A 72,089-nucleotide genomic window follows, 5' to 3' on the forward strand; every position below is an offset into this window, starting at 1 on the left:
CAGACTATAGTGGCTGGAGATACGAAATCTGTGGGCCAACCTAAAGTTGGGAGACAGTGAGTATGGCCTTATACAAAGCCAGTGGAACTACTGAACCCAGATTGGGAATTTGAGGACTGAGAGAACGGTATTTTGGCCATTTTCTTGGAATTGCTTTGTTACCGTGGCTGTGATCAATAAAATGTTGTTGCATCGTTAACCTGCCTAGGTGATTACTTACAACCTACAACCTCAGATCTTTACAAGCTCCTACATCTGCTTGTTCACATATGTCGTCAGGGTTGTTGCATGAAAGTACTGCTGCTTTCTGTGTGAGTGGGATAGTCATGCAAGAGAATATTGCTACAAAAAAAAGGGACTGGCCTCTCTGACATTTACTTCAGAAAGGGAGTAAACTGTCCTGCATCCAGAAGTTGAGGATCCACCTAGGCAATGGTGGTAACAAAATCTTATCAAGTTGGGCCTAATGAAGAACTTTGCAAAGGCTATGGATAAAAATGTAAAAGCATTCATGCATCTGATTGATAATTTTCCAAGGTTAAGTGAAGCAAATATAAAAATAAAAGAAGGAGTCTTTATTGGACTTCAGATTTTTAAGCTTTTTCAAGATGAGGAGTTTCTTCAGTTGTTGCAGGGCAAGGAAAAGGCTGTATGGTCTAGATTTGCATTTGTGGTAACTAACGTTTTGGGAAACTCAAGGGCAGATACAGTAACTATGAAGAGTTGGTGTCATTTCTCCTCAAAACATATAAGGATCTTGGCTGTAACATGTCCTTAATGATTAATTTCTTACATTCTAGACTTTTCTTACACCAAACTGTGGAGTAGTGAGAGACGAGGGTTGTGAGAGATGTAACCAAGATATTGCAGCTATGGAGAAAAGATATCAAGGAAAAAGGAAATCCATCAACACTTGCAGATTACTGTTGCATAATTTTAATAGATGATCCGATACAGGAGTACAAGAAACAAGCAAAAAACAGTTGTCACTGAATGAGGACTAATTTTGTAGTGCAATTTCTGTAACTGTTTAAAATTCGCAATAAGGTTTAGACAGGTTTTAGTTATTTGAATTGTTCTAAGTTTTCTCTAAATAAATATCAGGAAAGTGGCATAACAAAATATTCTGCATCTGTATATTTACAAGAATAATAATGTTTCAAAGTACTGAAGCTTTTATCATTAATTATATGTAGCAGTAAAAGGAAAACTCAATTGTCCAATTTAAATTCAGGAGGTCAAACTCATTAAGAAATGGCTCAGTTCATAGCAGAACCTGACAACTTTTAAAAATATGTAAAACAGTGTTACATAATCTGAAAGGTCATTGAGCTAGGTTCTTCAGCTGCTCAGTAAGGAAGTGCAGCATCTGTACAGGTCCCAGTACCTTCCTCTCCTCTGCACCAATCAGCTAAGTGTGGGGCTGGAGGAGAGAGCAGTTCTCTCACTGATCAGGAAGGACACTGTCTCTCATTGTTCTCGGTCAAAGGAAGCTACCTCCAGTCTATAGTATGCACTCATTTATTAGCAAGATTTTTTCTTGCTAAAAGTGTGTCTTTTCAAGTAAAACATTTTCCACATTAAGGATATAAAAAAGGCTTCTCCCCTCTATGACTTCTCTGATGTCTATCAAGATGCGCTTTCCGGTTAAAACATTTCCCACATTCTGAACAGGAAAAAGGCTTTTCCCCTGTGTGAGTTCTCTGGTGACTAAGAAGATTTGATTTCTGGTTAAAACATTTCCCACATTCTGTACATGAAAAAGGCTTCTCCCCTGTGTGAGTTCTCTGATGTGTAACAAGATCTGATTTCTGGGTAAAACATTTCCCACATTCTGAACATGAAAAAGGCATCTTTCCTGTGTGAGTTATCTGGTGTCTATCAAGATGCGTTTTCCGGTTAAAACATTTCCCACATTCTGAACATGAAAAAGGCTTCTCCCCTGTGTGAATTCTCTGATGTGTGATAAGACTTGATTTCACTGTAAAATATTTCCGACATTCTGAGCATGAAAAAGGGTTCTCTCCTGTGTGAGTTCTCTGGTGCTTAACAAGATTTGATTTCCCTGTAAAACATTTCCCACATTCTGAACAGGAAAAAGGCTTTTCCCCTGTGTGAGTTATCTGATGTCTAACAAGAGCTGATTTGTTGTTAAAACATTTTCCACATTCTGAACATAAAAAAGGCTTCTCCCCTGTGTGAGTGCTCTCATGTGTAACAAGATCTGATTTCTGGTTAAAACATTTCCCACATTCTGAACATGAAAAAGGCATCTTTCCTGTGTGAGTTCTCTTATGTCTATCAAGATGCGCTTTACGGTTAAAACATTTTCCACATTCTGAACATGAAAAAGGCTTCTTCCCTGTGTGAATTATCTGATGCTTGGTAAGACTTGATTTCTCTGTAAAATATTTCCCACATGCTAAACATGAAAAAGGCTTCTCTCCTGTGTGAGTTCTCTGGTGCCTAACAAGATTTGATTTCCCTGTAAAACATTTCTCACATTCTGAACATGAAAAAGGCTTTTCCCCTGTGTGAGTTCTCTGATGTCTAACAAGAGCTGATTTGTTGTTAAAACATTTCCCACAGTCTGAACAGGAAAAAGGCTTCTCCCCTGTGTGAGTTCTCTGATGTGTAACAAGATCTGATTTCTGGTTAAAACATTTCCCACATTCTGAACATGAAAAAGGCATCTTTCCTGTGTGAGTTCTCTGATGTATATCAAGATGCGCTTTCCGGTTAAAACATTTCCCACATTCTGAACATGAAAAAGGCTTATCCCCTGTGTGAATTATCTGATGTTTGATAAGACTTGATTTCTCTGAAAAATATTTCCCACATTCTGAACATGGAAAAGGCTTCTCCCCTGTGTGAGTTCTCTGGTGACTAAGAAGGCTTGCTTTCCTATTAAAACATTTCATACACTTGAAACAAGGAAATCTATTCTTTGCTGTGTGAATTTTTTGATGTTTAAGAAAAAACTTTTTGAGGGGAAAACTATTTCCATATACTGACCGTGAAAATGGCTTCTTAGCTTTAGGAGCAGTTAGTTTTTTAATGCTTATTGTGTGACTTTGATTTTCCTTAGTAGTCGGTAATGAATCAGAAGATAGGACCTGTTTGAAAGGATAAGATGACAGATCTTTGCTGTGAAGGGATGATGGTAAATTTGGAGTAACAGCATTCCCTTCAATTGTATCCTGTGAGATCTCCAGCTCATCTGGTTTGAAAATTGAAGATGTCAGCCGTCCCTCTGATCTCCTAGTACAGTTATCTGCTAAGTAAATAAAAATTATATTTGTATAAAATATTCTTGAAATTTATATTTTTGAACAGTTCTACTTAAACTGTTGGTACAAATGGCAAGTTATGTAAAAATATTGAATTATTCACCAAGACAGTCTGATAGAAAATCTCATAGCATGAACCAGTAGAGCTTGGTGTTCAACTGTTTGTTCATTCTGCCTCCCAAATATGAAATATGCGAAAATAATACCAATAAAAATTTCTACTCATCTCACAAAAAACAAGCCTCCACTCAGGCCCTTCATCTGTCAATGGAAAAACAGAGGTTTCCACATGATTAGTGGCTCAAAAACTCTTGAAAAGAAACATGGCTTCCATAAACCAATACAGCAAAATCCGCTCTTCCAAAGTCAAATATGATCCCTACTTAACTCAAATGGAAAGCACCACACCCTATTAAAGCTCACGCATAATGCCGGAAGCAGCCTGATACAGCCCTGTTCTCCGCTGGTTAAGTCTTCTGTGTTCAGCTCCCGTGTTGTGTATTTTCTTCTTAGTTTCTTCTTGTGATCCCAGCCCGTTTACTGACTACTGTCTTCTGATTTCGCATTTTCTCTGCCCTCCTTGTTCTCATCCGGCAACCTGACTATTCTTCTTGTCATCTCACACCACAGAACAGCAGGCAACATTAAGTCCAATCCTAGGGGTCTTTGTGTAAGTACAGATCAATGTAGAGGGGTTAAAGGGTGATGGGCAAAACTTTGACTATAGACAATAACACATCTAATGGAAAGATAAAAAAAAAAGCAACTAGTGGTGAAACCTCTCTGGGATAATTAAGAGTATGCATCTTGGTAGCTCCTGGCAATTTAAACTATAGTAAGGGCCAATATTTTCTGTCAGATGAGTATCAAGAAGAAATATACATTTAATGCAAACTTTTTATAATAGTGCAGAGCTGAGGTGTCTTAAATGTAAAACTCGGGCATTTGGAAGAGACAATGGAGACCTTTTTTGGAAGACTACCATTGAGTTACAGACTCACATAAGTGAGGCAGGCCAATCCCAACACAATCAAACTATCGTACAGAATGAACCTGTATAAAAAAAGAAGACAGAATAAAAAAAAAACACTTTACATCCCCAGCAAGAATGTATGTTTGGGAGAGGGGGACTCCAACACTAAATCAGAGTTGCACTTATTTATGGTAGACCGTTGGAGCTACTATGAGTCCTGACCAGAAGAGTAGAGAAAGTAGTAATGCTCCCCATTTCAGGATAAATTGTATGTAAATTCTTTAGGATCGATAATATAATTTATGACGTGGAGTGAATCCATGAAACCAGGGCTCGAGTCATGCCAACATATCTCCTGCAAGCATGAATACATTTTTTACAGCCATCAGCCACTCACAGCTTAGAGATATATCATGGCAAAGTTGTGACGTTTTTGTATACTTTATCTATTTGAAGTTATTTGGTTTAAAAATAAATTGAAAAGTCAGGGTAAAGGGAAACTCCGTTGTTATTATACAGAAATTCACACTTGGCCCTCACTGCACGTTTAATGTTGCCTATCATAAAAGCGAGGTTTGGTCATAAAGACTGGACCTGGTCTTGTAGGGACCATATGAGCACATTCAGCAGCACAGAAGGGAGAGAAGGAAGATTCATCTAATAAGATATCAGGGTTCTAAGAAGCCAACAGCGTCATTACCCTCTGCTTTCTCTCACAGGCCCATCATAATATTTTTCTTCAAGTGATTTTCTAACTTGTCAGCACTTTCTACATATGCTGTCATTTGCATTGGTAGTTTACAGATCTGGGCAGGTAACAGTCAGGATCTTCTAATTTCAGTTGGTAGGTGGATCTTCCAGGTTGTAAGTTCTATAGAAAAGGGATTTCAATGCCCAAAGTCATTTGAACTGTTTTTGGTGGAGGACAATGTTTTGGTCTAGAGGCAAAATGGTGATCACACGATCGTGATACAGCTGGACTACATGACCAGTAAACCAGCCACAGCCGGTGACTGAGAAGAATCTGTGACTTCTCAGCGTTTAGTGGTCACTACTCACCTGGGTAGCCATATGTAGGAATCTCCTCTTTACACCGCTCATCACCCCTCACATATGTCTCTGTAGTTTTAATATGGTTCAGATCTTCACCCTGAAACAAATATTGTACAAGTCACAGACAGATGGAAAAGTCACATATATGATCAGTAGTGATGAGCGAGTACCGTAATATCCGTAATCGCTATACTCATAATGAGTACTTTGCAATAATCGCATATTCATTCCAAATAGCGAGTACAATGTAAGTCAATGGGAAATGCTGGACCCTACAAAGAGGTCTGGGGGCCTGAGGAAAAGGCAGGAATGGATAGGAAAGTGATGAAACAGAATGGGAAGAGCCTGGAGAATATGCCTGCATTTCTGACTCACATATGGTTTCTGGGAATAAGTTTGTCGCAGTATTACGCCACTTTACAGACACATAAGAACAACTACCAAACCTAACCTAAATTGCATTTAACAGGCCAAAAAGATTATGAAACAGTTTTTCCTGCACAATCACTTGTATATAAGGCTATATAAACTAGAGAAACCTAAAAAATATCCTTTTAGCCTTTGTTCACACATAATGTTGTGGCTTTTTTTCGCCTTTTACAATTGGGAGGGCCCTGAGTTATACATTTTGTAGGTCCCTCGGACATAAATCATTTTTCAGTTCGCTATTCCCCAGCACTTTACAAGCACAGCTAGAAAGTACTAGTAGGTATGTAGATCTTTTACTTGAGAGGCCTCAGGTGGCTCTGTAACATGCGACTTGGAGGGACAGCTGTTACTTAGACATTTGGGCGGTCCCTCCATCATTGACACTCAGATAGTGGAATACATATTCAATAGCAGTTTACAATGTGCCCATTGTAGCGTTGGGCTTGACCCTCCTCCTCCTCTTCCACCACCACCACCATGTGATACTGCGGCCCTAAATTCAAATGTTCAGAGGCCTTTTAGTAGGCAGGAAAGCTGAGTTTTGTGAGAGCCCTCGTGTGGCCCTGTAACATACATTTTGAAGTGCCCTACTCTAGAGATTTTGGAGGTCCCTCGTGTACATCTGAGAGTGCCATCACTTACTCATATTGTAGGGCCCTCACTGTATTATTTAACTCATTTAGGGGCAGAGACTACAGAGAAAATATCCAAGAGAAATGGAGTACTAGTAGGTAGCAGTGAGTGCAGCCTGCGATCTTCAGGTATGGCTGAACTTAGTGAACCGGAAAAATAAAGCTGCACTAGTTAACTGGATGACGAGCTCAAATACAGTGCCTACAAGTAGTATTCAACCCCCTGCAGATTTAGCTGGTTGACACATGCGGAATTAACTTGGCATTGTGACATTTGTACTGTAGATCAGCCTGGAAGTGGGAAATGCACTGCAGCAAATTTTTTTTTTTTTTTTTTTTTTAAACGTAAAAAGTTAATTCAGAGTGTCATTTATTATTCAACCCCTCAAACCACAAGAATTCTGTTTGGTCCCCCTAAAGTATTAAGAAGTAGTTCAGGCACCAAGAATAATGAGCTTCACATGTGTGGATTAAAGATCTCTTTTGCCAGCCTTTCCTGACTATTTAAGACCCTCCCCAAACTTGTGAACAGCACTCAGACATGGTCAACATGGGTAAGACAAAGGAGCATTCCAAGGCCATCAGAGACAAGATCGTGGAGGGTCACAAGGCTGGCAAGGGGTACAAAACCCTTTCCAAGGAGTTGGGCCTACCTGTCTCCACTGTTGGGAGCATCATCCGTAAGTGGAAGGCTTATGGAACTACTGTTAGCCTTCCACGGCCAGGACAGCCTTTGAAAGTGTCCTCCCGTGCCGAGGCCAGGCTTGTCCGAAGAGTCAAGGCTAACCCAAGGACAACAAGGAAGGAGCTCCGGGAAGATCTCATGGCAGTGGGGACAGTCAATACCATAAGTAACGTACTCCACCGCAATGGTCTCCGTTCCAGACGAGCCCGTAAGGTACCTTTACTTTCAAAGCGTCATGTCAAGGCTCGTCTACAGTTTGCTCATGATCACTTGGAGGACTCTGAGACAGACTGGTTCAAGGTTCTATGGTCTGATGAGACCAAGATCGAGATCTTTGGTGCCAACCACACACGTGACGTTTGGAGACTGGATGGCACTGCATACGACCCCAAGAATACCATCCCTACAGTCAAGCATGGTGGTGGCAGCATCATGCTGTGGGGCTGTTTCTCTGCCAAGGGGCCTGGCCATCTGGTCCGCATCCATGGGAAGATGGATAGCACGGCCTACCTGGAGATTTTGGCCAAGAACCTCCGCTCCTCCATCAAGGATCTTAAGATGGGTCGTAATTTCATTTTCCAACAAGACAACGACCCAAAGCACACAGCCAAGAAAACCAAGGCCTGGTTCAATAGGGAAAAACTCAAGGTGTTGGAGTGGCCTAGTCAGTCTCCTGACCTTAACCCAATTGAAAACTTGTGGAAGGAGCTCAAGAATAAAGTCCACATGAGACACCCAAAGAACCTAGATAACTTGGAGAAGATCTGCATGGAGGAGTGGGCCAAGATAACTCCACAGACCTGTGCCGGCCTGATCAGGTCTTATAAAAGACGATTATTAGCTGTAATTGCAAACAAGGGTTATTCCACAAAATATTAAACATAGGGGTTGTATAATAATTGACCCACACTTTTATGTTTAAAATTTAATAAAATTCAACTGAGTAACATAACTTTTTGGTTTGTAAGATTTATGCTTCTGTTCATAAAACCTACTCTCGTTTGCAGTTTGAAGGCTCTAACTTATTTGCATCTTATCAAACCAGCTAAATCTGCAGGGGGTTGAATACTACTTGTAGGCACTGTATATCACTTGTGCAAGTCAATGGACAAAGGATATATGGTGCTTCCCTCGAGGATGGATTGGTGAAGCTTCTCCAAATGGCTCAGTTATTTTTGATTGTTAATATTCCCCAGATTATATAGGAGGAGAAGACTTCTTGATATTGTACTACTTGGTCCAGTGCAGAATGTGCATCGTACTTCCAAAAATTACTCCTGGGGGCTGTGTCATAAGTGCAGGGACATTCCTTGACAAGGGCATCCCTTGTCAAACATTATCTACAATGGAGTACTGTAGTAGTTATGGCCCTCAATTCAAATTTTCAGAGGGCCATCAGTCGGTCATCAACAGTCAGTGTAAATTTCTATTGAATATGTATCCTCTATCTCAGTCACAATGTGGCACAAGCCAGGCATGTTTTTTGCCAAATGGGGTGACTGACAGTACATTTCTATTGAATATGTATTCCCTATCTCAGTCACAATGCGGCACAACCTGTGACTAGGGCCTCAAACTTCCAATGACAAATATTAGTTTGGTAGGACCACTGTACAATGTGCATAGGGTTTGTAAAAATTAGCCCAATGGGCTGAATCATGGTTGACGCAGGAAGCCACCATCCCAAGGGTCTCCAATCACAAATAGTAGTTAGGCTGGAGTAGGAATACTGTCCTGGTTTGTCCACTGCACAATGTGCATAGTTTGTAAAAATTAGCCCTATGGGCTGAGTCATGGTTGACAAAGGAAGGAATCTGGTTTTTATGAGAAGGGGGTGAGGTTAACAGCAGTAGCATGAATCTGCATGTTTGGTGAATTTAGGTTGGCTTGCTGTCATCTGGAGGGATTACAAACTGTGGAGATATCCAGTCCTTGTTGAATTTAATCAGAGTAAGTCTGTCTGCATTTTCCATGGAGAGGCGTGTGCGCCTATCAGTGATGATTTCCCCAGCGGAACTGAAAACACGCTCAGACACCACACTAGCAGCCGGGAAGGCCAGCACCTCCAAGGCATATAAAGAGAGGTCGGGCCAAGTGTTCAGCTTAGACACCCAATAATTAAAGGGAACTGAAGCGTCAGAAAGGACACACGTATGGTCACTTAAAAGTAATCCTTGACCATGTTCTGCAACTTATCCCTCCTTGGCATTTTTATAGGCACAGATAGCCCTTGCAGTTTTGCTGGTTTATTTAAAATTGGCCAATTTGGGCACATTTTCCCCCCACCTCCGTTGGAGCTTGGGTTCGTGTATCTCCCCATTATCCCTTGGTGTTGAAAAGAGCTGGTACCTATGCCACCATCATTATCTGAAGGTGATATTTTCAGCAACTGATCCACAAAGGCCCCCTTAAACGATTCCATTGTACAACCCCTGGCAAAAATTATGGAATCACCGGGCTCGGAGGATGTTCATTCAGTTGTTTAATGTTGAAAAAAAGCAGATCATAGACATGGCACAAAACTAAATTCATTTCAAATGGCAACTTTAGGCTTTTAAGGAACACTAAAAGAAATCAAGATTAAAAATGTGGTACTCAGTAAGGGTAATTTTTTTCAGACCAAGCAGAGGGAAAAAATTATGGAGTCACTCAATTCTGAGGAAAAAATTATGGAATCACCCTGTAAATGTTCATTTCCAAAACTAACACCTGTATCAAATTAGATCTGCTCGTTAGTCTGCATCTAAAAAGGAGTGATCACACCTTGGAGAGCTGTTGCACCAAGTGGACTGACATGAATCATGGCTCCAACACGAGAAATGTCAATTGAAACAAATGGGTGGATTGGACAACCTTTCAGGGTAGGATCTGGTGTCCGTCAGTGCTGTCCTCTTAGCCCTTTGCTTCACGCCTTTGCAATTGATCCCTTCCTCAGAAGGATCGATTGTGGATCGTTGGCAGGGGTGCGGATGGGCAGGGCGGCGCCGGAGGCTATCTTGAGGGTAGTGGCCTATGCGGACGATATCACCGTATTTGTTTCTTCGCAAGAGGAGGCAATGGTGGTGATGTCAGAAGTGGAGCGCTACTCTGAGGCATCCGGGTCCAAGGTCAACCAGGATAAGTGTGAAAGTCTCTGGCTGGGAGGCGGAGATCCCATGTTTGATCTTCTGGCCACCCTCCCCGAACCCCAAGAACACGCCAAAGTCCTGGGCACTGAATTCGGCAAGGGTGATTACCTCATGAAAAACTGGGAGGCCAGAATCAAAGATGTCGCCCAAAGAGTGGACCAATGGAAGGGTTGGTCTTTGAGCCTGAGGGAAAGGGTTGACCTGTGCAAAGCTTTCCTGCTCCCCTTGCTAATCTACCTGGGCAGCGTCTGTGTCTTGCCAAAGCCTCTCTGGACACGGGTCTACAGTCTGTTCTTCCAGATGTTATGGGGGAATAGACTGAACCTAGTCAAGCGGGAGGTCACTTACCGCACAAGGAGACTAGGGTGGTTGGATATGGTGAACCCCATGGTGTTCCTAGTGAACACCTTCTTGAAAGTTAACGTGGCAAACCTCTGGAAGGAGAGGGCTCCTCCATGGGTATTATCCTGCAAGGGATGGTTTTAGCCATCAATCTTCAGGGGGAAGATTGAAAGATCTTCGCACACTGCATGGGCATCTCCCGGCTTATGTTATCCCGGTTCTCAAAATGATCCACCGGTGGGGTCTGGGAATATGGGGAGTGAGGTCCCTCCCGAGGAAACTCCTTGATAGGAGGGTCTTGCTTTCTCATTTTCAGAGTCCATTGGTCCTCAAGAACTGCCCAAGTCGGGATCTGGAGGTTGGGTTGAGTTTGTTAAATTCTAGCAGGATCCCCAAGAAGTACTGGGACTTGACTTGGTGCTGCTTCCAAGGTAAGCTGTGTGTAAGGGGCAATTTGAAGTACAGGAGCTCCGAGGAATTGCCCCCTGTGAGGCTTGTGCTAACATGCTGGAAAGCATGGAGCACTTCCTGCTTCATTGTCGCTTTAATACAGAGGTGTACAACAGGGCAGGAGATCCATTGGTTGGTCACGGCTGGCTACTCTGTCCTATGCCGGGTGGGCCTATGGAGCGTTCGGAGACCATGGGAGAAGGTACCGAACCACTTTATTCATAATAAGTGTAGTGGTCAAGTATTTCACGTGGAAAGCACGAGTTTTAGTTTTGACGCAGAGTAAAATCCTAAGTGCAGATGAAGTTTGTAGGAACATCCTAGGTGACCTGGTGAAGGTACGTTCTCTGGAGTATGAAAGACTGGCTTCCCAGAGGGCGGCCCGTCTCTGGAGGGGCTTTTCCTTCAGGGTGCCTTAGTCCGGTAGTACTCCTATATCCAGGTGGTGGGCTGATGTCTTTTGTTTTGTATTTATGTCTCCTGAATAGGTTTGCAAGCATCGAACTTGAGCCTTGTGAGAATGTAGGTTGCCTTTGCCCTGGCCTCTGCTCAACTTGGTATGGCAGATGCTACAGCCTACAATGTTTTTCTCTGAAGGACTTTCAGAAAAAAAAATTCCACACAGCAGCTGAACACCCCCTTACCCTGACTTGGCGGACAGCGGGGGTGCTCTTGGGAACAGTTGACCCAGTTCTCACTCTGGGCAAACCATGACCCCTTGGTGCCTGTGTTGGTGCTACATATCCATCTTCCTCTGTGTTGCTGTCATGGCTACGCATGCCAATGGTCCAGGTCGGATCAGTGGACTCATCATCGACTACCTCGTCTTCCATCTCATCCTCCTTCCCAGTTGACATTGTAGGCTGACCTGATAGCAACTGTGTCTCATCATCATCAGCCTCCACCTCTGGAGACAAAAAATAATGTTCCGCCAAGTGTCTTTCTTCTGGCCATAGGTCCTCAAATACATAAGCATCAATGCACGCCACCTCCTCTTGTCCCTCTTCAATGCTGCACAGTGATAGTCCAGAGCCAACCAAAGGATACATACCAAACAGATCCTCGGAGTGGCCAAGCTTGGGGTCATATGTCTCCTGTGACTGATAATGGTTGGAGGAAGGAGAACCAGCTTCAGGATTGGATGGGCCAGTCTTCTGTGTATCCACAGTAGACTGTGTGGTCGTGGAAGATTTGTTGTTGCCTGACAAATGCTTAGAGGCCTTTTCTGCTATCTGCTCTCTTTTCAGAATCTGCTCTCACTCTTGTGGCTTCCACACACGTTTACGTTCCAGACTGGGAAATTTTTCCAGGAACATAGTGGATGCATCAAGCTGCTTCTGACCTGACACAGACTGAGTGCCTTCTCACGCACCATTGACACATCCCTTAACAACAGACTTTTTTGGCATTTTGGGTTTTGTTGACAGATTTTCAGATGTTGATGGCACAAGCCAAGCTAGCTGTCACAGCCAAAATAGTGGTTCAAATGGCCTGGTGCGTGCTTTGTTGCAGGCAGTAGGAAATGTTTGGACTACTGCTTTGTGTAGGGCACAAAACACTTTTTTTAGTGGACTAATATGGACAGAAGGCAGGCTCTGACCCCTAAAACAGCAGGGAAAACAGACTGGTGCTAAAAAAAAAAAAAAAAAAAAAGGCAGCACAAAATGCTACTTCTGTGTGTGCTGGCAAAATATTGCTTTGCCTCTGACAGGAGCTGTTTTAATATGGACACTGGTAGAACGCTACTTAATACACTCCCTACCTAATACACAATCTCTCCCTCCTTGTACTCTGACTTTGTTGTGTGTCTTCAGCTCTGAAAAGAGCTATTTTTTGGTGGTATTATGGAGCTAGTGAGCGGCTACTTTAAACACAGAACTAGCATACACTGCAGGTAGCCCTTAAAAGGGCTTTTGTTTTATCAAGAGGCCTAAACACTCTCCCTAGCAGCTCAGCAATCTCTCCGCATGCTTATAGAATGCAGGCTCCAGATGCAATGTGCACAAAATGGCGACGACAGGGCTTGAATAGACCCTATGAAGCTGGGTGGCCAGCCAATCACAGTAATGCCACAACCAAGATGTCTGAAGAATTACTGTGATTGGTTATGAAGCCCAGAATGTTTAGTGGCTGCAAAGGAGGCGCCAAAACTGCAGAGCAGGACATTCGAATATAGCGAGGCGAACACAAATGCTCGCAATATAACAAGTAACCTGAACACTGTACTATCCGTGCGTATAGCGAATACACTCACTCATCACTAATGATCAGCTCTAATCCAGCCATCTCCACCATTCTCATTATACAAGTACAAACCATACAACTCTGGTGGATAAAACAAGACCGAACACAAGACCTTCACAGCCGTATACACATCACAGGAGAGATCTCATGACACCTTCTCTCCATGTACCTGATAATCCTGAGGAATATTGGGATCTTCTTGTTTACAGTCCTGTGGAAGAAGAGGATGTGGACATCTCTCTGGTGTTGTCCTCTTACTGGATAGATCTAGAGGAAGCACATACAGGGACTGAATTCATTCTTTACATATAGACAATTAAAGGCTGTGTGTATTCAGTCCTGTCTATTACCCGGTGATGTGAGGGGCTGGGGAACCTCCATCTTGACGTCCTTGTACAGATCTTTGTGTCCTTCTAAATACTCCCACTCCTCCATGGAGAAATAGACAGCGACATCCTGACATCTTATAGGAACCTGACACATACAATGATAGTTATCCCTCCAATCCCTTCATAGCTTTACTATAAAATGTCCCAGCATTCCTCATTCCTAGCAGTGTCACCTCTCCAGTCAGCAGCTCAATCATCTTGTAGGTGAGTTCTAGGATCTTCTGGTCATTGATGTCCTCATGTATCAGGTGGTGAGGTGGAAGCTCCGTGATTGGGCTCAGGGGTCTTCTCCATCCCTCAGACACAGGGTCCTGACAGCGTTCACTAGAGGTCTTCTTCACTACTGTGTAATCCTGATTATGGAGAGACACATTCATAAATCTCACTACGAATATTTCCAGAATCCTCACCTCTCCAGTTCTGTCTGTTATTTCCATACATAAGAATGATGTAATGTGACGTCATCAGAATCTCTCACCTCTCCAGTAACCCAGAAGAGGATCTCTAGGGTGAGGTGCATTATTTTCTCAGCCATCTTGTCTGTGTCCATATTCATCTTTGATGCGTAATTCTGGAAAATTCTCTTATATAGAAGATATTCACTGAGAGGATCCGATATTGTAGAGACCTGAATGTGAAGTTGAGCAGATGTAACGGCACAAAAACCCTGTGTAATAATACAATTACTGGAGATAATAAGGGAAACATTTGAGGAGATTTATGTTTTACAGTATCTAGTTTTCTTCTTTACATCTACTAATAAAGCCTATATATTTTAGGCCACAGACAACAAGTAGTTTCTTCCTCAGAATCTGCAAGTGAATACCTTTCCCATAGACTCATCTTCCTTATTGCTAATTCTAATCTCATTTACCAACACTGGAATCGGCATTAGCAATACTGCAGGAGATATTGATTACACGTGATATGAGAAATAACTACTTTATGATTAAGACAAAATCTTCATCTTCCACTACGGCTCTAGATACATATTTGGCCAGAGTCTGTCACTGACTACATCACAACCGGCCGTCTATATGTTTCCCGTCTTCACCGGACTGTCATCTTCTATCACGTTAGATCTCAGGTCTGATTCACACTTCGAAGTTTGAGGCATTTATAAAAGCTTGTTTGTAAGACCACAAAGACAGGAGTTATTTGATACCAAAATTTCCATGTACAGTGTTTTATGGGGTTTCAAAACAAAGTGTGAATATCAAATTGAAATCTTTGCTGTTGAGATTTTGTGCAAATTTCAACGCCTCCTCCTGTGTGCCTCCCCATATCAGGAGGAGTTCGTCGATAAATCGACCGTACCATATGATTTTTTGGGCTGTAAATATTGCTCTCAAGGTAAATGTGTTGCTCCTCCCATTTGGACATTAATCCAATGACGGTGAAAATTTGCTGCCCATACTTACTCCCCTCCTTTGTAAGAAAAAAAAAAAAATTTGATTGTCAAAGCAGAATAATTATGATCCAGAAGAAATTTAACTGACATGTTAATGAAATCTTTTATTTCTACTGTATACGTGCTATAGGTATCAGAGTATTAGCTCAGGCTAGTTAATGCTACACTGTGTGGTATGGATGAATATAGAGCTACACATGTGGTCAAAATTGTTAGTACCCCTCGTTTAACCCCTTACTGGCCTGGGGTATATGAGTACGCCCCAGGCCATCACCCCCGGTTCAGCACGGGCTTCGGCGTTGAGCCCGCACTGAACCGGGCACATTTCAGCTGATTCTTACAGCTGACATGTGCCCGCAACAGCCTCGGGTGGAATCGCGATCCACCCGCGGCTGTTAACCAGTTAAATGCCGCTGTCAATCTCAGACAGCGGCATTTAAAAGGGCCGCGCCGGAAGTGTGTCACTTACCAAGCCCATTGGTGACCCCGTCATGTAATCGCGGGTCACTGATGGGTGGGCATGGCAACCCAGGGTCTGCAGCAGACACCAGTGGTTGTCATGAAAAGATTGCCATAAGTGCCACCTAGTGGTCGGCGCTAATAGCACAGGAGCATTTCTGCTACATAGAGGTGATCTGCTCATCGCCTCTATGTAGCAGAGACAATCAGACAGTTGCTGCTTCTAGTCTCCTATAGAGACTATAGAAGCAAGCAAGAAGTGTAAAAAAATGTTTTTAAAAATATAAAAAGTTTAAATCACCCCCCTTTTGCCCCATTCAAAATAAAATAATAAAAAATAAACCCCACACACACATATTTGGTATCGCCGCGTTCAGAATCGCCCGATCTATCAATATAAAAAAATAATTAATCCGATCGGTAAACGGCTTAACAAGAAAAAAATTCCAAAAGCCAGAATTACGCTTTTTTGGTCGCAGCAACATTGCAATAAAATGCAATTATGGGCGATCAAAACATCGGATCTACCCCAAAATGGTATCAATAAAAACGTCAGGCAAAAAATAAGCCCTCGCCCGGCCCCAGATCCCGAAAAATGGAGACGCTACGGGTCTCGGAAAATTGCGCCTTTTTTTTTGGAATTTGGAATTTCACTACTTAAATAAAAAAGAACCTATACATGTTTGGTGTCTACTAGTGTTGAGCGAACATGCTCGACACTGCTCGGTACTCGCCCAAGCATCACGCTACTCGGGATGTTCGGCGAGCACCGAGCATTTCCGGGTTACTCGGGCGGGAGCTCGGGTCTCCGCCCAGCATGTTTGGCGCTCTTTACAGAGCCAATGAACATGCAGGGATTGCCAGCCAGTCACTGTAATGCCGCAGCCATGTTGTTTGTGGGCATTACAGTGATTGGCTGGCCGCACAACGTCACCTCGAGTATTTAAAACCGGGCGCTGCCATCTTGGACACAGACGCCCGGGATTAGCTAGTGTAGGGAAAGTGCTGCTGAGCTAGGGAGAGATTTATACTGCAAAATAGTTAGTGTAGGGTCTCTAAAGGCTGCCAGATCAAACAAACAGTCCTTCTCAGGACTAATATCCATCTCAGATATCAGGCAGGCAGGCTGTATAGGAGACGGAGTGGTTATACCAGCTGCATTACAGTCCTGTGTGCTCCTGTTGCTGAAATTTCTGGACTTAGCTCCAGGTCTCGGGGGGCCAGGAAAAATCCTTTTTTCTCATCTAAATCCTCTTTTTTTTCCCTCCTTCACACTGTACAAATACCCGTCTTATTAACCTTTTGGTGTCCCCCCCCCAAAAAAAAAAGTGTGTCTGTGACAGTTCAGACACAAATATATCTGTTTAAAAGAGTCTGGTGTAGGCCAGAGAAACAGAAGTGTGGTTTTGCAGTTCCACAGTTCAAACCTCTGTATTATCCACTTTTGGGCCATTTTTACATAAAAAAAAAACCGTTTGAGTGTGTCGCACACTGTTCAGCCGCAAGTATATATATTTAAAAAAGTCTGGTATACACCAGTAAATTATAACTGTTGTTTTGCCGTTCCATGGTAAAAAATCTCTATTATCCAGCTTTTGGTATTTTTTCCGTTAAGAAAAACAGTAACGGTTCCTCCCTGATTGTTCAGATTGTTTAAAAGAGTCGGGTGTAGGCCAGAGAAATAGAACTGTGGTTTTCCTCTTCCACGGTTGTAATCTACTTTTTATTACACTTTTTCCATTGATAGGTGAAAATGTGCCACAACCAACAGCCACATCTTCTCACTCCCAGTTCTTGACCGAATTACTAGGGAAACACAGAACAACACCAGTATTGCGACCTGATCAGTGTGAACAGGTTATTAATTGGATAGCAGATAATACTTCCAGTTACCTGGCCACCACCAGCTAAGGTCGGTCTTCCACACGGTCAAATGTTAGTCGCCGTGAGTCTCGACCGCATACTCCTCCTCACCCTGATGCTCCTTCCTCCCACCATGCCGAGTGTCGTCAGACAGCAACTGATCCCACACTGGGACACTCTGAAGAGCTGTTCACTGGTCCATTTCCAGATTTGTGCCCCTCGCCTGCTCCGCTTGAAGTTGTGGAAGGGGAGATCCCATTTAGCGATGCCCAAATATTTGAACAGCCACGGCCACAGGAAGTCGACGCTGGCAATTTGTCACAAGAGGTGGACGATGACGAGACAATTGCCAGGAAGTGAGGAGGAGGATCGTGGTGCGCAAGTGGAAGAGGAGGAGGTGGTGGATGATCTAGTAACTGACCCGTGGCAGGAGGACATGCAGAGCGAGGCCAGCAGCACACAGGGTGAGGGAGGCAGAGTACCCCAACAGGCAGGAAGAAGCAGTGTGGTGGCCGCATACAGAAGGCAAGCAACAGTTCCCCATAACACCAACATAAAGGACGTTGCCAGTACAACCTGTAGGTCTTCCAGAGTCTGGAATTTTTTTAAAGACTCTGCTGATAACCCCAAAAAAGCCATTTGTACCACCTGCCAGGCCAGCATCAGCAGGGGTGACAAAACTACCCCTCTGACCACCACCAGCATGATCAGGCACATGGCAGCAAAGCACCCGACTTTGTGGGGTGAACCCCAGGGTCCACGACCAGTGTCAGCGGGTGTCACCACTGCTTCTTCCACTGTTGTGCGTGCAATAGAACCCCCTGTTGTGTGTGCAAGGCAATCCCCTGTCCATACTGCATGCAAAGATGCCCCCTACTCTCAGTCTTCACTTGTTATGGCAGTTTCTCAAGAAACAGCATCAACGTCCACGTCCCACCGCAGCGTTCAATTGTCCATATCCCAGACCTTTGAACGTAAGCGGAAATTCGCAGCCAACGCCCCACAGGCCACAGTCCTAAATTTGCACATTTCACGACTGCTTGCGTTGGAAATGCTGCCTGTTAAGCTGGTGGAGACGGAATCCTTCCGCAACCTTATGGCGGTGGCCGTCCCTCGGTACTCGGTCCCCAGCCGACACTATATTGCCCGGTGTGCCATCCCCGCAATACACAAGCACGTGTCCCAAAACATCTGCCGTGCCCTGAACAACGCAGTTACTGGGAGAGTCCACCTGAAAACGGACACGTGGACAAATGCTTGTGGCCAGGGACGGTACATCTCCCTGATGGCATACTGGGTAAACATAGTGGAAGCCGGGACCCAGTCGGATCTTGGGACGGAACACATCCTCCCCACACCGAGGATTGCGGGCCCTATGTCAGTCAGAGTTGCCCCCACAGTGTACAGCTCCTGCGCTTCATCATCCTCCTCCTCATGTTCAGCCTCCATCTCAGATATCACCACATCAGTTACAAGCTGGAAGCACTGCAGTACTGCCTCCGCCAAGCGGCAACAGGCTGTGCTGAAACTCATAAGCTTAGGTGAGAAACCTCAAACTGCTTGTGAGTTGTGGACAGCTGTGAAAGAGCAGGCAGATCTGTGGCCGAGACCGCTGAACCTACATCCAGGCATGGTCGTGTGTGACAATGGCAGTAACCTGGTGGCGGCTCTGAGGTGAGGCGAGATCACACACGTACCATGCCTGGCTCATGTGCTTAACCTCGTGGTTCCACGGTTTCTTAAATCGTACCCAGAGTTGCCAGATCTGCTCGTCAAAGTACGCCGCCTGTCAGCTCATTTTCGCAAGTCAGCTAAAACTTCCGCCGCCCTTGCTGTATTGCAGCAGCGTTAGCAGCTTCCGGCACACCGACTGGTGTGTGATGTCCCCACACGTTGGAACTCTACCCTCCACATGTTGCAAAGGATTTGTGAGCAGAAGAGAGCAGTTGTGGAGTACCAGCTGCAACAAGGCCGTCGATATTCAGGTCAGACTCCACACATAAGACCTCAGGAGTGGACCTGGATGTCTGACATATGTATCATCCTAGAAAGAGAAATCTGACAGATTTGGGCAGTAAATATGTAATACACTTATTATATATGTTATATTCCATTGTATTGTATCACCCACCTCGGACCAAACAATGACATGCATAAAAGGGGAAGAGCGAGAACTCAAAAAATTGGTGATCCATCACAATTGTATATAAAAGGTATAAATTTTATTAGAACATCACAATTGGGGTGAATAAACACATACAAAGTCACACTGTGGATTAAAATGATGCACACAGTGGAGACAGAAATTTCATACAACTATGATTGTCATGAGATGTACAATAATCAGATTACCAATATTCATAGTGTAGTAGGTATTCCTAACATGGTAGGCATCTGTTCACATTGCCCTGCACACTAATGCTATGAAACATATATCACATTACAGTACTTAATATAAATCATGTCTATCACATATATCACATTACAATAATCAGCCTGTGGGCAGGTGGATATCACCATATACAGCAGGAATTACCTCAGAATAGACTGTCACGTGTGCACCAACCCCGACGCGCGTTTCGGCGACCAGCCTTTGTTTATTCACCCCAATTGTGATGTTCTAATAAAATTTATACCTTTATATACAATTGTGATGGATCATCAATTTTTTGAGTTCTCGCTCTTCCCCTTTTATATATGTACCATCCTGACAAACTTTGAGGAGTCCACCAAGATGGTGAGTGGCGATGACGCCATCATTAGCGTCAGCATCCCACTTGTCTGTCTTTTGCAACGCTCTCTGCAGAGAATTAAAGAGGAGGCATTGCAGCCAGAGTATGATGAGATGGATCAAGAAGCTGTAGCGGGCGATTACACACAGCCCAGCCTCATCTCATCCCAATGTGCATTGGGGGACAATGAGGGAGAGGAGGAGGAGGAAGAACAGGAGCTGGTATCATGCGCTGTAGATGGTAGTACCTGTACAACTGTCATACCGTCGGTTCAGCGTGGGTGGCCTGAGGACAGGGGGAGGAGGAGGAGGAGAGCATGGTCAGTCGTCAACTTGGTGAGGTCACGGAAGTCTTGCCCGTTACCAGTCTGGCAAGCATGGCTGACTTTATGTTACGCTGCCTTAACTGTGACCCTCGCGTTGTCAAAATGTTGGGTGACAGTCATTACTGGTTGGCGACACTTTTAGACCCCCGCTACAAGGAGAACTTTTACTCTCTTATTCCTGAGGAGGAGAGGTCTACAAAAATGGGGCAGTACCAGAAGGCCCTTGCTGCAGAACTGTTAAAAAAATTCCCATCTGAACACGCTAGCGGCAGAGGTCACAGTTCGTTGCCCAACCAAGGCGTACATGCGAGAGAGAAGCAACTCCAATCCAGCAGAGGCAGGGGAACACTGTCAACATTCTGGGACAGTTTTCTCAGACCCTCCCTTCGGACAGACCCTGAGGCGCGGGGTACTCTCACAAGGAGTGGAAAGTTTCAAAAGATGGTGAGGGAGTACCTTGCCGACCGTACCAGCGTCCTCCGTGATTCCTCTGTGCCTTTTAATTATTGGGTATCCAAGCTGGACACTTGGAATGAACTTGATCTGTACGCCTTGGAGGTCCTGGCCTGCCCTGCCGCTAGCGTGTTATCGGAGCGTGTTTTTAGTGCAGCTGGGGGAATTATAACTGATAAGCGTACTCGCCTGTCAACTAACAATACTGACAAGCTGACCCTTATCAAAATGAACAAGGGCTGGATTGGGCCAGACTTCTCATCACCACCAAATGACAGCAGAGTAACATAAAGTCAAATCCACGGTGTTATTTCGGGAGGTGTATTCTCATGCACCACTTCACACCCACACATGGGTATACGCTTCCTCATTTCAGCTGTTTTTTGCTCTTCTCCTTATCCTCAGCCTCCACCACCACTATACCACCAGGGTGACAGTGGTCCGTGTTGCCAGCATTGCGAGTTCCTCCGTCCTAATTTTTGGCAGCTTTTGTTTGGAAGGCATAAGCAAATACTATGGGAGACCCACTCCCCAATAATGGGAATAATATTTTTAAGATGCTGTACTGTATGGCTCTTGTAAGGGGCATTAAAACCGTCTTGTTAAGCTACTGCGACCTCCACCACTCTTCCATGGGGCATTAAAACAGTCTTGTTAAGCTACTGTGACCTCCACCACTCTTCCAAGGGGCATTCATATTGTGTTTATATTCCACTGCGACCTTCACCACTCTTCCAAGGGGCATTAAAACCGTCTTGTTAAGCTACTGTGACCTCCACCACTCTTCCATGGGGCATTAAAACCGTCTTTTTAAGCTACTGTGACCTCCACCACTTTTCCAAGGGGCATTAAAACCGTCTTGTTAAGCTACTGTGACCTCCACCACTCTTCCATGGGGCATTAAAACCGTCTTGTTAAGCTACTGTGACCTCCACGTCTCTTCCACGGGGCATTGATATTGTCTTTTTATTCCACTGCGACCTCCACCACTCTTCCAAGGGGCATTGATATTGTCTTTTTATTCCACTGCGACCTCCACCACTTTTCCAAGGGGCATTAAAACCGTCTTGTTAAGCTACTGTGACCTCCACGTCTCTTCCACGGGGCATTGATAGTGTTTTTATTCCACTGCGACCTCCACCACTCTTCCAAGGGGCATTGATATTGTCTTTTTATTCCACTGCGACCTCCACCACTTTTCCAAGGGGCATTAAAACCATCTTGTTAAGCTACTGTGACCTCCACGTCTCTTCAAAGGGGCATTAAAAGCGTCTTGTTAAACCACTCTGAACTCCACAGCTCTTCCAAGGGGCATTGAAATGTTGTTTTTAATTACCTCTAACCTCCACGACTCTTCCAACGTGCATTGCATTTGCTCCTAATTTTAGTCAGCTTTTGCTTTTCAATGCAAAGGCGAAAACTAAGGGAGACCCACTCCCCAATAATGGGTAGAAGGTTTTTAGCATGCTGTAATCCACGTGTTTCAAGGGGCATTGCAGTTCCTCATAATTTTTGGAAAGCCTTCCATGCACTGCTTAGGCCAACAGTGTACAGGAGACCCAGTTGCTATAAATGGCAAAAACGGTTTAGTTAAGGCCCTCTGACCTCCATGTCACTTCAAAGGGGCATTGGAGTGCCTCGAAATTTTTGGTAGGCAATGGGCATTGCACTCACTGTATGCCCTATAACTGTGTAGCCGAACAGCTCAGTTTGTTACAGAAACATATCCTACAAGACATGTGTGGTTGACTGGCCTGATATTGATGTGAATGGTCCCTGTTCGTCCTGCTCTTTCTCCTTTGCCACCACCTCATCCATCATTTATCACCTGAAGCTTTGTTTTAACGGGAGTCATAGAACTGGGATAGTAGCAGGAAAACATCCAGCAATCCTCGGAGGAGGTAAGATATGCGCCAAAACGCTGACCACCTCAGGCCTAGCCGCTGCTACATACATGCGCTTGCATTCCAAGAAAACAAAGCAGATGCTAACTTCTATCATCATCATGCTCCTCACCTTGGCACTCTCAACTCCTCTGATGGAGAAGCAAGGGCCCACAGGAGGAGTCGGGTTCTCTGGTGGGCTCGTCCAATGCGGCCCTAAAGCAGGCCAGTCTAAGAAAAGTGTGTGGGTCGGTAACAGGAGAAATAGGGGCGGCTGGGGACCGTTTATGGTCAGTGAGATGGACCATCCCTGGCCACATTCACTTGTCCACTTGTTTGTGGTTAGGCTGTCCTTCCCACTAAATGCACTGGGGAGGGCACAGGTAATGTTTTGGTATGCGCTCTTGTGTATAAGGCGCACCGGGACAAATAGGGGCGGCTGGGGACCGTGTGTGGACACCCGGCCGCGGGGCGGCTGGGGCCTGAGTGTGGACACCCGGCCGCCGGGCGGCTGGGGACTGAGTATGGATAAAAGGGCCGCTGACGCAGCCATGACATGGTGGCCGGTGTCTGTCTCCACATGCCTAAAAGGCCCAATTTCAAGTGCAAGCAAGCTAGCAGTATGGTATTGCAGCATGCGAGTGGGTGGGTGGTTGGCTGCATATTTGTGCTTGCATTGCAAGGAATGTGGGAGGTACAACTGAACACTGCCCTGGGACAAGGACTTGCACGGGGATAGTTGCAAGTCTGCATCTTCTGATGCGGCAAGGATGACTTCTGATGGGCACACTTTTAGGCAGTGACATGGGTGTCAGAGATGCTTCCAGGGGTCTTCTCCATGCTGTTCCCATGTCTTTTCAGCACTGTATGCATGTGTCACACAGCACATGGCCAGATAAGGTTGTAAAATGTTAAAATGACATTTCCCGGTGAATGCATTTGTCACGGTTGAAAGCAATGCAAAAGTGCAAAAACGCATGAAAAATGCTACTTGTGAACATAGCCCAAGGTGTGGAGGAGTATTTTTGTCTTTGGTTATTTATTTTACCTTATACACAAGTCTTTACCCTGGAAAGGAAATTCCTTAACATATTTCACAGGAAAACCGTTTGAGTTTAGTTTTTGAACGTTTTATTGTGAGCCCGTAAAAGTGGCTTAATACCTCTGACCACGTTATTGACAGCAGTGACCTGGGGGTCAGAAATGCTTCCAGGGACGATCCCCTTGCTGCCCCCCTGTCTTTTGAGCACGGTCACTATCATTTTGGTCACTTTTTAGGCTTTCTACAGACTGCCGGGGGTGCCGCCGCAAAAAATGCTCGGGTCTCCCATAGACTAACATTGGGCTCGTTGCTCGGGTCGAGTACCTGAGTATCACGGTGAGCTCGGCCCGAGCTTCAAGCACCCGAGCATTTTAGTGCTCGCTCAACACTAGTGTCTATGAACTCATAATGACCTGGAGAATAAGAATGGCAGGTCAGTTTTAGCATTCAGTGAATGTGGAAAGAAAAAAAAGAAAAAACAACTGTGGAATTGCATTTTTTTTGCAATTTCACCTCACTTGGAATTTTTTTCCCCATTTTCCAGTACACAATAGGGTCAAACTAGTAATGGTGTTTAAAAGTACAACTCGTTCCCAAAAAAATAAGCCCTCACATGGCCATATTGACCGGTCATGAAGGGGTTAATGAAAGAAAAACCCACAATGGTCACAGAAGTAACTTGAATCTGACAAAAGTAATAAATTAAAAATCTCTGAAAATGAAAGTCAGACATTGTTGTTCAACCCTGCTTCCACAGAATTAAAAAAAATTAAACTCATGAAATAGGCCTGGACAGAAATGATGGTACTCTTCACTTATTATTTTGTTGAACAACCTTTTGAGGCAATCACTGCAATCAAACGATTCCTGTAACTGTCAATGAGACTCCTGCACCTCTCGACAGGTATTTTGGCCACTCCTCATGAGCAAACTGCTCCAGTTGTCTCATGTTTGAAGGTTGCCTTTCCCAGACGGCATGTTTCAGCTCTTTCCAAAGATGCTCAATAGGATTTAGGTCAGGGCTCATAGAAGGCCACTTCAGAATAGTCCAATGTTTTCCTCTTAGCCATTCTTGGGTGTTTTTAGCTGTGTGTTTTGGGTCATTATCCTGTTGCAAGACACATGACCTGCGACTGAGACCAAGCTTTCTGACACTGGACAGCACATTTCTCTCTAAAATCCCTTGATAGTCTTGAGATTTCATTGTACCCTGCACAGATTCAAGACACCCTGTGCCAGATGCAGCAAAGCAGCCCCAGAACATAACAGAGCCTCCTCCATGTTTCACAGTAGGGACAGTGTTCTTTTCTTGATATGCTTCATTTTTTCGTCTGTGAATATAGAGCTGATGTGCCTTGCCAAAAAGTTCATTTTTTGTCTTATCTGTCCATAGGACATTCTCCCAGAAACTTTGTGGCCTGTCAACATGTAGGTAATAGTAGAGAAGATATCTGGCACCACCTCTGCTTTAAATACACTTTTCCTTCAATATGGTGAAACTCCTGGATATATGGTGGTGCATGTCCAAGTGAACAATCAAGTAGTGCAAATGCAGAAATAAAGGTAGCACTCACCAGTGGTTCCAAGGATGTCCTTTATTTGTACTCACAGTACATATTAACTAGCGGCATCGGACGGAGATTCCTGAGGGTGTGCGGGGGAGTGAGAGAGAGGACGATGGCCGTTTCGCTCCCTTCCGGAGCTTCAAAGGGTTCGCTAGTTAATATGTACTGTGAGTACAAATAAAGGACATCCCTGGAACCACTGGTGAGTGCTACCTTTATTTCTGCTTTTGCACTACTTGATTGTCAACATGTAGTTTGGCAAATTCCAGTCTGGTTTTTTTTATGATTTTTTTTTTTTTTAACAATGGTGTTCTCCTTGATTGTCTCCCATGAAGTCCACTTTGGATCAAACAACGACGGATGGGCCGATCTGACACTGATGTTCCTTGAGCTTGAAGTTCACCTTTAATCTATTTAGAAGTTATCCTGGGCTCTTTTGTTACCATTTGTATTATCCGTCTCTTTGATTTGTCATAAATTTTCCTATGCTTGTCAACTCTTTCCTTTGCTTCCTCTAGTCCATGTTGAATGTGGTGCACAACATGTCACCAAACAGCACAGTGAGTATCTGTAGCCCTATATACAGGCCCACTGACTGATTACAAGATTGTAGACACCAGTGATGCTAATTAGTGGACACAACTTGATTTAACATGTCCCTTTTGTCACATTATTTTCAGGGGTACCATCATTTCTGTCCAGGCCTATTTCAAGAGTTTAATTTTTTTCAAAATTCTGTGGAAGCAGGGTTGAAAAGCAATGTCTGACTTTCATTTGTTCATTTTCATAGATTTTTAATTTATTATTACTTTTGTCAAATTCAAGTTATTTCTGTGACCTTTGTGGGTTTTTCTTTCATTAAACGAGGGGTACTAACAATTTTGACCACGTGGGTATTACATCGCATGATAGCCAGTGATAATTTTCTTGCTATAGAAAAATCTTCAAATACAGTAGCCACAAATTTAGAGTCCCTAATGTAGCTGGGAATTTCGTGCACTAGTGGTTGAAGATAGAAATCTATCCACACACCCAGTCTCTAAGTCTCTAACCTAAGCCCGCTACTATTGGTCTGAGTGGTGGTGGAAATATGTTTTTGTGGATCTTAGGAAATTGATATATAGGTATGAAAGGTTGTTCCACATAGAGCTGTTCCGCAAGTTTTTTTTATCCAAGGCTCCTGTACTCAATCCTTCTTGTAGCAATATATATAATTCCATATTGAAATCATTGGTGTGGTCTCTGGTTAGTTCCAAATACACATCCGTGTTTCTTTTTTCTTAAATCAATCAAATTGAGCTTGAGCTAAATAGATTTTAATACCACTATTGTGCCCCACTCGTCTGCTTGTCGCACTGTCAAATTCATATTAGTTTTGAGTTCCTTCAGGGCAATTTTTTCTTTTCTAGTTAGATTGTTATTTTTATTTCCCTTATGAGTGATTTTATTTTTTAAGAGAAACCAAATCGTTTTCAATAAGATCCTGAAAGTGGTCTAAAACCATGGAACGTGATTGAAGTGGATTAAAGGATGGATTTCCCCTATGAAACAGACTATTCAGAGAGGTATCAGACTTCATAGATTCCCTCTCCAATGATTTCAATTATAATAACACCTTTTGTTCTGAAAAAGATTTGTTAGGAGTAATATCAGAATTAACTGTTGCAACATCAGTAATATTTTCAACATCATTATCAGAGCTATCAAAATGACATTTCACAGTAAGGGTCCGCGCCAGTCTATTAACATCCAAAATTGCTCTAAATACATCAAACTCATTGGTAGGGGCAAAACTTAGGCCTTTCACTAAAAGTCAGAATTGTTCCTCTGATAACACAAAACTGGACAAATTCCAAATTGGTAGCTTAAATAGCGGTGGTTTCTGTTCCGGGTGGTATATCTGTTTCCGCTTGTGTTTGTGGACCCCCTTCCTCCGTTTTCTGGCATGCTAGTAGATGTATTTTGTGGATGTTCAGAAAAAAATCTTCCATCTTCGCTAAATTAGCTTTCAGTTTGTCATTGTGGCTAGTCAAATCCTTGTTGTGCACAAATTTTTCCAATGAGGATTGGATACAAAAACTAAAACAGAAATAAAAAGTAAGTTCCAGCTCCTCATATTTCAGGATTAACCCATCAACTTCAATGAACAATCGCTAAGGATGCAGTTCCACTCTGCTTGAAATGTCTCATCATACAGGGTTGAGGCCATTTTTTTTAGCCTTAGTCCCCTCTGTATCATCTCCTTTTTCACATACATTTCCAATTCTTGTAATTAGAAAAAAAACATGCAAAAAGCACAAGACACATTTTGTTACTTTTTAACATGTTAAAAATTTGCCTTTTGAGCACCAGAACAGATGTACACCGCAGGGATGGCACAGGTATGGCTGCTACACCAACCCTGGCAGTTTAACCACTTGCTGCAAATGCAAACATGGCATCTAAGAATGTTTGACAGAGTTCGGCTCAATGCCCCTCCTCTCCAAGTACTCAATAGTATGGGGCTGCCTCGTTACTACGATACTTAAATGCCTAATAATGGTGTCTGGGCCTGCAATGTACGAAAGTCTAATAGGCCGGGTCAGAGGCAACGTCCAATAAGTTACTTTTTAACGCCTCCAAACACATTAGACTAAAACACACACCCCCAGGAAGAAGAAGGTGCGCATCGGGGCTTCCTCCTACCCAGTGGCTGCGACTATCCTAGATACATTTATCTATGCTCTTATAGATTTATATGGTAGTTCTTTTAACCCCTTCAGCTTTTTAGCTGGTATGTCTATTGCACGCAAGACACTTTATGCATTTATCTATATGCTGTATTATAAGCATTTACTTATTAATATATACATATTCCTTATAGATTTAATTCTGTTTTTTTGTTACTTAAACTACTCTAGTAGTGCATGATCCATTGTCCTGTTACCATTGTGGGTCTGATTAATTTTTATATATTTCATTGTACTAGGAATATGTTGTAATAGAACCACAATGTTATATACTATCCACTTGGTGGCTACACTATAATTATTTATTATTTAATCGGTCGACCATGACAGCACCACGAGAGAGGGAATCCGCCCACCAAGGACAGGAAACCTACAGGCTTAAAAGGGGGCGGCCCTCCCTCTCGCCTCAGTTTGGTTTCCTGTCCTTGATGGAGGAAGCCGGTCGCAGGCGAAAGAACGTGGATAGCGACGGCTGTCGATCCTGCGCCCCTGTCTGGGGACGGCAGCTCCAGCGTTGGCCTATGCTCGTGCGCCCCTATATGGGAGAGGCACAGCATCCTGAGCACTGGGGGTTCCTTTTGCAGTGGGGCTGCGCCCCTGTCTGGGGTGGCATCCCCTTTTCTGCCTCAAGCCAGGTGCGCCTCCAGTGGGAGTGTAGGCCCTGGCTGAGCCCCAAAAGTGCGGTGGGGTCTGCATCCCGAGTGGGGGTGACAGCCCACCATCACCCTCCGTAAGTATGGGGAGGGGGGGCGAGGGCCAAGGCGATTGTGTCCCCTCGCCCTGCCCTGAGTGAACGCAGCGCGGGGCATCGCTAAAGCGCAGCTTACCTGAGGGAGCGCTGACAGCATGCGTCCTTGCGCGAAGCTCGTGCGGCGCGTACTTCCGGGTTTCGGTAAGTCGCGGCCCGATGACGTCACCGCGACTCGGCGAACATGTGACGGTGGCAAAAGAGCGCGAAATTCAAAAAAAATAAAATTGGAAAAAGTGTGCTGATGCGCTGCTAGAGGGGAGGAGTCAATACCTATTTAAACTATCAGGTAACATGGCTCAGTGCTTCCCAAAGCTTCACTCTTTCATTATGGAGTCTGAAGGTGTCCAGTTGCAGCAGCAGCAGGTGGAGCAGCCGCCATCTTCACCATCTCAGCGGCTGTCTGGGAAGCCCCAAAAAACGCATCGCGCACGTGGTTCTGGTAGCCGGTCCTCAGGAAAACGGAGCTCGGGGGCAAGGTCTGGTCACCATACCTCCGGTAGAACGGACGAATCTGCAGCCTCTAGGGAAGGTCCCCCGGCTGAGAAGGGTCCTTCCTCCAATCAGGTACCAGCTGTTTTTTCTTCCTGAGCCGCCTGGGTAAGTGATCTTCGAGTAGGTTCACTTAGTAATATGGTATCCCTTCTCCCCTTCTAAATTTTAACAGGGGAAGAAATGTAAAGCCAAGGCAAGGCATATACAGTGTGCGCTATGCAAGTCTCTTCTTCCTGACGGATACCCTAAAAAGCTATGTCAGTTATGCATAAACCAGACACTGGCAGAAGAGGGTCCTGCTCTAACTTCTGGTTTAAAAACCTTAGTTAAAACAGAGATTTGCAAGGTCCTCTCCAAGAGAGTTAAAGAGAAAGTGAACTCAGACTGTCAGATCCCCTTAGTCTTGGATGACCCCCTATCCTCTCCCTATGAGTCGGATTCAGATAATGCAGCCTTTTCCTCAGCTTCCTCCTCTGATAGTGGTGTGGGACAAAATTGCTTCCCCCTTGGTGAAGTGGACGGATTGATTAAAATGGTTCGGTCCACTATGGGCATCACAGAGGCCAGGCAGGAGAAGTCAGTCCAGGACGTTATGTTCGGGGGGCTGGGTCAAAGGAAGATAAGGAGTTTTCCGTTGAACGAAAAGATTCAGGGCTTAATCCTTAGTGAATGGAAAAAAACGGAAAGGAAGGGCGCTCTACCTCCATTCTTCAAAAGGAAGTACCCCTTTGAGGAATCGGCCTCTTCCTACTGGGAAAAAGCCCCCAAGATAGATGTGGCCATTTCCAAAGTCTCTAAGAGTTCCTCCCTTCCGTTTGATGATATGGGAGCTCTTAAAGACCCCCTGGATAGAAAGGCTGATTCTTTCCTTAGAGGGACCTGGGAGACTTCGGCGGGAGCCCTAAAACCCGCGGTGGCAGCTACTTGTACCGCCAGGTCCCTAATGATCTGGCTGGACCAGCTTGAAGCCCATCTTAAAAACAATACCCCCAGGAAGGAAATCTTGGCGGACATGTCTCTTCTTCAGGGGGCGGCAGCCTTTCTAGCGGACGCATCGGCAGATTCTGTCAAGATTAGCAGCAAGGTCGGCCGCCATGTTTAACTCGGCCCGGAGAGCCTTGTGGCTAAAATGTTGGCCGGGGGACATTCATGCGAGGACAAGACTCTGCGCTATCCCTTGTGAAGGGGGACATCTTTTTGGGTCGGTTCTGGATGAGCTACTCGATAGAGCAAGTGACAAAAAAAGGGGCTTTCCTAACCTATCTGCCCCCACGTACAAACGTCCTTTTCAGAAAAGACGGTTTCTATGTAATAAGCGCCAGAAGGGTCAGGATAAATGGGAAGACCGTAGACCGAAAGGTAAAGGGCTCCTGTTCGGATCCTCTTCTGCTAGCCAAGGCCCCCGAAAAGCGAGCCAATGACTCGCGGCCCAGGTAGGGGGGAGGTTATTGGGCTTCTTATCTGCCTGGACAAATATTTCTTCTAATAATTGGATCCTTGGTCTGGTAGGTTCCGGCCTGAAACTCGATTTTCAGCGAGTCCCTCGTGGGAGGTTAGTCCTGACCCCAAACCGGTCCTCAACACGGGAGCAGATGGCCCTACAAGTGGAGGTCCTGAATCTGGTCCATAAGGACGTCTTAGTCGAGGTCCCGATAGCAGAAAAGGGACTGGGGTTCTACTCACCGTTATTTTTGGTCACTAAACCTGACGGATCCTTTAGGTGTATTATTAACCTTAAGGCCCTGAATAAATTTTTGTTAATTCCCACCTTTAAAATGGAGTCCATTAAGTCTACTAGAAAACTATTGTTTTCAGGCTGTCACATGGTAGTTTTGGATCTAAAGGATGCACATTACCATATACCTATACACAGAAGCTTCCAAAAATACCTTAGAGTGGCCTTGGTCATAGGGGATGAAATCAGACATTTCCAATTTGCGGCCTTGCCATTCGGTCTCGCTATAGCCCCTAGAGTATTTACGAAGGTGATAGCGGAGGTGATGGCTCATGTACGGGAACATAATGTATTAATTATCCCTTACTTAGATGATTTTTTGATCATTGGGGACTCAGCCTCTCAATGTGTCTCCCATCTTAAATTGGTCTCCTATATTCTGGAAGACCTGGGCTGGATTCTAAATCTGGAGAAATCCAGGGTAGTCCCTTCGAGAGTACAGCAGTTCCTAGGTATCATGCTAGACTCAGACCTCCAGATGTGTTTCCTTCCAGAAGCCAAAAAACAGAAGGTCAAAAGGCTGGTGGAAGGAGCTCTTGCGAACCTGGTCATGTCCCTTAGGGCTGCAATGTCCTTACTTGGTACCCTAATATCTTGTCTGCCGGGGATAATGTGGGCACAATACCACTCCAGAGTTTTACAGTGGGACGTCCTGCAGAATGAGGTCTCGTTACGTGGGCACTTGGAGAGACGGATGTTCTTATCTCCTTTGTCTATTGACTCTCAACAGTGGTGGGTGAATTTAGAAAATTTATCTCAAGGAGTTCCCTGGGTGGTCAGAATATCTGAAATAATTACAACTGACGCAAGTCTACATGGACGGGGAGCTCACTTGGGGGATATGATTGCCCAGGGGTTCTGGTCGGACGCTGAGAGAGCTCTTTCCTCTAATACCAGGGAACTACTGGCAGTTGATAGGGCTGTTAATCATTTCTTACCATTCCTTCACAATAAGAACATTAGGATCCTGTCCGATAATAATATAGCAGTAGCTTATATTAACCATCAGGGGGGTACTCGTGCTGGATCGCGAATGAGAGTGGCGGATCATCTCTTTCAGATCTCGGAACGCCATCTCCTCTCTTTGACAGCCCTCCACATCAAAGGGAAAGAAAATTCAAAGGCAGACTTCTTAAGCCGTCATTTTTTAAGGCAAGGCGAATGGGAACTAAAACAGGACATTTTTTCCCTATTAGTCCGGAAATGGGGTCTTCCGGTGGTGGATCTCTTCGCCACAAAGCAAAACCGGAAGACAAAGGTTTTTTGCTCCCTAGATCCGAGAGAAAAGCCCCTGACAGAAGACGCTCTCCAAATCCCTTGGAACTTCAGTCTGGCCTATGCCTTCCCACCGTTAAACCTTCTGCCTATGGTGCTAAGAAAGATCAGAGAGGACAAGGCAAGGGTCCTCTTGATCGCCCCCTTTTGGCCCAAAAGGCCCTGGTTCTCATGCCTGAGGATCATGTCCGTCTCGGACCCTTGGGTCATGCCCCACGTTTCGGATCTCCTCAGCCAGGGTCCAGTGCTCCATCCGCGAGCTCCGGGCCTCCACTTGATGGCGTGGAATTTGAGAGGTCCCTGCTAGAACTAAAAGGTTTTTCCCAGAGTCTAGTATCTACTTTATTACGTAGTAGAAAGCCTGTCACTACCAAAATTTATGCAAAAATTTGGAACAAGTTTTTATCCTTTTCTAAATCTTAAGTGGATAAGGGAGCGCCAATTGGGAAGATTTTAGAGTTCCTACAAAGGGGCTTCGAGCTGGGGTTAGCAACGAGCACCTTGAAGGTCCAAGTGTCGGCACTAGGTGCTCTCTATAACTGTGTCCTCGCAGAAAACTATTGGATTTCCCGCTTTATAAAAGCAGTAGGTAGGTCCAGGCCGGTTACCAAAACTAATGTCGTTCCATGGGACCTAAACCTGAGATCTATTACCCTCAAAACAGCACTTCTTGTAGCCCTAACATCTGCTAGGAGGATTGGTGATATTCAGGCTCTGTCCTCTGGCCCTCCCTTCACCCAGGTCCTGGACGACAGAATAATTCTTAGAGCAGATCCAGCATACTTGCCTAAGGTAGCTTCCCGGTTTCATAGACTTCAGGAAGTAATATTACCCTCTTTTTGCCCGAACCCTAGTAATCAGAGAGAAGCAGATTTCCATGCTTTAGATGTGAGAAGGTGTGTGGTTAGGTACATTTCTGTCACTCAGCCCTTTAGGAGAGATAGTTCCCTGTTTATCTCCTATCAGGGGGTTAGGAAGGGGCTTAAGGTCTCTAGATCCACCATAGCTAGATGGACTAGGGAGGCCATTACACTAGCCTATGTATCCAGCGGAGAGGAAGCACCGCGTGGCCTGAAAGCTCACTCAACCCGGGCGGTGGCAACCTCATGGGCAGAGAGGTCTGGCGTCTCGATGGAGGACATATGTAAGGCTGCTACCTGGTCTTCTCCATCTACCTTCTATAAGCAATATAGACTAGATCTGGGTGCTTTGTCTGACCTCACATTTGGGAGAAGGGTGCTCCAAGCAGTGGTCCCTACCTAGAATCTTCATCTCTGCAATTCTCTCGTGGTGCTGTCATGGTCGACCGATAAAGAGATTAGTTACTTACCGGTAACGGGATTTCTCGGGAGACCATGACAGCACCCTTATATTCCCTCCCTTCACCCCTTTTTGGGAGCACTTCTTATCTGTTTTCATTCTTTATTCTCACACATTGGTGTTGTAAGAAAATGTATATACTGTTTGTTTCATGATTATATTGCTATGTCTACTAACCGGGCGGTCCTCTCAATGCTCTGTAATCCAAACTGAGGCGAGAGGGAGGGCCGCCCCCTTTTAAGCCTGTAGGTTTCCTGTCCTTGGTGGGCGGATTCCCACTCTCGTGGTGCTGTCATGGTCTCCGAGAAATCCCGTTACCGGTAAGTAACTAATCTCTTTTTATATCACATGAATTTTTGTAATTGTGACATACTCAGGGGTACTATTTCTAATTTATACTGGGTGAGGTGTCACTCTGTTTTGTATCCCCTACTCTTGAATTTTAATATATTTTTGTCTTTGTAAAGTTTGATTCATAAACATTTACGTTTTACTCTATTGGGTTTATATACGCTCTGTCTTTTTGGATGTCTATGTAATTTGGCAGTACCCAATTAATATACAGTAAAGACCAAAAGTTTGGACACACCTCATTTAAAGATTTTTCTGTATTTTCTTGACTATGAAAATTGTACATTCACACTGAAGGCATCAAAACTGAATGAATTAACACATGTGGAATTATATACTTAACAAAAAAGTTTGAAACAACTGAAAATATGTCATATTCTAGGGTCTTCAAAGTAGCCACCTTTTGCTTTAATGACTGCTTCGCACACTCTTGGCATTCTCTTGATGAGCTTCAAGAGGTAGTCACCGGAAATGGTCTTCCAACAATCTTGAAGGAGTTCCCAGAGATGCTTAGCACTTGTTGGCCCTTTTACCTTCACTCTGCGGTCCAGCTCACCCCAAACCATCTCAATTGGGTTCAGGTCTGGTGACTGTGGAGGCCAGGTCATCTGGCGTAGCACCCCATCACTCTCCTTCTTGGTCAAATAGCCCTTACACAGCCTGGAGGTGTGTTTGGGGTCATTGTCTTGTTGAAAAATAAATGATGATCCAACTAAACGCAAACTGGATGGAATAGCATGCCGCTGCAAGATGCTGTGGTAGTCATGCTGGTTCAGTATGCCTTCAATTTTGAATAAATCCTCAACAGTGTCACCAGCAAAGGACCCCCACACCATCACACCTCCTCCTCCATGCTTCACGGTGGGAACCAGGCATGTAGAGTCCATCCGTTCACCTTTTCTGAGTCACACAAAGACACGGTGGTTGGAACCAAAGATCTCAAAGTTGGACTCATCAGACCAAAGAACAGATTTCCACTGGTCTAATGGCCATTCCTTGTGTTCTTTAGCCCAAACAAGTCTTTTCTGCTTGTTGCCTGTCCTTAGCAGTGGTTTCCTAGCAGCTATTTTACCATGAAGGCCTGCTGCACAAAGTCTCCTCTTAACAGTTGTTGAAGAGATGTGTCTGCTGCTAGAACTCTGTGTGGCATTGACCTGGTCTCTAATCAGAGCTGCTGTTAACCTGCGATTTCTGAGGATGGTGACTCGGATAAACTTATCCTCAGAAGCAGAGGTGACTCTTGGTCTTCCTTTCCTGGGGCGGTCCTCATGTGAGACAGTTTCTTTGTAGCGCTTGATGGTTTTTGCAACTGCACTTGGGGACACTTTCAAAGTTTGCCCAATTTTTCGCACGGACTGACCTTCATTTCTTAAAGTAATGATGGCCACTCGTTTTTCTTTACTTAGCTGCTTTTTTAATGCCATAATACAAATTCTTACAGTCTATTCAGTAGGACTATCAGCTGTGTATCCACCAGACTTCTGCACAACACAGCTGATGGTTCCAACCCCATTTATAAAGGCAAGAAATCCCACTTATTAAACCTGACAGGGCACACCTGTGTAGTGAAAACCATTTCTGGCAACTACCTCTTGAAGCTCATCAAGAGAATGCCAAGAGTATGCAAAGCAGTCATCAAAGCAAAAGGTGGCTACTTTGAAGAACCTAGAATATAAGACATATTTTCAGTTGTTTCACACTTTTTTGTTAAGTATACAATTCCACGTGTTAATTCATAATTTTGATGCCTTCAGTGTGAATGTACAATTTTCATAGTCATGAAAATACAGAAAAATCTTTAAATGAGAAGGTGTGTCCAAACTTTTGGTCTGTACTGTATGTGGTCAAATATAAGCACATTAGACTGAAGTTGCATGAAAGCACTGATTTCGGGGTTTGGTTGACTATATAATGTATTTGGGGGCCTCCTGACAGCTGATGTCAGGGCAGAGAAGGATTTGGCATCCTGAATTTCAGAGGCTAATCCGTTTGTTCTTCCTGTAAAAAATCCTCCACTAGAGGAGTCTGGAGGCGACTCTGATACAGATCACAGGAAAGCTGGAATATTTGTGTGTATGGGAGAGTCAGGAGAGATAGCCGTCTGCCAAATGACCATTCAGCCAACACTTATCTCTTGTGTATGGGGCCGGTAGTGTTACATGACAAGCAGTGATAGTACACAGCACTACAGTAGAACAGTGCATCATCTGAGAAAGCAGAGGCTTGTATGTTGTATGATCGCACTAAAGAGAGTTGTTTAACCCCTTAGTGACGGAGCCAATTTTGACCTTATTGACCAAGCCAAATTTTACAATTATGACCAGTGTCACTTTATGAGGCATTATCTCCGGAACGCTTCAACTGATCCTACTAATTCAAAGATCGTTTTTAGCGACATATTGTACTTCATGATAGTGGTAAAATTTATTCGATATGACTTACGTTTATTTGTAAAAAAAAATTGGAAATTTGAAGAAAATTTTGCAATTTTCAAACTTTGAATTCTTATGCCCCTAAATCAGAGTTATGTCACATGCTTCACAGGAACTGAAGCAACGTGGAAGTAAAAAATAAACATTTAACTTTTTTCACATAAATTTTACTTCAGACCCAATTTTTTTTTATTTTCACAAAATAATAATAGAAAATGGACCACAAAATGTGTTGTGCAATTTCTGCTGAGCATGCCGATATCCCATATGTGGAGGAAAACCACTGTTTAGGTGCACGGCAGGGTTCGGAGGGGAAGGAGCATAGTTTGACTTTTTGAAAGCAAAAATGGCTGGAAATAAGACCGGACACCATGTTGCGTTTGGAGAGCCCTTGATGTGCCTAAATAGTGGAAACCCCCCATAAGTCCCCCCATTTTGGAAAGTACACCCCTCATGGAATGTATCTAGATATGTGGTGATCACATTGAACCCCCAGGTGCTTCACAGAAGTTTAGAGCATAGAGAAGTGAAGATAAAAAAATTAAACTTTTTCAACAAAAATATAATTGTAGCCCCAAATGTCTTTGTTTTCACAAGGGTAACAGAAGAAATTGAATCCCAAAATTTGTTGTTCAATCTCTCAAGTATGCTGATACCCCTATATAGAGGAAAACTATTGTTTGGGCGCACGGCAGGGCTCAGAAAGGAAGGAGTGACGTTTTGGAATGCAGACTTTGATGGAATTGTCTGCGGGTGTCATTTCGCGTTTGGAGAGCCCCTGATGTGCCTAAACAGTGGAAAAGCCCAACAAGTGGCCCCATTTTGGAAACTACACCCCTCAAGGATTTTATCCATGGGTATAGTGAGCATTTTGAACACACAGGTACTACACATAATTTGATAACATTAGGTCGTCATATGGAAAATTGTCATTTTTTTCACGAAAATATTGTTTTAGCCCCAAATCTGTAATTTTCACGATGGATAATAGGTGAAAATGGATCCCATAATTTGCTACATAATTTATTCCGAACGCAATGATACAACACTGAAACATGGAAATTATATTTTAGTGGTAAAAATATTATTATTGTATTTGCTTCAAATTTTCAGGTACACAAGGGTTAATAGGTGAAACTGGACCCCATAATTTATTGCACAATTTCGTCCGAACACAGTGATGCCCCATATGTCATCAGAAATACTTTAAGGCCACACGTCAGGGCTGAGAAGGCAGGAGTGCCATTTGGCTTTTGCAGCACAGATTTTGGTAGAATAGTTTACAGGCGACATTTGCAGAGACCTGAAGGTGTCAGAACAGCAGAAAAACCCCAAAAGTAACCTCAATGTAGAAACTGCACCTCTCAATGAATTCATCTACGGCTGCAGTGACTATTTTGTAAAATCCAAGTCAGGCTTTTTTTGGAGAATTGCAAATCTTCCAGTTTAATGCCCACACATTGTGCCCCCATACAGTGTAGTGCCTCCATATATTGTAGCGCCCTCATACATTGTGCCCAGCTTGTGCTTCTGGCGATACGCACCCATAAACTGTTAAGTGCTCTCCCCCCACTATGACAATGTCAAACATGTGGCCGCTTATTGTGGTTTAGGCACAGTGTGGCTCAGAAGGAGGGGCATTTGGATTTGGGAGAGCAGAATCCAATGGATTTTAATCGAGGGGGAAGGGAGCCATGTCGCTTTTCAGAGTTTGTTCTACCAGTAACGTGGGAACCCCCTATTAGTTCCAGTGACAGATAATGGACCTCAGTGGGGCTGGATTTGTGCGGGATAAATTAGGGTTTTTTATTGGTAACATTTTGGGACACATAATAGATTTTTTGATAGCTTCCAGAATAAGGCTGTAAGCACAAACTTGTGCTCAACTCTGAGCACTTACCGCGGGGTTTCCGTGTAAATTCCACAAAAATGCGATTCAAACGAAACCCTTAATAGACCCACCCACCATAAAGAGGCAGATGGAGACACTTTGCGCTCTGTTTGGCATCAGCTCCGGTGGTATCCATCTTTTTAGGTGTGCACAGATCTGTGGTCGCCCACACTTGTGCGCTAAAAAGAAGCTTAAAATAATGGAAGACCACTGGTACAGAGACGAGTCCAAAGTGACTTCATCGGCCTCATAAGTGAGTGGTTCCGTCCGGGGTTTTGTCTGAATCTCAGTTTTGGGTAATTTACATGGACATCCCGACGTAAGGTCTCAGTGGAGAGCGCAGGATAAATGTAAGTTGAACATTATTCCGATTTTTGTAAGGTAGAATGAACAAACAGACAGCAGTACAAGAATAGTTCTTATTTTTATTTTTGCACCGTTTTCTGTAACATAGTTTTTTTGTTTTTTTTGTTTAAGGTTGAAGGAAGACTAGGTCCATCTAGTTCAACCCATAGCCTAACATGTTGATCCAGAAAAAAAACCTGCGAGTCTGAACTGAAATGTAAATTGATGTGCATGCAAAATGTAAATGCATGTTCACATAAGGCCACTAGACAGAGAAAAACCAAAAACAAGCAAAATACCCAAATAACTGAAAGTAAATGGATAAATCGCACAGTGCAAAAAAATAATAAATAATAAAGGGTATTTAGTTAACATAATTTTGATCAAAATAATGTAAAAGCTATCCCGCCATTTTAAGGCAACCCTTAAGGGACAGTCCTAACTAATATTAAAAACCTTACCATTTGTCAAGTGACATACATATGGATAAGGGTAGAGAGACTGAACCCCTAGTAGAAGCATAAGACTAAGCCCATCTAGTTCAACCCATAGCCTAACATGTTTATCCAGAGGAAGGCAAAAAAAAAAAACATGTGGCAAACACTAAGCTCGACATTAAAAAAAATTTCTTCCTGACTCCATACGACAATCAGACTAGTTCGCTGGATCAACGCCCTATCAAGGAATCTAGTATATATTGTTGAGGGAGGGCAATGGCCCTTCACGGTTGACCAAGTGAGTGTCAAATTATTATGTTGATTGCGCAAATCAACAGGGAACCAGACGGAGACAACAGTGCTCTGTATGGGAGGATTCAAAAGAATCTCTGATCCCGTTTATTTTGCTTAGTATTTTATATTGTTTTGAGTTTATCAATAGCCAATCCCCTTCAGCCATACTACAGTACTACAGGCTGTTAGTGCAACCTGTAATATTATACTTTTCAAGAAAGGGATCCATGCCCTTCTTAAATTTTAGTAGTGAATCACTCATTACAACATCATGCGGCAGAGAGCTCCATAGTCTCACTGCTCTTACAGTAAAGAATCCGAGTCTGTGATTATGATTAAACCTTCTTTCCTCCAGACGTAGAAGATGCCCCCTTGTCTCTGTCTCAGGCCTCAGAGTAAACAGATCAGTAGAAAGTTCTTTGTATTGTCCCCTCATATACTGGAACATAGTAATAAGATCACCCCTAAGCCTTCGTTTTTCCAAACTAAATAACCCCAAGTGTAATAACCTGTCTTGGTATTGCAGACCCCCCAGTCCTCTAATAACCTTGGTCGCTCTTCTCTGCACACGCTCTAGTTCAGCTATGTCTTTCTTATACACCAGAGACCAGAACTGTACAAAGTATTCTAAGTGTGGATGCACTAGTGACTTGTATAGAGGTAAAATTATGTTCTCCTCATGAGCATCTATGCCTCTTTTAATGCATCCCATTATTTTATTTGCCTTTGCAGCAGCTGCCTGACACTGGCCACCAAACGTGAGCTTGTCGTCCACCAATACACCCAGTGTTTTACAATTAAGCATATAATTATACATTTTATTTCCTCTGCCCAAGTGCATTACCTTACATTTATCCAAATTAAAGCTCATTTGCCATTTATCAGCCCAAGCTTCAAGTTTACATAGATCCTCCTGTAATATAAAATTGTCCTCCTCTGTATTGATTACCCTGCAGAGTATAGTGTCATCTGCAAATATTGAAATATTACTCTGTATGCCCCCTACAAGGTCATTAATAAATATGTTAAAAAGAAGCGGGCCCAATACTGACCCCTGTGGTACCCCACTGTTAACTGAGACCTAGTCTGAGTGTCTTCCATTAATAACCACCCTTTGTTTCCTATCACTGAGCCAGTTCTTAAGACACATACATAAAATGAGAACAATGGGGATAGGGGAAAATATATGTATCAACTTTTGGTGTGGAACCATATCAAAAGCTTTTGAAAAGTCCATATACACAACATCCACTGCATTTCCTTGGTCCAGTCCAGAACTTGCCTCCTCATAAAAGCCGATCAGATTAGTTTGACAGGAACGGTCCCTCGTAAACCCATGTTGATATTGGGTCATAAGGTTATTCTTCTTCAGATACTCTAGTATAGCATCTCTTAGGAAACCCTCCAGGATTTTACCCACAGTAGAGGTTAAGCTTACTGGCCTATAATTTCCAAGTTCAGTTTTTGTCCCCTTTTTGAATATTGGCACCACATTTGCTATACGCCAGTCCTGTGGTACAAATTCAGATACACGTCACTCCGGAAAAAATGGTGCTCGGAAAGGATACCACTCCTGACTAAATATAAAAATTTATAATCCGGCACTCGTATAATGATATGAAAAATGAATTCTTTAATGAAATGTTCATTGTTCTTAAAGGTAATTTTTTCACAAATAGCAATCCATACAATGTGTAGATAATTTTTTCACAAATAGCAATCCATACAATGTGTAACGTTTCGGTCGTCAAACTACGACCTTCATCAGACACGAATTGCTGGTGTATTGTGTTATGCAGAGAACGCCCAGGGTAACGGTCACCCAGACCTCATGCAGTAAGAGCGCTATATATCAAAAAATTATCTACACATTGTATGGATTGCTATTTGTGAAAAAATTACCTTTAAGAACAATGAACATTTCATTAAAGAATTCATTTTTCATATCATTATACGAGTCCTGTGGTACAGACCCTGCTATTATGGAATCTTTAAAGATTAAAAATAATGGTCTATCTATGACATTACTTAATTCCTGCAGTACTCGCGGGTGTATCCCATGCGGGCCCGGGGATTTGTCAACTTTAGTGATTTTTAGACGCCGCCGTACTTCCTGCTGGGTTATCCAAGTGACATTTAATGGAGAATTTTTGTCAATACTGATCATGTTTTCTGTCATGCGATTTTCTTGTGTAAATACGGTTGAAAAAAAATAATTTAGCATATTAGCTTTTTCCTCATCCTCATCCACCATTTCACCCAGACTATTTTTAAAGGGGCCAACACTATCATTTTTTAGTTTTTTTACTATTTATGTAGTTAAAGAATATTTTGGGATTATTTTTACTTTCTCTGGCATTGAGCCTTTCTGTCTCAATCTTTGTTGCCTTGATTTGGTTTTTACAGAATTTATTTAATTTTCTGTATTTACTGCCTCATCACTACCTACTCGCTTTAGTTCTCTAAATGCTTTCTTTTTGTCACTTATTGCGCCCCTTACAGCTCTATTTAGCCATAGTGGTTTCCTCCTATTTCTAGCATGTTTATTCCCATAGGGTATATATTGTGCACAGGTCCTATTCAGGATGCTAATAAATGTCTCCCATTTGCTTTGTGTGGTTTTATGTCTCAGGATATCATCCCAGTTTATTGCACTAAGATCATCTCTCAACCATTGGAAATTTGCCTTCCCGAAGTTTAGTGTCCTTGTAACCCCTCTACTACACATCTTATTAAAGGATACATGAAAACTTATTATTTTGTGATCACTATTACCCAAGTGACCCCCAACTCGTATATTTGATATGCGGTCTGGCCTGTTGGTTAATATTAGGTCTAGCAGTGCCCTCCTTCTAGTTGGGTCCTGAACCAGTTGTGAAAAGTAATTATCTCTCATGGTTGTCAAAAACATATTATCTTTGCTTGAACTACAGGTTTCTGTCCCCCAATGTATTTCAGGGTAGTTGAAGTCCCCCATAAAAATGACTTCTCCTTAAGTCGCTGCTTCATCTATTTGCTTTATGAGGATATTCTCCGCTGCTTCCATTAATTTTGGAGACTTATAACAAACCCCTATCAGCAATTTATTAATTTTTCCCCTTCCCCTTATCTCCACCCACAGGGACTCTACATTTCCATTAGATTCACATATATCGTCCCGCAAGAAGGGTTTTAAGGATGATTTTACATACAAACACCTCCCCCCCCCCTCGCTTGTTTGTATGGTCATTTCTGAACAGACTATAGCCCTGTAAATTAACTGCCCAGTCATGGCTCTCGTCCAGCCATGTCTCAGATATCCCCATCATGTCATAATTATTTTCCAACAAAATTAATTCTAATTCCTCCATTTTGTTGGTGAGGCTTCTGGCATTAGTGTACATGCATTTTATGTATCTCTCTGTACCTCTATTCCTTCTTACTATACTGACTGTCCTAACCCCACCCCCAAATTCTTTATTTGTGCCCAGGTCACTATCTGCACTATCTTCCCCACCAATAAAATGAATCCTCCCCCCAATCCCTAATTTAAACACTCCTCCAACCATCTAGCCATTGTCTCCCCCAGCACAGCTGCACCTTCCCCATTGAGGTGCAGCCCGTCCCTAGCGTAGAACCTGTAGCCAACTGAGAAGTCGGCCCAGTTATCCATGAACCCAATGGGGGCATTACACTGTGTTGGGGCATCATACATACTGTATAAGGGGCATAATGGGGGCATTACACTGTGTGGGGCATCACACATGCTGCATAAGGGGCATAATGGGGGCATTACACTGGGGGGCATCATAAATCCTGCATAAGGGGCATAATGAGGGCATCATACATCCTGCATAAGGGGCATAATGGCAGCATTACACTGTGTGGGGGCATCATACATCCTGCATAAGGGACATAATGGGGGCATTACACTGTGTGGGGCATCATACATACTGCATAAGGGGCATAATGGGGGCATTACACTGTGGGGGCATCATAAATCCTACATACGGGGCATAATGGGGGCAATACACTGTGTGGGGGCATCATACATCCTGCATAAGGGACATAATGGGGGCATTACACTGTGTGGGGCATCATACATACTGCATAAGGGGCATAATGGGGGCATTACACTGTGGGGAGCATCATAATGCATAAGGGGCATAATGGGGGCTTTACACTGTGTGGGGGCATCATACATCCAGCATAAGGGGCATAATGGAGGCATTACACTGTGTGGGGGCATCATACATACTGCATAAGGGGCATAATGGGGGCATACACTGTGTGGTGCATCATACATACTGCATAAGGGGCATAATGGGGGCATTACACTGTGGGGGGCATCATACTGCATAAGGGGCATAATGGGGGCATTACACTGTGTGGGGGCATCATACATCCTGCATAAGGGGCATAATGGGGGCATTACACTGTGGGGGGCATCATACATACTGCATAAGGGGCATAATGGGGGCATTACACTGTGGGGCAGTAAAGGGGTCCTGTACTATGAGAACAATACGTTTCCTTCCTTCCTGTCTCCATAGTTGGGTCGTATGTATCTATTACAGGAAACAGAACAAAAACCTTATGATTCTTATAAAGGGGCAACACAAGACCCAAAAAGGGTCTTCGTGCTGAAGGGGTTAATGCCCCCTGCGCCCAGTAATGGGGTCTCCACATACCTCCACCTGCAGAGCCGCCACCACATATATGGCTGCTCTGTGCGCACAGGACCTGTGATGAGGTCACAGGAGGGGAGGAGTCACGGGTCACATGATCAGGGGCCTCAGTGGATGCAGGACTCTGCTGTGCTGGTTGTCATGGTGCTGGATGAGCTGAAGTTTATGTGTGGGGTCAGGAGGGGTTTACAGTGTGGATGTAGCAGAGCCGCGTGTGTACGAGGTGTACGGAGCGGAGCCGCGTGTGTACGAGGGGTACGGAGCGGAGCCGCGTGTGTACGAGGTGTACGGAGCGGAGCCGCGTGTGTACGAGGTGTACGGAGCGGAGCCGCGTGTGTACGAGGTGTACGGAGCGGAGCCGCGTGTGTACGAGGTGTACGGAGCGGAGCCGCGTGTGTACGAGGTGTACGGAGCGGAGCCGCGTGTGTACGAGGTGTACGGAGCGGAGCCGCGTGTGTACGAGGTGTACGGAGCGGAGCCGCGTGTGTACGAGGTGTACGGAGCGGAGCCGCGTGTGTACGAGGTGTACGGAGCGGAGCCGCGTGTGTACGAGGTGTACGGAGCGGAGCCGCGTGTGTACGAGGTGTACGGAGCCGCGTGTGTACGAGGTGTACGGAGCGGAGCCGCGTGTGTACGAGGTGTACGGAGCGGAGCCGCGTGTGTACGAGGTGTACGGAGCGGAGCCGCGTGTGTACGAGGTGTACGGAGCGGAGCCGCGTGTGTACGAGGTGTACGGAGCGGAGCCGCGTGTGTACGAGGTGTACGGAGCGGAGCCGCGTGTGTACGAGGTGTACGGAGCGGAGCCGCGTGTGTACGAGGTGTACGGAGCGGAGCCGCGTGTGTACGAGGTGTACGGAGCGGAGCCGCGTGTGTACGAGGTGTACGGAGCGGAGCCGCGTGTGTACGAGGTGTACGGAGCGGAGCCGCGTGTGTACGAGGCGTACGGAGCGGAGCCGCGTGTGTACGAGGCGTACGGAGCGGAGCCGGGCGTGTAGGAGGCGTAAGGAGCGGAGCCGCGTGTGTACGAGGCGTACGGAGCGGAGCCGCGTGTGTACGGAGCGGATCCGCGCCTGTACGGAGCGGATCCTCGCGTGTACGAGGTGTACGGAGCGGATCCTCGCGTGTGTACGAGGTGTACGGAGCGGAGCCGCGTGTGTACGAGGTGTACGGAGCGGAGCCGCGTGTGTACGAGGTGTACGGAGCGGAGCCGCGTGTGTACGAGGTGTACGGAGCGGAGCCGCGTGTGTACGAGGTGTACGGAGCGGAGCCGCGTGTGTACGAGGTGTACGGAGCGGAGCCGCGTGTGTACGAGGTGTACGGAGCGGAGCCGCGTGTGTACGAGGTGTACGGAGCGGAGCCGCGTGTGTACGAGGTGTACGGAGCGGAGCCGCGTGTGTACGAGGTGTACGGAGCGGAGCCGCGTGTGTACGAGGTGTACGGAGCGGAGCCGCGTGTGTACGAGGCGTACGGAGCGGAGCCGCGTGTGTACGAGGCGTACGGAGCGGAGCCGCGTGTGTACGAGGCGCACGGAGCGGAGCCGCGTGTGTACGAGGCGTACGGAGCGGAGCCGCGTGTGTACGAGGCGTACGGAGCGGAGCCGCGTGTGTACGAGGCGTACGGAGCGGAGCCGGGCGTGTAGGAGGCGTAAGGAGCGGAGCCGTGTGTGTACGAGGCGTACGGAGCGGAGCCGCGTGTGTACGGAGCGGATCCGCGCCTGTACGGAGCGGATACTCGCGTGTACGAGGTATACGGAGCGGAGCCGCTCCGTACGAGATGTACGGAGCGGAGCCGCGCGTGTACGAGGCGTACGGAGCGGAGCCGCGCGTGTACGAGGCGTACGGAGCGGAGCCGCGCGTGTACGAGGCGTACGGAGCGGAGCCGCGCGTGTACGAGGCGTACGGAGCGGAGCCGCGCGTGTACGAGGCGTACGGAGCGGAGCCGCGCGTGTACGAGGCGTACGGAGCGGAGCCGCAAGTGTACGAGGCGTACGGAGCGGAGCCGCAAGTGTACGAGGCGTACGGAGCGGAGCCGCGCGTGTACGAGGCGTACGGAGCGGAGCCGCGCGTGTACGAGGCGTACGGAGCGGAGCCGCGCGTGTACGAGGCGTACGGAGCGGAGCCGCGCGTGTACGAGGCGTACGGAGCGGAGCCGCGCGTGTACGAGGCGTACGGAGCGGAGCCGCGCGTGTACGAGGCGTACGGAGCGGAGCCGCGCGTGTACGAGGCGTACGGAGCGGAGCCGCGCGTGTACGAGGCGTACGGAGCGGAGCCGCGCGTGTACGAGGCGTACGGAGCGGAGCCGCGCGTGTACGAGGCGTGCGGAGCGGAGCCGCGCTTGTACGAGGCGTGCGGAGCGGAGCCGCGCGTGTACGAGGCGAGCGGAGCGGAACCGCGCGTGTACGAGGCGAGCGGAGCGGAGCCGCGCGTGTACGAGGCGAGCGGAGCGGAGCCGCGCTTGTACGAGGCGAGCGGATCGGAGCCGCGCTTGTACGAGGCGAGCGGAGCGGAGCCGCGCTTGTACGAGGCGAGCGGAGCGGAGCCGCGCTTGTACGAGGCGAGCGGATCGGAGCCGCGCTTGTACGAGGCGAGCGGAGCGGAGCCGCGCTTGTACGAGGCGTGCGGAGCGGAGCCGCGCGTGTACGAGGCGTACGGAGCGGAGCCGCGCGTGTACGAGGCGTACGGAGCGGAGCCGCGCGTGTACGAGGCGTACGGAGCGGAGCCGCGCGTGTACGAGGCGTGCGGAGCCGCGCGTGTACGAGGCGTACGGAGCGGAGCCGCGCGTGTACGAGGCGTACGGAGCGGAGCCGCGCGTGTACGAGGCGTACGGAGCGGAGCCGCGCGTGTACGAGGCGTACGGAGCGGAGCCGCGCGTGTACGAGGCGTGCGGAGCGGAGCCGCGCGTGTACGAGGCGTGCGGAGCGGAGCCGCGCTTGTACGAGGCGTGCGGAGCGGAGCCGCGCGTGTACGAGGCGAGCGGAGCGGAGCCGCGCGTGTACGAGGCGAGCGGAGCGGAGCCGCGCTTGTACGAGGCGAGCGGAGCGGAGCCGCGCTTGTACGAGGCGAGCGGAGCGGAGCCGCGCTTGTACGAGGCGAGCGGAGCGGAGCCGCGCTTGTACGAGGCGAGCGGAGCGGAGCCGCGCTTGTACGAGGCGAGCGGAGCGGAGCCGCGCGTGTACGAGGCGTACGGAGCGGAGCCGCGCGTGTACGAGGCTTACGGAGCGGAGCCGCGGGTGTACGAGGCGTACGGAGCGGAGCCGCGGGTGTACGAGGCGTACGGAGCGGAGCCGCGGGTGTACGAGGCGTACGGAGCGGAGCCGCGGGTGTACGAGGCGTACGGAGCGGAGCCGCGGGTGTACGAGGCGTACGGAGCGGAGCCGCGCGTGTACGAGGCGTACGGAGCCGCGCGTGTACGAGGCGTACGGAGCCGCGCGTGTACGAGGCGTACGGAGCCGCGCGTGTACGAGGCGTACGGAGCCGCGCGTGTACGAGGCGTACGGAGCCGCGCGTGTACGAGGCGTACGGAGCCGCGCGTGTACGAGGCGTACGGAGCCGCGCGTGTACGAGGCGTACGGAGCCGCGCGTGTACGAGGCGTACGGAGCCGCGCGTGTACGAGGCGTACGGAGCGGAGCCGCGCGTGTACGAGGCGTACGGAGCGGAGCCGCGTGTGTACGAGGCGTACGGAGCGGAGCCGCGTGTGTACGAGGCGTACGGAGCGGAGCCGGGCGTGTACGAGGCGTAAGGAGCGGAGCCGTGTGTGTACGAGGCGTAAGGAGCGGAGCCGTGTGTGTACGAGGCGTACGGAGTGGAGCCGCATGTGTATAGAGTGGATCCGCGCGTGTACGAGGTGTACGGAGCGGAGCCGCGCGTGTACGAGGTGTACAAAGCGGATCCGCGCGTGTACGAGGTGTACGAAGCGGATCCGCGCGTGTACGAGGTGTACGAAGCGGATCCGCGCGTGTACGAGGTGTACGAAGCGGATCCACGCGTGTACGAAGGAGCCGCGTGTGTACGAGGCGTGCGGAGCCGCGCGTGTACGAGGCGTACGGAGCGGAGCCGCGCGTGTACGAGGCGTACGGAGCGGAGCCGGGCGTGTACGAGGCGTACGGAGCGGAGCCGCGCGTGTACGAGGCGTAAGGAGCGGTGCCGCGCGTGTACGAGGCGTACGGAGCGGAGCCGCGTGTGTACGAGATATACGGAGCGGAGCCGCGCGTTTACGAGGTGTGCGGAGCTGCGCGTTTACGAGGCGTACGGAGCGGAGCCGCGTGTGTACGAGGTATACGGAGCGGAGCCGCGCGTTTACGAGGTGTGCGGAGCTGCGCGTTTACGAGGCGTACGGAGCGGAGCCGCGTGTGTACGAGATGTACGGAGCGGAGCCGCACGTGTACGAGGCGTACGGAGCGGAGCCGCGCGTGTACGAGGCGTACGGAGCGGAGCCGTGCGTGTACGAGGCGTACGGAGCGGAGCCGCGCGTGTACGAGGCGTACGGAGCGGAGCCGCGCGTGTACGAGGCGTACGGAGCGGAGCCGCGCTTGTACGAGGCGTACGGAGCGGAGCCGCGCGTGTACGAGGCGAACGGAGCGGAGCCGCGCGTGTACGAGGCGAGCGGAGCGGAGCCGCGCGTGTACGAGGCGTACGGAGCGGAGCCGCGCGTGTACGAGGCGTACGGAGCGGAGCCGCGCGTGTACGAGGCGTACGGAGCGGAGCCGCGTGTGTACGAGGCGTACGGAGCGGAGCCGCGTGTGTACGAGGCGTACGGAGCGGAGCCGCGTGTGTACGAGGTGTACGGAGCGGAGCCGCGTGTGTACGAGGTGTACGGAGCGGAGCCGCGTGTGTACGAGGTGTACGGAGCGGAGCCGCGTGTGTACGAGGTGTACGGAGCGGAGCCGCGTGTGTACGAGGCGTACGGAGCGGAGCCGCGTGTGTACGAGGCGTACGGAGCGGAGCCGGGCGTGTAGGAGGCGTAAGGAGCGGAGCCGTGTGTGTACGAGGCGTACGGAGCGGAGCCGCGTGTGTACGGAGCGGATCCGCGCCTGTACGGAGCGGATCCTCGCGTGTACGAGGTATACGGAGCGGAGCCGCGTGTGTACGAGGTGTACGGAGCGGAGCCGCGTGTGTACGAGGTGTACGGAGCGGAGCCGCGTGTGTACGAGGTGTACGGAGCGGAGCCGCGTGTGTACGAGGTGTACGGAGCGGAGCCGCGTGTGTACGAGGTGTACGGAGCGGAGCCGCGTGTGTACGAGGTGTACGGAGCGGAGCCGCGTGTGTACGAGGTGTACGGAGCGGAGCCGCGTGTGTACGAGGTGTACGGAGCGGAGCCGCGTGTGTACGAGGTGTACGGAGCGGAGCCGCGTGTGTACGAGGTGTACGGAGCGGAGCCGCGTGTGTACGAGGCGTACGGAGCGGAGCCGCGTGTGTACGAGGCGTACGGAGCGGAGCCGCGTGTGTACGAGGCGTACGGAGCGGAGCCGCGTGTGTACGAGGCGCACGGAGCGGAGCCGCGTGTGTACGAGGCGCACGGAGCGGAGCCGCGCGTGTACGAGGCGCACGGAGCGGAGCCGCGCGTGTACGAGGCGTACGGAGCGGAGCCGCGCGTGTACGAGGCGTACGGAGCGGAGCCGCGCGTGTACGAGGCGTACGGAGCGGAGCCGCGCGTGTACGAGGCGTACGGAGCGGAGCCGCGCGTGTACGAGGCGTACGGAGCGGAGCCGCGCGTGTACGAGGCGTACGGAGCGGAGCCGCGCGTGTACGAGGCGTACGGAGCGGAGCCGCGCGTGTACGAGGCGTACGGAGCGGAGCCGCGCGTGTACGAGGCGTACGGAGCGGAGCCGCGCGTGTACGAGGCGTACGGAGCGGAGCCGCGCGTGTACGAGGCGTACGGAGCGGAGCCGCGCGTGTACGAGGCGTACGGAGCGGAGCCGCGCGTGTACGAGGCGTGCGGAGCGGAGCCGCGCGTGTACGAGGCGAGCGGAGCGGAGCCGCGCTTGTACGAGGCGAGCGGAGCGGAGCCGCGCGTGTACGAGGCGTACGGAGCGGAGCCGCGCGTGTACGAGGCTTACGGAGCGGAGCCGCGCGTGTACGAGGCGTACGGAGCGGAGCCGCGCGTGTACGAGGCGTACGGAGCGGAGCCGAGCGTGTACGAGGCGTACGGAGCGGAGCCGCGCGTGTACGAGGCGTACGGAGCGGAGCCGCGGGTGTACGAGGCGTACGGAGCGGAGCCGCGGGTGTACGAGGCGTACGGAGCGGAGCCGCGGGTGTACGAGGCGTACGGAGCGGAGCCGCGGGTGTACGAGGCGTACGGAGCGGAGCCGCGCGTGTACGAGGCGTACGGAGCCGCGCGTGTACGAGGCGTACGGAGCCGCGCGTGTACGAGGCGTACGGAGCCGCGCGTGTACGAGGCGTACGGAGCCGCGCGTGTACGAGGCGTACGGAGCCGCGCGTGTACGAGGCGTACGGAGCCGCGCGTGTACGAGGCGTACGGAGCCGCGCGTGTACGAGGCGTACGGAGCCGCGCGTGTACGAGGCGTACGGAGCGGAGCCGCGCGTGTACGAGGCGTATGGAGCGGAGCCGCGTGTGTACGAGGCGTACGGAGCGGAGCCGGGCGTGTACGAGGCGTAAGGAGCGGAGCCGTGTGTGTACGAGGCGTAAGGAGCGGAGCCGTGTGTGTATAGAGTGGATCCGCGCGTGTACGAGGTGTACGGAGCGGAGCCGCGCGTGTACGAGGTGTACGAAGCGGATCCGCGCGTGTACGAGGTGTACGAAGCGGATCCGCGCGTGTACGAGGTGTACGAAGCGGATCCGCGCGTGTACGAGGTGTACGAAGCGGATCCGCGCGTGTACGAGGTGTACGAAGCGGATCCACGCGTGTACGAAGGAGCCGCGTGTGTACGAGGCGTGCGGAGCCGCGCGTGTACGAGGCGTACGGAGCGGAGCCGCGCGTGTACGAGGCGTACGGAGCGGAGCCGGGCGTGTACGAGGCGTACGGAGCGGAGCCGCGCGTGTACGAGGCGTAAGGAGCGGTGCCGTGCGTGTACGAGGCGTACGGAGCGGAGCCGCGTGTGTACGAGATATACGGAGCGGAGCCGCGCGTTTACGAGGTGTGCGGAGCTGCGCGTTTACGAGGCGTACGGAGCGGAGCCGCGTGTGTACGAGGTATACGGAGCGGAGCCGCACGTTTACGAGGTGTGCGGAGCTGCGCGTTTACGAGGCGTACGGAGCGGAGCCGCGCGTGTACGAGGTGTACGGAGCGGAGTCGTGCGTGTACAAGGGGTACGGAGCGGAGTCGCGTGTGTGCGAGGTGTACGGAGCGGAGTCGCGTGTGTGCGAGGTGTACGGAGCGGAGCCACGTGTGTACGGAGCGGAGCCACGTGTGTACGGAGCGGAGCCACGTGTGTACGGAGCGGAGCCACGTGTGTACGAGGTGTACGGAGCGGAGCCGCGCGTGTACGAGGTGTACGGAGCGGAGTCGTGCGTGTACAAGGGGTACGGAGCGGAGTCGCGTGTGTGCGAGGTGTACGGAGCGGAGCCGCGTGTGTACGAGGTGTACGGAGCGGAGCCGCGTGTGTACGAGGTGTACGGAGCGGAGCCGCGCGTGTACGAGGCGTACGGAGCGGAGCCGCGCGTGTACGAGGCGTACGGAGCGGAGCCGCGCGTGTACGAGGCGTACGGAGCGGAGCCGGGCGTGTACGAGGCGTACGGAGCGGAGCCGGGCGTGTACGAGGCGTACGGAGCGGAGCCGGGCGTGTACGAGGCGTAAGGAGCGGAGAAGTGTGTGTACGAGGCATAAGGAGCGGAGCCGTGTGTGTACGAGGCGTACGGAGTGGAGCCGCATGTGTATGGAGTGGATCAGCGCGTGTACGAGGTGTACGGAGCGGATCCGCGCGTGTACGAGGTGTACGAAGCGGATCCGCGCGTGTACGAGGTGTACGAAGCGGAGCCGCGCGTGTACGAGGCGTACGGAGCGGAGCCGCGCGTGTACGAGGCGTACGGAGCGCAGCCGCGAGTGTACGAGGCGTACGGAGCGGAGCTGCGCGTGTACGAGGCGTAAGAAGCGGAGCCACGTGTGTACGAGGAGTACGGAGCGGAGCCACGTGTGTACGAGGAGTACGGAGCGGAGCCGCGTGTGTACGAGGCGTGCGGAGCGGAGCTGGGCGTGTACGAGGCGTGCGGAGCGGAGCTGGGCGTGTACGAGGTGTACGGAGCGGAGCCGCGTGTGTACGAGGAGTACAGAGCGGAGCCGGGCGTGTACGAGGCGTGCGGAGCTGGGCGTGTACGAGGTGTACGGAGCGGAGCCGGGCGTGTATGAGGCGTGCGGAGCGGAGCCGGGCATGTACGAGGCGTGCGGATCGGAGCCGGGAGTGTACGAGGCGTGCGGAGCGGATGCTGCCCCTCTCCAGGAGCGATCACAGCAGCATGCTCGGCATGAGACATTCTTGTACTACACTGACTGTCCTGACAGAACACAGCTCGTCAGGACATAGCCCCGACCTCCAGCGACAGCCGGACAGTCCCATTGGATCTGGGACGGTTGGGAGGTTTCTGTATATAAGTTGTGTGTGATAATTGTAGAATTATTAATGTCTTAGCATAAAAGGATGTACCTGAGTGTTTGTGCCGGGGTCCACATGCATGGAGGGGGTTGAGGCGGTGCTGGCTGTATTATGCAGACGGCATCTGCCTGTAACAGTAGTAACCAGAAACTACTAGAAACTCTGCACCAAAATGAAGCAAATCCTTATTCTGGGACCTTCGCCTTGTACGTAACACCCCCGGATCCGGTACAAGCCGGGCAGATGTTCTCATTCATGTCACTTTCTGCTTAAGGTTCTGTGGTTTTCTGGCCAACTATAAAAAAGAAAAAGCGTAAAACAATATTTGTTTCTGCTGCATTGACATAAGTACAATCTTTCATTATATATAAATCTATTACACGTCGGGTCAATGCTGTAAAGGACATTAAAGTGCCATGGTTGTGTTTTTTGGGTCACTCTACTACCCTCCCAAAAATGCAATCAGAAACTTGTAACTACTGATCTCTCCACAAGAGAAAGCCGACAACTCCATCAATGGGATCATTTTATAAAATTAGGTCTTCGCAAGATGAAAATGGTCTCACAAACCACATTTTTTTAAATGTTCATAAAAAAAACCCAAACAAAAATAATAACCTTACTTTGATTTTTTTCCCCATTTTTCAATACTTTATGTGGTAAATTGAATGTTGTCATTCCAGACAACAACTAGTCCCACAAAACACAAGCCCTCAGTCTGTTAATGAAAAAAACAAAGTTATATTTTTTGGGAAAAAGGGGAGGAAAAAACAAAAAATTGGTCTTGTCAGAATAATATAATTGCTATATATATTTTTTTAAAATTGAATAATTTTACCCAAAAATTGTGATCTGTTATAATATTATCATTCTTCATGCGAGATTAATCATTAGTCTGTAGATAAATCCAAACATCTGGAAGATGTAGAACAATATATCTCTGATTCTCTTCTGCCAGGATAAGCGCCTCCTTTCTGTCCTTTCTGTGATGGAGAAAACGCTTGAAAGATTCAGAAAGTCCGATGAGTTTTTGGAGCTTATTGTAAAGGGCCTTAATGACGACATGGGAAAGAAACCACCAGAAACAAAGGATCCAACCAGGTAAGTTCTAATGATCCCATCTGATAAAATTATCAGCTTTATTTCCATGGGATTGTTCTGTAGAAGAGATGGGACCTGCAGCATTTTGATCCTGAACTTCACTATGTATAGATGTAGCAAAGCTTAATGTGACAATTCACACAGCGCATTGATAAATTGTCTCAGATTAGCTCTCATAAGAGAATTAACATCACTTATAGTGGAACTAAACTTACAATTTTTTTTCAGAATTGTGAAAATTATGGCACTTTGCAAAGCACTTCATTAGTTTCTTTGGCGTCATATCCATAAAATGATCATATTAAAGTGGCCTCCAGACCCTGCTTTTCCCCAGTGCAGGAGCGTTGCTGGGGTTCTAAGAGATCAGGGACCCCAGCCCCAAAGTACATGTTTCCCCATATAACCTCCCTGCCACTTAAAAGAGGATTTATCTTATTAAAGGATACATGAAAACTTATTATTTTGTGATCACTATTACCCAAGTGACCCCCAACTCGTATATTTGATATGCGGTCTGGCCTGTTGGTTAATATTAGGTCTAGCAGTGCCCTCCTTCTAGTTGGGTCCTGAACCAGTTGTGAAAAGTAATTATCTCTCATGGTTGTCAAAAACATATTATCTTTGCTTGAACTACAGGTTTCTGTCCCCCAATGTATTTCAGGGTAGTTGAAGTCCCCCATAAAAATGACTTCTCCTTAAGTCGCTGCTTCATCTATTTGCTTTATGAGGATATTCTCCGCTGCTTCCATTAATTTTGGAGACTTATAACAAACCCCTATCAGCAATTTATTAATTTTTCCCCTTCCCCTTATCTCCACCCACAGGGACTCTACATTTCCATTAGATTCACATATATCCTCCCGCAAGAAGGGTTTTAAGGATGATTTAACATACAAACACCTCCCCCCCCCTCGCTTGTTTGTATGGTCATTTCTGAACAGACTATAGCCCTGTAAATTAACTGCCCAGTCATGGCTCTCGTCCAGCCATGTCTCAGATATCCCCATCATGTCATAATTATTTTCCAACAAAATTAATTCTAATTCCTCCATTTTGTTGGTGAGGCTTCTGGCATTAGTGTACATGCATTTTATGTATCTCTCTGTACCTCTATTCCTTCTTACTATACTGACTGTCCTAACCCCACCCCCAAATTCTTTATTTGTGCCCAGGTCACTATCTGCACTATCTTCCCCACCAATAAAATGAATCCCCCCCCCAATCCCTAATTTAAACACTCCTCCAACCATCTAGCCATTGTCTCCCCCAGCACAGCTGCACCTTCCCCATTGAGGTGCAGCCCGTCCCTAGCGTAGAACCTGTAGCCAACTGAGAAGTCGGCCCAGTTATCCATGAACCCAATGGGGGCATTACACTGTGTTGGGGCATCATACATACTGTATAAGGGGCATAATGGGGGCATTACACTGTGTGGGGCATCACACATGCTGCATAAGGGGCATAATGGGGGCATTACACTGGGGGGGCATCATAAATCCTGCATAAGGGGCATAATGAGGGCATCATACATCCTGCATAAGGGGCATAATGGCAGCATTACACTGTGTGGGGGCATCATACATCCTGCATAAGGGACATAATGGGGGCATTACACTGTGTGGGGCATCATACATACTGCATAAGGGGCATAATGGGGGCATTACACTGTGGGGGCATCATAAATCCTACATACGGGGCATAATGGGGGCATTACACTGTGTGGGGGCATCATACATCCTGCATAAGGGACATAATGGGGGCATTACACTGTGTGGGGCATCACACATACTGCATAAGGGGCATAATGGGGGCATTACACTGTGGGGGCATCATACTGCATAAGGGGCATAATGGGGGCATCATACATCCAGCATAAGGGGCATAATGGAGGCATTACACTGTGTGGGGGCATCATACATACTGCATAAGGGGCATAATGGGGGCATTACACTGTGTGGTGCATCATACATACTGCATAAGGGGCATAATGGGGGCATTACACTGTGGGGGGCATCATACTGCATAAGGGGCATAATGGGGGCATTACACTGTGTGGGGGCATCATACATCCTGCATAAGGGGCATAATGGGGGCATTACACTGTGGGGGGCATCATACATACTGCATAAGGGGCATAATGGGGGCATTACACTGTGTGGTGCATCATACATACTGCATAAGGGGCATAATGGGGGGATTACACTGTGGGGGACATCATACTGCATAAGGGGCATAATGGGGGCATTACACTGTGTGGGGGCATCATACATCCTGCATAAGGGGCATAATGGGGGCATTACACTGTGGGGGACATCATACTGCATAAGGGGCATAATGGGGGCATTACACTGTGGGGGGCATCATACATACTGCATAAGGGGCATAATGGGGGCATTACACTGTGGGGCAGTAAAGGGGTCCTGTACTATGAGAACAATACGTTTCCTCCCTTCCTGTCTCCATAGTTGGGTCGTATGTATCTATTACAGGAAACAGAACAAAAACCTTATGATTCTTATAAAGGGGCAACACAAGACCCCAAAAGAGTCTCCGTGCTGAAGGGGTTAATGCCCCCTGCGCCCAGTAATGGGGTCTCCACATACCTCCACCTGCAGAGCCGCCACCACATATATGGCTGCTCTGTGCGCACAGGAGCTGTGATGAGGTCACAGGAGGGGAGGAGTCAGGGGTCACATGATCAGGGGCCTCAGTGGATGCAGGACTCTTCTGTGCTGGTTGTCATGGTGCTGGATGAGCTGAAGTTTATGTGTGGGGTCAGGAGGGGTTTACAGTGTGGATGTAGCAGAGCCGCGTGTACGAAGTGTACGGAGCGGAGCCGTGTGTGTACGAGGTGTACGGAGCAGAGCCGCGTGTGTACGAGGTGTACGGAGCGGAGCCGCGTGTGTACGAGGTGTACGGAGCGGAGCCGCGTGTGTACGAGGTGTACGGAGCAGAGCCGCGTGTGTACGAGGTGTACGGAGCAGAGCCGCGTGTGTACGAGGTGTACGGAGCAGAGCCGCGCGTGTACGAGGTGTACGGAGCGGAGCCGCGCGTGTACGAGGTGTACGGAGCGGATCCGCGCGTGTACGAGGCGTACGGAGCGGATCCGCGCGTGTACGAGGCGTACGGAGCGGAGCCGCGCGTGTACGAGGCGTACGGAGCGGAGCCGCGCGTGTACGAGGCGTACGGAGCGGAGCCGCGCGTGTACGAGGCGTACGGAGCGGAGCCGCGCGTGTACGAGGCGTACGGAGCGGAGCCGCGCGTGTACGAGGCGTACGGAGCGGAGCCGCGCGTGTACGAGGCGTACGGAGCGGAGCCGCGCGTGTACGAGGCGTACGGAGCGGAGCCGCGTGTGTACGAGGCGTACGGAGCGGAGCCGTGTGTACGAGGCGTAAGAAGCGGAGCCACGTGTGTACGAGGCGTACGGAGCGGAGCCGCGTGTGTACGAGGAGTACGGAGCGGAGCCACGTGTGTACGAGGCGTGCGGAGCGGAGCCGGGCGTGTACGAGGCGAGCGGAGCTGGGCGTGTACGAGGTGTACGGAGCGGAGCCGCGTGTGTACGAGGAGTACAGAGCGGAGCCGGGCGTGTACGAGGCGTGCGGAGCGGAGCTGGGCGTGTACGAGGTGTACGGAGCGGAGCCGGGCGTGTACGAGGCGTGCGGAGCGGAGCTGGGCGTGTACGAGGCGTACGGAGCGGAGCCGGGCATGTACGAGGCGTGCGGATCGGAGCCGGGAGTGTACGAGGCGTGCGGAGCGGATGCTGCCCCTCTCCAGGAGCGATCACAGCAGCTCGGCATGAGACGTTCTTGTTCTACACTGACTGTCCTGACAGAACACAGCTCGTCAGGACATAGCCCCGACCTCCAGCGACAGCCGGACAGTCCCATTGGATCTGGGACGGTTGGGAGGTTTCTGTATATAAGTTGTGTGTGATAATTGTAGAATTATTAATGTCTTAGCATAAAAGGATGTACCTGAGTGTTTGTGCCGGGGTCCACATGCATGGAGGGGGTTGAGGCGGTGCTGGCTGTATTATGCAGACGGCATCTGCCTGTAACAGTAGTAACCAGAAACTACTAGAAACTCTGCACCAAAATGAAGCAAATCCTTATTCTGGGACCTTCGCCTTGTACGTAACACCCCCGGATCCGGTACAAGCCGGGCAGATGTTCTCATTCATGTCACTTTCTGCTTAAGGTTCTGTGGTTTTCTGGCCAACTATAAAAAAGAAAAAGCGTAAAACAATATTTGTTTCTGCTGCATTGACATAAGTACAATCTTTCATTATATATAGATCTATTACACGTCGGGTCAATGCTGTAAAGGACATTAAAGTGCCATGGTTGTGGTTGTGGTTTTTGGGTCACTCTTCTTCCCTCCCAAAAATGCAATCAGAAACTTGTAACTACTGATCTCTCCACAAGAGAAAGCCGACAACTCCATCAATGGGATCATTTTATAAAATTAGGTCTTCGCAAGATGAAAATGGTCTCACAAACCACATTTTTTTTAAATGTTCATAAAAAAAACCCAAACAAAAATAATAACCTTACTTTGATTTTTTTCCCCATTTTTCAATACTTTATGTGGTAAATTGAATGTTGTCATTCCAAACAACAACTAGTCCCACAAAACACAAGCCCTCAGTCTGTTAATGAAAAAACAAAGTTATATTTTTTGGGAAAAAGGGGAGGAAAAAACAAAAAATTGCTCTTGTAAGAATAATGTAATTGCTATATATATATTTTTTTAAAATTGAATAATTTTACCCAAAAATTGTGATCTGTTATAATATTATCATTCTTCATGCGAGATTAATCATTAGTCTGTAGATAAATCCAAACATCTGGAAGATGTAGAACAATATATCTGTGATTCTCTTCTGCCAGGATAAGCGCCTCCTTTATGTCCTTTCTGTGATGGAGAAAACGCTTGAAAGATTCAGAAAGTCCGATGAGTTTTTGGAGCTTATTGTAAAGGGTCTTAATGACGACCTGGGAAAGAAACCACCAGAAACAAAGGATCCAACCAGGTAAGTTCTAATGATCCCATCTGATAAAATGATCAGCTTTATTTCCATGGGATTGTTATGTAGAAGAGATGGGACCTGCAGCATTTTGATCCTGAACTTCACTATGTATAGATGTAGCAAAGCTTAATGTGACAATTCACACAGCGCATTGATAAATTGTCTCAGAAGGTTAGCTCTCATAACAGAATTAACATCACTTATAGTGGAACTAAACTTACAATTTTTTTTCAGAATTGTGAAAATTATGGCACTTTGCAAAGCACTTCATTAGTTTCTTTGGCGTCATATCCATAAAATGATCATATTAAAGTGGCCTCCAGACCCTGCTTTTCCCCAGTGCAGGAGCGTTGCTGGGGTCCTAAGAGGTCAGGGACCCCAGCCCCAAAGTACATGTTTCCCCATATAACCTCCCTGCCACTTAAAAGAGGATTTATACATATTTAATTACAGTACACCACTGTTGCTAATCTAAAATACACTATACAAAGACCAATATTCCCAAAATTACTACTATACAAGGCCAAAATGATCCTGCTACACAATGTCCTCTACCATCACCACCACACAGCGAGTCCATATATGAAAGAAAACCCCGCAGGGTAAAAGACCATCAAAGGAGTCCAGGGAGTATAAAATCTATCCTATTTATTCAGCAATAGAACAATAGGATGATGGGGGATGGGACACAACACATATGTGATTGTTAGACATGTAAGCCAAAAAAAGCACGGCACGCAAGGAAGGGGCCATTCCAGGTATAATGGCTGTCTATAGTATCATCATGGGTGTACTAAAATATCCCAAAATAGACACCGCATATATTCCACTGGGGGCAACAGTCATCATATACAGGTGCATCTCACTAAATTACAATATCATCAAAAAGTTAATTTATTTGAGTTCTTCAATACAAAAAGTGAAACTGATATATTATATAGAGTCATTACAGACAGAGTGATCTATTTCAAGTGTTTATTTCTGTTAATGTTGATGATTATGGCTTACAGCCAATGAAAACACAAAAGTCATTATCTCAGTAAATTAGAATAATTAACAAAAAACACCTGCAACGGCTTCCTAAGTGTTTAAAAATGTCCCATAGTCTGTTTCAGTAGGCTCCACAATCATGGGGAAGACTGCTGACTTGACAAATGTCAAGAAGGCAGTCATTGACACCATCCACAAGGTCCCAGAGTTCCAATTTTCCTTTGGAAATCAAGGTCCCAGAGTCTGGAGGAAGAGGGAGAGGCCACAATCCAAGCTGCTGGAGGTCTAGTGTGAAGTTTCCACAATTAGTGATGGCTTGGAGAGCCATGTCATCTGCTGGTGGAGGTCCACTGTGTTTTATCAACACCTAAGTCAGCGCAGCCGTCTACCAGGAAATTTTACAGCACTTCATGCTTCCCTCTGCCGAGAAGCTTTTTGGAGATGGAAATTTCATTCTCCAGCAGGACTTGGCCCCTGTCCACACTGCCAAAAGTACCAATACCTGGTTTACACACAACAGTATCACTGTGCTTAATTGGTCAGCAAACTCAAATGACCTTAACCCCATAGAGAATCTATTATAGAGAATCTATGGGGTATTGTCAAGAGGAAGATAAGAGACACCAAACCCAACAAAGCAGACGAGCTGAAGGCTGCTATCAAAGCCACCTGGGCTTCCATAACACCTCAGCAGTGCCACAGGCTGATCGCCTCCATGCCACGCCGCATTGATGCAAAAGGAGCCCTGACCAAGTATTGAGCGCATTTACTGAACATACATTTCAGTAGGCCAACATTTCGGATTTTAAAAACATTTTTCAGGCTGATGTTATAAAGTATTCTAATTTACTGAGATAATGACTTTTGTGATTTCATTGGCTGTAAGCCATAGTCAGTGACGTACCGCCAATGGTGGCAGGCCACACCACTGCTATGGGGCCCGTGAGCCTCGGGGGAGCGAGGAGGATAGGTGAGTATTGGGGGAGGGGGGTGGCAGGCTGCGGCAGCGGAGGAGCGGGTACACGCAGTAGCGGCTGCTGTAGCTACCACGTGTGCCCGCTGCTAAAGGGACATGAATATTCCCTCTTCTCCACTTCCATGGGCGTGGAGAAGAGGGAATATTCATTCTCTTTAGTAGCGGGCATGGAGGAGCGCTGAGCCGTGGCTCCTGCTTACAGTGCCCGCTACTAAAGAGAATGCATATTCACGCTTGTCAACGCTCATAGTCCCGGCGTGGAGAGAAGTGAATATGCCGGCAGCAGCAGCAGCTCACCTCGACAACTGAGAGCGCGCGCTGCTCAGATACCAACATGAGCTGCTGGCAGACAGAAGACAGCAGCTCTGGAGCAGAGGTGAGGAAGGAAGGTGAGTATAAGTGTTTATTTTTTGTGTGTGCAGTGATGGAGCCACACATACCAGGATTGGGGGGTGAGGAGGCCATACATACCAGGATTGGGGGATGAGGGGGCCATGCATACCAGGATTGGGGGATGAGGGGGCCACACATACCAGGATTGGGGGATGAGAAGGCCACACATACCATTCCTGACCCCATTTCTGGCGATTGGATATTTCCCTGGATCTCGTGTATCCTGCTGCATATCGCTGTATATAACATAGGCTTGCGTCATGTGAACAATGGCCAAATAGCTGATGGCTGAGAACTCGTCCTGTATGATAAAATCTGCGATGGAGGTTCCTAATACGGCTTCCAATGAAGATGTGAAATCATCCAAATGTGTATAAGAACTAGCGAGTGATAAAGGAGACAATGGCTGGTAGGTAATAAGTCATTACCTGTCTGCCAATATCTTCTTCTGGAAGACTTCAAGATATCATGTATTACATATTACATATTATTCTGAAAGCGAACCATGTAATACCACATGTGTCCTGGAGAGGCCACTACGTTCAGCAAAACACAGCTGATTGCTGAGGGTGTTCACTGCCGGACCCCCGACTATCAACTGATCGCCTGCAAGTCCTCATTTGGGGACAGGAGTTGTTCACACTTGGCATATTTTGTGATTGATGAGGGGAGGACAGTAGCCGGATATAGACTTTTTCTATAAAGTCAGATTAAAGGGGTTTTCAGGAATGTTTTTATGTAATATATAGGAGGTTCCCAGTGGTAGAGAAAACACACAGAGCTTTACTTTCTCCTGCTGCTCCAGCTCTGGATCTTCAGCGCTTCCTGTGCTCTATTGTGACAGGCTGCAGGGGTGATGGCTCAACTTCAGCACACATCATTGCTGCAGCCAATCACTGATCTTAGAAGCTCTGTCGGCATGGCCCACTGAGCCAAGTGATTGGCTGCAGAGCTGCAGTCATGATGTCACCCTTGAAGCCAGTGACTAAAGATCAGCGGCAGCGGTGAAGTGCTGGAGCTGGAGCAGGAGGTAGTAAAGCTTCATCTGTTCTACTTAAGTGACGATTTATAGGATTTATATTTAAGTGATGAAAAAAAAAACAGAAATTTGTATAAAAAATAATAATAATAATTTGCTTGTGTCGCCACTTTCCGAGATCTGAAAGCCGTGGCGTTTTCATGTTTCGGGAATGGGGCTGCGTGAGGGCTAGTTTTTTGCACCATAAACTGATGGTTATATTGATATCATTTTGGGGTATATACAATGTTTTGATTGTCTGTTATTATTTATTTTTTTCTTGTTGCAACGACTGAAAATCTGTAATTCTGGCATTTTATGTAATGTTCTAGTTACACCGTTTACTAAATGGATTAATTTATTTTATATTTTGATGGATCTGACTTTTACAAACGCAGCGATACCAAATATGTGTATTTTTTAAAATGTTTTATAATTCTTAATTTTTAATGGGGGGAAAACTGGGATGACTTGAACTTTTATACTTTTTTGATTTTTTTTTTTTACTTTTCACTGTATTTGTTAGTCTCTTTAGGGGGCTTGAACCTGCAATCATCCGATTGCTTGTGCTATATACAGCATTGCTATATATAGCAGAAATCACGGTCTCCTATGAACACTTGCAACAGGCTGGCTGTCACAGGAATACAGTGATGACAGACAGTGTGCAGTGATGGGGCCACACATACCAGGATTGGGGGGTGAGGAGGCCCCACATACCTGGATTGGGGGATGAGGGGGCCATGCATACCAGGATTGGGGGTTGAGGGGTCCACACACACCAGGGAATTGGGGGATGAGAAGGCCACACATACCAGGATTGGGGGATGAGGAGGCCACACATTCCAGGATTGGGGGATGAGGAGGCCACACATACCGGGATTGGGGGATGAGGAGGCCACACATACCAAGATTGGGGGATGAGGAGGCCACACATACCAGGATTGGGGGATGAGGAGGCCACACATACCAGGATTGGAGGATGAGGGGGCCACGCATACCAGGATTGGGGGATGAGGGGTGCCATATGTACCAGGATTGGGGGATGAGGGGTGCCATACATACCAGGATTGGTGATGAGGGGTGCCATACATACCAGGATGGTGAAATAAATTTTCCAGTAGCTGCTGCATTTCCCACCCTAGGCTTATACTCAACTCAATACATTTTCCCAGTTTTTTTGTGGTAAAATTAGGGGCCTCGGCTTATACTCGGGTCGTCTTATTTAAAACATATGGTATTTTAAAATCAGTGAGTACGTGGTGCCCATAATACTGCAGGACTGTGTGGTGCATTATACTATATGGGGGCTGCATTTTGCCCTTTGGGGTGTGAAATATACTGTATGGAGGACTATGGGGAGTGCATTATATTCTATCGAGGACCATGGGAAGTTCATTATACTATATGGAGGATTATGGGGGGTGCATTATACTATATGGAGGATTATGGGTGGCATATTATACTATATGGAAGTCTATGTGGGGCCATTATGATATTTTGAGGGCTATGTGGGGGGCCGTTATACTGTATGAAAGCAATTATACGGTGTGAAGGTTTGTGTGGGGTCCATCATACTGTTTGGAGGGCTGTGTGGGGCCATTATACTGTTTGGAGGGCTAGTGTGGGCCATTATACTGTATGTAGGCCCATTATACGGTGTGAAGGTTTGTGTGGGGCCATTAAACTGTTTGGAGGGCTAGTGTGGGCCATTATACTCTATGTAGGCCCATTATACTGTATGGAGGGCTGTGTGGGGCCATCATACTGTTTGGAGGGCTAGTGTGGGCCATTATACTGTATGTAGGTCCATTATACTGTATGGAGGGCTGTGTGGGAGTCACAGTTGGGGGAATCATACTGTGTTAGGGTCACCATACTTTGCCTTGGGAGTTGAAGTGGGGTACAATAAGGTCATTATACTGTTCATGTAGAGGCTAATGTGGAGGAATGCACCATGGGGGTATCATACTGTGTTTGGGGGGCACTTTTATTGGCATCATACTTCATGGGGGCAATGAAAGAGGGATCTAGGACTTCAGTAGAAAAACGAAGTAAAGGCTGGAAAGTTGTGAGATCGGCTCTTCTGTGACACAGACAAATATTTCTTTATTTTTTTGGTGGGGGGTCCAATGAGAGCTTCTGCTATGGGGCCTCATGATTTCTATGTGCACCCCTGGCCATAATCATCAACATTAACAGAAATAAACACGTGAAATAGATCACTTTGATTGTAATGACTTTATATAATATATGAGTTTCATTTTCAGCATTGAAGAACTAAAATAAATAAACTTTATGATGATATTCTAATTTAGTGAGATGCACCTGTATATATAAGGGGTGTGGTTGCCATCATACTATAAGGGGCTATGGGAGTCATCATGCTATATATAAGGGGCAGTGGGGCCATCATATTATATAAAATGGGGAGTGGGTGCCAGAATACAGTTTATAAGGGGCTGTGGGGCCATCATACAGTATAAAGGGAGCTGTAGGGGCCATAATATAGTGTACAAGTGGGTGTGGGGGCCATCATACAATATATATTGAGCTGCGGGGGCCATCATACAGTATAAAGGGAGCTGTAGGGGCCATAATATAGTGTACAAGTGGGTATGGGGGCCATCATACAGTATATATTGGGCTGTAGGGGCCATCATACAGTACTGTATATATGGGGCTGTGAGGGCCATTATACAGGATATAGGGAGTTGTAGGGACCATCATGCCAGTTATAAGGAGTTGTAGAGACCATCATACAGTGCATAGGGAGCTGTGGAGACCATCATACAGTGCATAGGGAGCTGTGGAGACCATCATACAGTGCATAGGGATATGTGGGGACCATCATACAGGGCATAGGGAGCTGTGGGGACCATTATGCAGTGCGTAGGGAGCTGTGGGGACCATTATGCAGTGCATAGGGAGTTGTGGGGACCATCATACAGTGCATAGGGAGTTGTGGGGACTATCATACAGTACATAAGGAGCTGTGGGGACCATCATACCGTGTATAAGGAGCTGAGGGAACCATCATACAGTGTATAAGGAGCCGTGGGGACTATCATACAGAGCGTAGAGAGCTGTGGGGACCATCATACAGTGCATAGGGAGATGTGGGGACCATCATACAGGGCATAGGGAGCTGTGGGGACCATTATGCAGTGTATAGGGAGCTGTGGAGACCATCATACCGAGCGTAGGGAGCTGCGGGGACCATCATACAGTACATAAGGAGCCGTGGGGACCGTCATACAGTGTATAAGGAGCCGTGGGGACCATCATTCAGTGCATAAGGAGCTGCGGGGACCTTCATACAGTGCGTAGAGAGCTATGAGGACCATCATACAATGCATAGGGAGCTGTGGAGACCATCATACAATGCATAGGGAACTGTGAAGACCATCATACAGTGCATAGGGCACTGTGAGGACCATCATACAGAGCGTAGGGAGCAGTGGGGACCATCATACAGAGCATAGGGAGCTGTGGGGACCATCATACAGAGCATAGGGAGCTGTGGGGACCATCATACAGTGTCTAGGGAGCTATGGGGACCCTCATACAGTATCTAAGGAGCTGTGGGGACCATCATACAGTGTGTAGGGAGCCGTGGGGACCATCATACAGTGCATAGTGAGCTGTGGGTTCCATCATACGGAGCGTAGAGAGCTGTGGGTTCCATCATACAGAGCGTAGATAGCTGTGGGGACCATCATACAGTGCATAGGGAGCTGTGGGTTCCATCATACATGGCATAGGGAGCTATGGGGACCATCATACAGAGCATAGAGAGCTGTGGGGACCATTATGCAATGCATAGTGAGCTGTGGGGACCATCATACAGTGCATGGGGGAGCTGTGGGGATCATCATACAGTGTCTAGGGAGCTGTAGGGACCCTCATACAGTATCTAAGGAGCTGTGGGGACAATCATACAGTGTGTATGAAGCTGTGGGGACCATCATATAGTGTCTAGGGAGCTGTGGGGACCATCGTACAGTATCTAAGGAGCTGTGGGGACCATCATACAGTGTGTAGGGAGCTGTGGGGACCATCATACAGTGTATAGGGAGCTGTGGGGACCATCATACAGAGCGTAGGGAGCTGTGGGGACCATGTTACCAGTGCATATGGAGCTGTGGGTACCATCATACAGTGCATAGGGAGCTGTGGGGACCATCATACAGTGCATAGGGAGCTGTGGGGACCATCACACAGAGCGTAGGGAGATGTGGGGACCATGATACAGTGCATATGGAACTGTCAGTACCATCATACAGGGCATAGGGAGTTGTGGGGACCATTATGCAGTGCATACGGAGCTGTGGGGACCATCATACAGGGTATAGGGAGCTATGGGGATCATCATACAGTGCGTAGGGAGCTGTGGGGACCATCATACAGTGTCTAGGGAGCTGTGGGGACCATCATGCAGTGTATAGGGAGCTGTTGGGACCATCATACAGTGTCTAGGGAGCTGTGGGGACCATCATACAGTGCATAGGGAGCTGTGGGGACCATCATACAGTGCTTAGTGAGCTGTGGGACTATCATACAATATACAGGGTGCTATGGCGGCACTCAGGACATTATTTCTTTTAAATGGGTGCATCATCAGAAATTTCTTCTTTCACCACCCCGAAATCATCTTCCATAGACTTGAAGAAGAACTTTGTAGTTGGGTGTAGTTTGATTGTGGCTTTAAGGGGGCATTATTACTTAAAGGGGATTCTCAACGGTATTTGTTGCTTGGAGGGAACACTTCAGATATTGAAACTTTCATAAGAGCATATCTGGCATTATTACTTGCTAGGTAGCACAGTGGGGTCTTTACTACTTTCTATGGGACGCTATTATTTTTATAGGTCCCCTCTATCTGGCACACAGTCTTTGTAGCATTAATTGGTGGAGGGTAATCATAGTAATGACATAATTTTTGAAGTATTGAGGTTCCTATTCCACGTCGGAGGAGCAGGCAGCATGGGGAGGTTGTGCAGGTTGGGAATAGATGGGGACGGTGCTGGAAATGTGAGAAGTCAGATGGTCTTTGTACAGGGTGTTTTTTTATGTAGAGGCAATGGTTATATCATAATACTATGTACTCACTGTGTAGTGTTGATGGTAGAGGGCATTGTGTAGGGGGATTATTATTGCCTTGTATAGAAGTCATTTTGGGAATATTGGTCTTTCAGTTGTGTATTTTAGGTTAGCAACAATGGTGTACTGTAATTATATATGTATAGGTCCTCTTTTAAGTGGCAGGGAGGTTGTATGGGGAAACACCTACTTTGGGGCTTTGGCCCCTGATCTTTTAGGACCCTAGCAACGTCCCGGCATACAAGGGATATGGGGCACAAAGTGTTCTGGCCGTTTCCTTTACAGTATGAAGCATTTTCCACACAGTCTCCTTCCTCTGTAATATACTCCAGGACTGGTGAGGCGCACTGTCGCTCCCTATTTCACCATAACTCGGCCTCAGCACTGCAGTGCTGATCAGCAGGTCTGCTTACTTGTTCTTCGGTTTCGCGCACTATGTCTTCCACTACTGGCGCCCTTGAACCCTTGCACTCGTGACTCCCACTAGTACATCATATTCAGTGCTGCTTTGGGGTCCGTAACTCGGCGTCCAATCCAAGGACCCTTCTCTGTAAGGCCACTCTGTCTCATCGGTCCAAAAAAGTCAGGCGCACTTCATGGCCTCCTCATATAGAATGAATGGAGCAGCATTTTAGCATGCGGACCACCGTTCCAATCTAAAGGGGATGAAGGTTCCTGTAGATTGGAGCTCGTTTCCATTGGACAACCCCTTTAATTTTTCACACACTGTTTTTGCATTTAAGTCTATTTTTTGGTAAATATTCGATGACCTGGTGTAATTTGTGATGTGTTGTTCTTCACCTGAGGTTGTATTGACCTCATTTTATAACTTCTAAGGACCAGACTTTTTTTAATATATCCTGAATAGAACACAATAGAATTGTATGGAAAACATGATTGTGTTCTTCACAATTCAAGGCGACGTGTCCTTATGAGATCTTTTTCTTGAAGGTATATGGCCCTCAGGTTCTTTATCACCATGCAATCTGAAGAGCCAACTTAGACTAAGAGTGGCCACCACTGGGCATACACCATGGTGCAGCAAGGGCTAGCAATCTGTCCCTCCAATTGTGTGGGTACTTATTGCTTAGGGATAGTCAGTCCAATTCTTCTTTTTAAGAGGGTTCACTGTCTGTGCATCTCTGTGCCCGAAGAATATTAACCTGGTGTTACTGTATTACTGCTGTTCCAAGTGGCAAGCACATGGTTCTCTTAGAGACAGTGCCCTTGTTTAAACCCAAGTAGACTTGAATTGGAAAGGCCACTGGTCTGGACCAGGACTCTGGTTGTGTCCGGTGATGGCGGCATGCACGGTTTCTATGTACGTGTCTGTGTGTAGTCAGAAAAGCATTTCAGTGGTGGCCTAATAACTGCAAGGAGCGACGGAGGTGTTGGACAAAGGTAAACGAGTGGCTGCAGAACGGTTGGTAAATGTGGCCACTTCATGCTTATATTGGCCACTGATGACTGAGGCCTCCCTCCTGGTTTGGTCCTGGAGCCCCCCGGCCACTTGTTGATCATCTTTCCTGTTTTTTACTGTTACACAAGACCCTGTGTCTCCTGTATTCTGCAGCTGCGTCCCGTTCTTCAGTCTTCTTTCTGTAGCATGGTGTGTACGACGTCCTGGATACAATGTTACTGCTCCATCACAGACTGAACCCCAGAACAATTGTCATGGAATTTGGTACCAGAGTTCTCTCTGTGTATGGAGCCCCCATATTTTGTGATTACTCTTATCATTCTCACTGTGTAAGGTGAAATCCAGGAAAAAAAAACACAAAACAATATATATATATAAAATTAATTTTTTTTATTGAAATAGCAATAAGCAACATTGTAATGAAAATATTACTGGTCCTTTAAGAAATTAAACTATGGTCACAGTCACTCTCAGATTGGCCCCGGTGGAGACCACAAAACGAGCTGCGGTCATTGGGGACCACCTGAGAGTCATTGGGACCCAAAGATCCAGAAGAAGGCAAAGAAACCCCCCAAAAGAATTCTGATTCAGGGGGGGAAAAAAATTCCTTCCTGACCCCATTTCTGGCGATCGGATGTTTCCCTGGATCTCGTGTATCCTGCTGCATATCGCTGTATATAACATAGGCTTACGTCATGTGAACAATGGCCAAATAGCTGTTGGCTGAGAACTCGTCCTGTATGATAAAATCTGCGATGGAGGTTCCTAATACGGCTTCCAACGAAGATGTGACATCATCCAAATATGTATAAGAACTAGCGAGTGATGAAGGAGACAATGGCTGGTAGGTAATAAGTCATTACCTGTCTGCCAATATCTTCTTCTGGAAGACTTCAAGATATCATGTATTACATATTACATATTATTCTGAAAGCGAACCATGTAATACCACATGTGTCCTGGAGAGGCCGCTACGTCCAGCAAAACACAGCTGATTGCTGAGGGGGTTCACTGCCAGACCCCCGACTATCAACTGATCGCCTGCAAGTCCTCATTTGGGGACAGGAGTTGTTCACACTTGGCATATTTTGTGATTCATGAGGGGAGGACAGTAGCCGGATATAGACTTTTTCTATAAAGTCAGATTAAAGGGGTTTTCAGGAATGTTTTTATGTAATATATAGGAGGTTCCCAGTGGTAGAGAAAACACACAGAGCTTTACTTTCTCCTGCTGCTCCAGCTCTGGATCTTCAGCGCTTCCTGTGCTCTATTGTGACAGGCTGCAGCGGTGATGGCTCAACTTCAGCACACATCATTGCTGCAGCTAATCACTGAGCTTAGAAGCTCTGTCAGCGTGGGCCACTGAGCCAAGTGATTGGCTGCAGAGCTGCAGTCATGATGTCACCCTTGAAGCCAGTGACTAAAGATCAGCGGCAGCGGTGAAGTGCTGGAGCTGGAGCAGGAGGTAGTAAAGCTTCATCTCTTCTACTTAAATATAAATCCTATAAATCGTCACTTAAGTGATGAAAAAAAATTCAGAAATTGGTAAAAAAAAATAATAAAAATAATTTGCTTGTGTCGCCACTTTCCGAGATCTGAAAGCCGCGGCGTTTTCATGTTTCGGGAATGGGGCTGCGTGAGGGCTAGTGTTTTGCACCACAAACTGATGGTTATATTGATATCATTTTGGGGTATATACAATGTTTTGATTGCCTGTTATTATATATTTTTTTCTTGTTGCAATGACTGAAAATCTGTAATTCTGGCATTTTATGTAATTTTCTAGTTACGCCGTTTACTAAATGGATTAATTTATTTTATATTTTGATGGATCTGACTTTTACAAACGCAGCGATACCAAATATGTGTATTTTTTAAATGTTTTATATTTCTTAATTTTTAATGGGGGGGAAAACTGGGATGATTTGAACTTTTATACTTTTTTCATTTTTTTTTACTTTCACTGTATTTGTTTGTCTCTTTAGGGGGCTTGAACCTGCAATCATCTGATTGCTTGTGCTATATACAGCATTGCTATATATAGCAGAAATCACGGTCTCCTATGAACATTAGCAACAGGCTGGCTGTCACAGGAATACAGTGATGACAGATAGTGTGCAATGATGGGGCCACACATACCCGGATTGGGGGGGTGAGGAGGCCCCACATACCAGGATTGGAGGATGAGGGGGCCATGCATAACAGGATTGGGGGTTGAGGGGGCCACACATACCAGGATTGGGGGATGAGAAGGCCACACATACCAGGATTGGGGGATGAGGAGGCCACACATACAAGGATTTGGGGATGAGGAGGCCACAGATACCAGGATTGGGGGATGAGGAGGCCACACTTACCAAGATTGGAGGATGAGGAGGCCACAGATACCAAGATTGGGGGATGAGGAGGCCATACATACCAGGATTGGGGGATGAGGAGGCCACACATACCAGGATTGGGGAATGAGGAGGCCACACATACCAGGATTGGGGGATGAGGGGGCCACGCTTGCCAGGATTGGGAGATGAGGGGTGCCATGTGTACCAGGATTGGGGGATGAGGGAGCCATACATACCAGGATGGTGAAATTTTCCAGTAGCTGCTGCATTTCCCACCCTAGGCTTATACTCAACTCAATACGTTTTCCCAGTTTTTTTGTGGTAAAATTAGGCGTCTTGGCTTATACTCGGGTCGTCTTATTTAAAACATACGGTATTTTAAAATCAGTGAGTACGTGGTGCCCATAATACTGCAGGACTGTGTGGTGCATTATACTATATGGGAGCTGCATTTTACCCTTTGGGGTGTGAAATATACTGTATGGAGGACTATGGGGAGTGCATTATATTCTATCGAGGACCATGGGAAGTTCATTATACTATATGGAGGATTATGGGGGGTGCATCATACTATATGGAGGATTTTGGAGGGTGCATTATGCTATATGGAGGATTATGGGTGGCATATTATACTATATGGAGGATTATGGGGGGTGCATTATACTATATGGAGGATTTTGGAGGGTGCATTATACTATATGGAGGATTATGGGTGGCATATTATACTATATGGAAGTCTATGTGTGGCCATTATGATATTTAGAGGGCTATGTGGGGGGCCGTTATACTGTATGAAAGCAATTATACGGTGTGAAGGTTGGTGTGGGGTCCATCATACTGTTTGGAGGGCTGTGTGGGGCCATTATACTGTTTGGAGGGCTATTGTGGGCCATTATACTGTATGTAGGCCCATTATACTGTATGGAGGGCTGTGTGGGAGTCACAGTTGGGGGAATCATACTGTGTTAGTGTCACCATACTTTGCCTTGGGAGTTGAAGTGGGGTACAATAAGGTCATTATACTGTTCATGTAGAAGCTAATGTGGAGGAATGCACCATGGGGGTATCATACTGTGTTTGGGGGGCACTTTTATTGGCATCATACT

At 47.2% G+C, this 72,089-nt stretch overlaps 1 protein-coding gene across 3 annotated transcripts; it reads right to left on the minus strand.

Moving 5' to 3' along the window:
• Window positions 1-920: 920 nt before the first annotated feature.
• LOC141178621 (uncharacterized) lies at window positions 921-57,797 on the minus strand. Of its 3 annotated transcripts, XM_073660505.1 has the most exons (8): window positions 57,690-57,797; window positions 52,666-52,909; window positions 14,094-14,243; window positions 13,789-13,968; window positions 13,577-13,700; window positions 13,396-13,493; window positions 5,323-5,413; window positions 921-3,274 (listed from the first exon to the last, which is right to left on the minus strand). In XM_073660505.1, exons 2-8 carry the CDS (start codon window positions 52,693-52,695, stop codon window positions 1,581-1,583), a joined length of 2,367 nt encoding a protein of 788 aa, XP_073516606.1. In that variant the 5' UTR covers window positions 52,696-52,909; window positions 57,690-57,797; the 3' UTR covers window positions 921-1,580. The 3 variants fall into 3 exon arrangements, with proteins under 3 accessions (XP_073516606.1, XP_073516608.1, XP_073516607.1); XM_073660507.1 differs by lacking the exons at window positions 13,396-13,493; window positions 13,577-13,700; window positions 13,789-13,968; window positions 14,094-14,243; XM_073660506.1 differs by lacking the exons at window positions 13,396-13,493; window positions 13,577-13,700; window positions 13,789-13,968; window positions 14,094-14,243 and having other exon boundaries at window positions 921-3,277.
• Between the last annotated feature and the right edge of the window lie 14,292 nt (window positions 57,798-72,089).

Source organism: Phyllobates terribilis, unplaced genomic scaffold (assembly GCF_046119375.1).
Source record: "Phyllobates terribilis strain yellow unplaced genomic scaffold, ASM4611937v1 Scaffold_29__1_contigs__length_15306474, whole genome shotgun sequence".
Taxonomy (NCBI): Eukaryota; Metazoa; Chordata; class Amphibia; order Anura; family Dendrobatidae; genus Phyllobates; species Phyllobates terribilis.

Bases quoted from the DNA above. Each gene is read 5' to 3' on its own strand.
- LOC141178621 (XM_073660505.1), bottom strand. From the start codon at position 52,695: ATGCATGTGGACCCCGGCACAAACACTCAG. The intron at 14,244-52,665 runs GTACATCCTTTT...CTTCACATTCAG, and splicing joins ACCCCGGCACAAACACTCAG to GTCTCTACAATATCGGATCC. The intron at 13,701-13,788 runs GTGACACTGCTA...TGTATGTGTCAG, and splicing joins TTGAGCTGCTGACTGGAGAG to GTTCCTATAAGATGTCAGGA.